The 72,089-nt window shown below is 40.0% G+C and overlaps 1 long non-coding RNA gene across 2 annotated transcripts; it reads right to left on the reverse strand.

Annotated features, from left to right (window-relative positions):
• Nucleotides 1–22,642: 22,642 nt before the first annotated feature.
• LOC130846401 (uncharacterized) lies at nucleotides 22,643–36,290 on the reverse strand. 2 transcript variants are annotated; one of them, XR_009051563.1, is made up of 3 exons: nucleotides 36,139–36,290; nucleotides 27,114–27,351; nucleotides 22,643–22,985 (listed from the first exon to the last, which is right to left on the reverse strand). It is a non-coding gene; the product is annotated as an uncharacterized LOC130846401 (long non-coding RNA). The 2 variants fall into 2 exon arrangements; XR_009051564.1 differs by lacking the exon at nucleotides 36,139–36,290 and adding an exon at nucleotides 28,809–28,893.
• Nucleotides 36,291–72,089: the final 35,799 nt, after the last annotated feature.

The raw sequence follows: 72,089 nt of genomic DNA on the forward strand, positions 1-72,089 counted from the left end.
CAGATTTCCTTACCACCACTCCTCATTAAATGTTTAGCTTTGCATGTTTTAATAAATCAACCAAATAGTCACATAGCATTAAGTTGTTATATGCAGTGTAAATAAGCTTTCCTCTGGAACCCAAGGGACTATTTTATGGTTAAAAGATGGAGACTTGGTTTAGTGGGCACTTTTGGTTACCTAGAGGAAGATGCTTTTGGCTAAGAATATTTGGTGAAGAATGGGCTTTTTGGAATCAGAGTTCTAGTACTAGGTCCATCGTATTCTAATTCAGAGAACTTTAGTCTTCCAAGATTTAGTTTCCCAATAAATGTTGGAGAGGGTGTGGAGAAAAGGGAACCCTCCTGCACTCTTGGTGGCAATGTAAGTTGGTACAGCCACTATGGAAAACAGTCTGGAGATTCCTTAAAAAACTAAAAATGGAACTACCATATGACCCAGCAATCCCACTGCTGGGCATATACCCAGGGAAAACCATAATCCAAAAAGAAACATGTACCATAATGTTCACTGCAGCACTATTTACAATAGCCAGGACATGGAAGCAACCTAAATGCCCAGCAACAGATGAATGGATAAAGAAGATGTGGCATATATATACAATGGACTATTACTCAGCCATAGAAAGGAATGAAATTGAGCTATATGTAATGAGATGGATAGACCTAGAGACTGTCATACAGAGCGAAGTAAGCCAGAAAGAGAGAAACAAATACCATATGCTAACTCATATGGAATCTAAAAAAAAGGTACTGATGAGCCCAGTGACAGGGCAAGAATAAAGATGCAGATGTAGAGAACAGACTTGAGGAGATGGGGCTGGGGGTGGGGTGCGCAAAGGGGAAGCTGGGACAAAGTGAGAGAGTAGCATAGATATATATACACTACCAAATGTAAAATAGATAGCTAGTGGGAAGTTGCTGTATAACATAGGGAGATCAACTTGATGATGGGTGATGCCTTAGAGGGCCAGGACAGGGAGAGCAGGAGGGAGTCACGGGAGGGAGGGGATATGGGGATATATGTATAAATATAGCCGATTCACTTTGGTGTACCTCAAAACTGGTACGAGAGTGTAAAGTAATTGTATTCCAATAAAGAGCTTAAAAAAAAGATTTAGTTTCCTTATCGGAAGTATGGGAAACATGCATGTGATTTTTGCATATATTGCAAGATATAGTGTATGAGGAAAAACACTCAGCAAAGTGTCTGATACCTTGTGCAAGCTCTGTCAATGACAGCCATGCCTTATTATTGGGGATTGCTATTTATATCTTTATGTTAGCTACTCAGAAGCTTTTCATTGTCTACCCCTAGGTCATGGACTGTGTTAGAAATTGTTACGTTTGAATAAGTGAGATATTGTGCTTATCAATGTGTCTGCATGTTCATAGCACCATTTCCATAAAGACATCCCATGCTCTTTCTCATCCAGGGAGAGTTGAAGATGGTCATTGTGCCGTCAGATACGGTATTTGGATGACCTGAGTTCAAGCTTCAAGCTTCAGACGTGCTCAGGATTCAGTCTCTAACCCTTCTTTATGTCGCCCATTTCCTCTCGCTTCTCTGCTCTCTTCTATTCCCCAGCTTCACTGATTTTCCAATACTGAGCAATTTATAAGTCTCTTTTATTTCCTGACTTTTTCTAACCATGTCCTCAGGGTCTTACCTTCCACTACAAGGAGTTAATCAAGGTAGTTTAATAGACAAATATTTCCCACTCCGGGAGGGATTTTCATGCCAGCTGTTAGGTTAATGTATATATTTCTTCCCTCTACAATTAGAACAGAAGGGTATACAAAATCTAAGAGGTTACTAACTGTCTGAGCCACATTTAGAAACAGGTAGCAAAGTTAGAGAGGGCGTCATTAAGCATATATTATTTGAGCTGTTTGAGCTGGACCTTGAAGGATGAGATAACCAGGTAGTCAGCCTTAGGTCACTGCTCCCCTCAGTGCTATTTCAGGTCACAATGAGATAGACCCAATTAGGTGAGCTCCCAGCAGGCTCAGAGGGAACATTCACCACCAGCAAGGACCATTACAGTTAACAGAAGTTGCAAACTCAGTGAAGGGCTCATGGAGGGTGAGGAAGGGAGGTGCTCCTGGACATTTGCTCTGAACTGGGAAATAGTGTTGTGTGTTCGTTAAAACAACATCAAAACAAAAGACCCTCCAGGAAGTCCCAGTAACCAAGGTCATCAGCATCAAGAAAGCAGAGCCCTAATCCCTGGGCAGATGTTCTGTCATGAAAAAGCCTCATTTAGAAATATTGATGAATTGATCTATATCATGTTTTTTGTTTTCTTTTTTAATGCTTAAAATGCTGGTGGTGTGTTTATGTAATTGGAAGAAGGAGGCAGGAAATGGAAGGAAAGCCATGTTATTCATTTGGAAAGTGCTTTTGCATGAGCAAAACAAGGGCAAAACCTTGGCAAAGACGGTTTCAAGAGTTTTGCTCATAGAAGCCCCAGACTGGGAGAAGGAGGTTTTATATTTACAAAGGATATCAAAGTAAAGCTCAAGAGGTATAGCAGCTAAGGGTGGACATACCCTGTAAGTCTGGCATTGTATCCATGGCAGCCAAGCAGCAGACACTATGCCCACTCAGGTCCAGATTCCCTCTTAGCCACCCAGTCACCCACATTTTTGCATCTTCTTTGACTCCCCTTTTCCCTCCTCACTCTCACTCTAATCTCCTTTAAGTTATCTCTTCTAAATATGTCCTTATTCTGATGAGTTCACTTTCCCTAATGCTACTATCCTGGCACAAGCCTCATTTATATTTTTGCTTTATTGCCCTGGCTCATTCCTTAAACTCTGACTTGTATTCAGAGGATTCGAGGATCTCGTTCAGTCGCAGGTTCTGATTCAGTAGCTCATTTCTAACAAATTCCCAAATGATGTCTATGCTGCTGGTTACAGAACTACACTTAGAGTAGTGAGGTCCTAGGGGCAGAACCAAGTCTTGAACCCTCCATAGCTTGTGTTCCTACGCTTACCCCAGGCAGCCTTCTAAAGGGTTTGAGGAGTAGATTTTCTCTAGAGGACCCCAGAAAATGAAACAAGGGATGCTGGATGGAATTAAAGCAAAATCTTGATATTCAGAAGATGATTCTAACATCAAAAGCCAATGGACCACAATATGGACTGTATTATGAGATGAGTACCCTTCATTATAAATATTCAAGCAAAGACCAAGCAGTATTTTTCTAACATTTTTATTCAAACATTTCAAACATAAAAGTAGCATGAATACCACATGACTCTGTCCTGGATTCTATAATTAGCATCTTATAATACTTGCTTTATCCCATATCCATTCATCCATTCATCCTTCTGTTTACCTGAAAATACACTATTGTTTTTTATGCATTTCAAATTAAGTCACAGACACTGGTACACTTCCCTCTATATATGTTAGCCTACGTATCCCTTACAGAAGTTCAGTATTTATTTTTTTGTGGGGTGAAGTTCACATGCAGTGGATGCACAAATCCTAAGTGTATCATTTGATGAGGTTTGACAAATGCATATACCTGTGTGACCCAAACACCTATGAAGATATAAAACAGTGCCATCACACCAAAAAGTTTTTCATCCCACTCCACAGTCAGTCCTCACTCCTATCACCCTAAATGCAACCATTCTTCTGAATTGTTTTCACCATAGTTTAATTTTGCCTCTTCTAGATTTTCACATCAGTGAGATTCTAAAGTATCTACTCTCTTGTGTGAAGCTTCTTTCACTAAATTTTTGAGATTCACCTGTGTCATTACATGTATCTATAATTTGTTCTTTTTTTTTGCTGTTTTTAAAAATTGGAGATATAATTAATATACCAAAAAGTTACCCTTTAAAAGTATACAAATCAGTGGTTTTTAGTGTGTTATGCAACCATCACCACTATCTAATTACAGAACATTTTCATCACCACCAAAAGAAATCCTGTAAACATCAGCAGTTACACCCAATCTCCCTTTTCACCCCAGACTCTAGCAACTGTTATTCTATTTTATGTCTCTATGGATTTGTCTATTCTGGATATTTCATATAGTATTCTCTTGTATGAACTTATCACAGTTTATTTTTCCATTTTCCTGTTGACATAAACCTGGGCTGTTTCCAGTTTTGAGCTGTTTTGAATAAAGCTTCTATGAATATTCATGTGAAAGGTGTTTTGTGGACATATGTTTTCATTTTCTTGGGCCAGTGCCTACAATTAGGATTACTGGTGGTTAGTATAGGTATGTGTTTATTTCTATAAGAAACCGCAACAAATATTTCCAAAGTGGTCCTACCATTTTATATTTCCGTGAACATTGTATGAGCATTCCAGTTGCTCTACATGCTCAGCCATCTGGTTTTGTCAGCTTTTTTTTTTTTTTTTAATTTGGGCTATCCTGGTGGGTTCAGCAGTATTTAACAGGCATATGGTAGTGACGATCCCTGTAGAATGAGGAGCTTGGACAAGAATGTCTCCAAAGAGCTCAGAGCTCCTGAGAATCCAATCTAAATTACATGCATCCCTGTATTAGCTTTATATTGCTACCATAAAAAAAAAAAAACTACCACACACAAGGTGAATTAAAGCAATACATATTTATTATCTCATTGTTCTCCAGATCAGAAATCTGGGTGGACTCAGCTGTTTCTCTGTCTCAGGTCTCATGAGGCCAAAATCAAGTTGCCAGCTGGCTTGGGCTCTCTTATCAGGAGGCTCCAAGGAAAAATTCATTTAGGTTGTTGGCAGCATCCAGCTTCTTGAGGTTGTAGAACTAAAGTCCCTATTTCCTTCCTGGCTGTCAGCTGTAGGCCACATTTAGTTCTTCAGGACCTCTTTCTAGCCCTTGCACCTGGCCCTCTCCATCACAGAAACCAGCTGTTTTTGGATTATTCTCATGCTTGCAATCTCTCTCCCTTACCCTCCTGCCAGAACTCTTCTGCTTCTACCTGGAGAAAGTTCTATGCTTTTAAGAGCTCATGTCATTAAGGCCAGCCTGGATGAATCAGGATATCTTCCTGTGTTAAAAACTGTAGCCTTAATCACATATACAAAGTTTCCTTTGCCATGTAATGTAACATATTCACATGATCCAGGGATTAGGACAAGGACATCTTTGGGGAGCCATTATTCTTCCACCATAGCTTCTTTAGGTGACTAATGCCCAGACCTGTGGTAGATGAAGAGATTGGAATTTGGGGTTTCACCTTCTACACTCTGTTCCAGTTTTTCCTCCTCAGTCAGCATTTTGTCAACTCTGATTATATAAAATGTCATTTTATATAACCTGATCAAGAACAACTTAATATGGACTATTTCAATTTCGCTTGGTATTTATGAGAGTGCTACTTCATAAGATTGTTGCAAGAATTCAATGAGTTAATCAATGCAAGTAAAAGCATGTGGGATAGTGCCTGCCACAAAGCAACTGCTCTATAAGCAGGAGCTGTCATCTCAACTCTGCTAAGGAAACTTCATGTGGGCAAGTCAAGTCACCATTCCTCGCCAAACCTCAGTTTTCTCTCAGTTATGATGCATGTGTTGACTACTCTTCCTTTGCACCACCACCCTTTCCCCTTTTCCCCTCTGCTCTCTCACCTAAGAAGCAGACTTCTACATGCCCGTTGATGTTCACTTGGATTTGGCCGCTGGGAGGAACAGATGAGAGATTGAAGGGAGTGAGATGACTGAGATTGGGGTTTTATTCTTCTGCTCCTTGTCAAGCCACATATGAGCAGTGGCTGGTCCTGCACCTAAGGCCCACAGCCCCTGTCAGAGGTCATCTCCCAAAACCATAATCTTCTCTCTCTAGACTCCAATAATACTGTTCCCTCCATTTGTCCCATCAGGCCTAAGGGTGCTAACAGCTCCCTGCTCTTGCTAGCCTTGTGGTGCTGCACCATCTCTTGTTGATTTCTCTGACCCTGGTCATGCCTTCATAAATCATCTCTTCATTAACCTCTCTGAATTATCCCTCTGATGTGTGCCAACTTGATCCTGCATGGGAAAAAATGGAAGTGTACTGGACCATTTCTCTGGACCCTTATTTATCTAGAATGTTGAAATTCCTTGGTTCTCAGAATGCGTGAATTCTTCACAATTTAAAATTTATTGAGTGGTTAGTTTTGGTAGAAATGTTGAAGAACATGAAGAAGTAAAGACACATCAAGAGTCTTTGAGACTCTCATTCTTTGAATAATTCATTTAAAAATATTTAATTGTGAAACATGCCAGGGAGAGATAAATGTCTTAGCCAGCACTTGTCTTCTTATCACCTCCTTTAAAACAACCAGTTCCCTTTTCCTCTGAAATATTATGTCAAGGAAGAAGAGACATAGAATGAATATTTATTATCTGCCAGGTGCTTTAACACATCTCTTCAACAATCTTTCCAGGAACCCTTAAGAGAAGGGATCACATCCTTTTATCAAATGAGGAAATTGAGGCTCATGGAGATAAAATAACTTATTTTTCCAAATTTGTGATGCTAGTGAGAACTCAGATTCAGATCTCTTTTCCTCAGTTCTGCAGCCTTTCCTTTAACTAGGCTGTCTTTAAGTCTTCAGCTATTAGGATGAGGATTCAGCGATGCTGGGCTTACAATCATTGCTGCTGTGCAAAATTAGCAAGGCACCAGGCACACGGATGCAGTCAAGATGGTCTGGATAAGTGAATGACTGACTGAAGCAAGGGATGAGTGAACAAAACAAAAATATTTTGCAGGTGAGGTTCACTTTCATAAAGAAGTCAGAGGCTGACACAGATTGATACAAAAGATGGTCAAAGCGAGGGGCTAAGATATTGGCTGGAACTCCTGGGTGGGAGTGTCTCCGGGAAGATGAGGTACTTGATGCCAGCAGGGCTCAACAAGCCTCCACTGCTGCCCTTTGAGCTCTTCCCTACGGCCAGGCACAGTATGTTCCCATGGAGGGGAATTACCCATGTTTTAGCATTCTTCAAGATTCTATCTGTTGTCAGGTGGATTGATGAGGATTATGTGTGTTGGTACACAGCTGTGGAGAGAATGCCAGGACAAGGCATAGTTCTCACCTAAAATGAGAGCATGGCAGAACAAAATATGACTTCACCCCAGAAACACAAGGACATTACCAAAGGTAACGGTTCTCCCTTTCTGAGTAATGGCCCTATTAATAACATGTATTATGTTTTCCATTGATTATTATATTTAAGCTTCATGACTGCTGTATGGAGCAGGTATTATTAAACCCACTTATAGACTGAAAAGCTGAGACTCAAAGTTCACATGATTCAGGGTCACAGAATGGATAAGTAGCTAGTTGGTACTGAAAAGCAGACCTGTCTGACTTCAAATGCCTTCCTCTTTACCCTCAAAATACCACAACAGTGCTAGTTATTTGGATTTGCTTAGTGTTTTAGTACAAGCATTATGCTCTGCCAATTATTTTGGCAGTTCTTATAGAACTTAATTCCCTTTCCAGACAAATAACACTTTGATGACTGGCTTATCTAAAATGTAATTCCTCACTGTCTTCTTTCTCATTATTTTAGTTCCAATTTATATTTTCTTCCTCCGAATTTCAAAAGTGCACCTAACTAGCATAGTGCTCTGCATTTTAAGGTAGAAAATAGGGGCCATAGTCCCACCCTGCAATTTACCTGTGTAACCTTGGGTGAAAAATTTCAATGATCTGAGTATCAGTTCAATCACCCAGCAGGAGGGAATAATTATCCCTGTCCAGCTTAGTTCAAGGGACTTTGGGGGATCAAATTAGATAATGGATGTGAAAGTAGTTTGTAAACTATCAAATACAATAAAGACGATGTAGGTTATTTGTGTGTGTGTGTGTGTGTGTGTGTATTCTCTCTCCATCGCCTATCTATCCTATGAATTAGGTAGGACAGATATGCTTATCTTATTTGTAGATTTCTTCCTTCCTCCTTTCCTTCTTCCCTTTCCTTCCCTTGCATTTTCCTCCCTCTCTACCTCCTTCCTTCTCTCTGCTTCTTCAGCAAACCCCTTTTTAGCTCTTAACATGAACAGGGCACCATGACACAGACCACAAGACCAGTTAAGGCATAACCCCATCATAAAGTAGCCTAAAACTATGCACGAGGCGTAGACAGATACATGATGGAACCAAGGGAGGAGAAGTGGAATAACTGGAGAGACCAGCTGAGGCCCTAAATTTCAAATTCCAAGATAGTGTTCTTTCTACCCATTTATAAGATTTTTCTGGGAAAATACCACTTCTAAGCCAATGTTCCCAAGAGCAACATCTGGCTTAAAGGAAAAAGAGGCCACTGAGAGTCCACTGAGCATGTATCCATGCACAGCACCATGCTGCCTTTTCATGTTCCCCCAAGTACCTTTATTCCATACACTGGAACAAAAGGTCTAGAAAAATCCTTTGTCCCAGATTATAGAACTAGAAAATGGCTTAGCTCTGTTCCCACTCCAGGCCAGTTGAACTTCAAGTGTGTCAAGGCAGGGGCATCTTTAAGTAATATAGAAGTTAAGTGAAAGCGACAGGCTAGATTTTATAAGCTAGTAGGTTCTGTCCTTCATAGTGTTAGGGCCTCTAGCCTTTTATATCTGCTCTGTTAACATAGCCTGAGATTACTGTTCATATGGCCATTTAGCCAATGTTTCCCTCTTTGGAGCTATTCCATTTGGTGCCTGTCTGGGAATGTAATTACATAGACCTGTCCATGTCCTTTGAAATTTCCTAAAGCCTCCTCTTCAAGTTGAACAGAAACTCACTCCAGCTCAAAGGAGCAGCCTATGGAAAATTCCTGACACTGTATGTTCTCGTGATTTTTGGAACACTGTAAATATTTGAGTCAGTAGATCTTAATCCATAAACACAGCTGTACTTAAAAAACCCCGATGGGGAGTTATTATAATTTAAACAATTGGGTAACAAAACAAATCAATGTTAATCATTTTCGTTTTCTAAGGACAATGGACGCAGACTTCTCATAAAACTAACATGATGAGCTTCGCGATTGCATCCACAAATAAACTTACAAATGCTAAGATAAACCATTCTCAACTTTTTAAGAACATTATAAAAAGAAAGTGAGATGGGGGAGGGCCAGGAAAAAGAAGAAAAACAAAACAATTTTGAGCAAGACCAAGACTCTCTAGCCATATTTCACGTGAGGCCTCCAAAGATAAACATTAAGGGAAAAAACCTTCTGTGGGTTTGTCATTTCTCAGTCTAAATTACATTATGAATTACCATTGTTCAGGGATTATTCTTGTTTCTATCAAAGCTACCTTTGGCTCTCTGCACAGACTTCCTCTTTGCTGCAATTTATAGAAAGCACCCAAAATAACCAGTTCATTCCCAGGAAGTAAAATGGGCTCTTCTGTGTCAAGCATCAGGGCAGGCACTGTGGGATGATGTGAAGGATCAGATATAGCCCCTGGCCTCAAGGGGATCATAGTATAGATCCAGACAAAAAAATTGTCACCAGTGAATTTTTTAATAAATTAATAAACTAGTGTTTTGCATGAGAAAGGAAAAAAAAAACGGAATACAAAGTCTTTGGAAGACATTTCCAGCTGGAAATGGTTGGTGTTTGGGGATGAGGTTGGATAACCAGTGGGGTCTTTATGAAAGAAGAGACATTTGAGCTGAAGATGTGAATAAGCATCATTTGGGGATGAGGACAGGGAGGAATATAGGCAGAGGGAGCTTTTTGGTCAAAAGAGCAGTACCAGCAAACAAAGGAAATAGTCTAGCTCAAGTTTAGGGAAAGTAAAAGAGACCTGCACTTGGTAATGTTGACAAGGGCAAAGCATGAACGGTTGTGAAGGGCCTGGGGTTTCAGGCTTGGGAGTTAAGCTTATAACCTCTTCTATAGTTGACTGGGAATCATAACCTCATTTTGGTAAAGACTTGACCAGTACTGGGATATAAAAAGATTCATCTGGGAAAGGATAGCAATAGACTGAGATAGAAAAAAAACAGAGGTGAAGAGACCTGGGGAAAGGTTCTGAGACCTTGGATCGTGACAATAGGAAATAGATGAAAAGGAGAGAACCTGATGGGAGAGGTATTTGAAGGGTGAAATTGGAATGATTTGCTGAGAGATTGTATAAGGGGAAAGCCAGGTTTTATAGGCCAAATAGAGACAAAAGGTTTCAATTGGAAGAGACTGTTAGGATTAGAACTTTCAGTACTTGAATTCATTCCAAAGCACTATCGGGGTTCCAAGTTACTCTTTTTCTACATATAAGTAATAAGACCTTAACTTCCTCTGGGGTTTTAATGAATGTCCTTTCTCTTCCTTCTACTCTCCTCATTTCTTAGAGGACTGGGAAGCACAGATGTCATGACCTCTGTAAGGATTCACAATGGATGGACAGTCTAGTGTATTCTCATACTCACTTTGTTTCCTGCGACCACCTTAGCTGATCTGAGAATACATGGATTAGGTATTCCTGTCTTTATTTTACAGAAGGCAGGACAGAGGTGCACAATAAACATCCAAGTGACTGGCCTTGGGCCACATATTTAGAGGCACAGTGAGGATTAAGCATTGGTGTGAATGGTGAGGGTGGAAGGGGATTGGAGATGAGGAGTAGGAGATGAAAGAGACCAGAGAGGAAGAGGTCTAGACCAGTAAGAAGACTTGTGTTCTTGTTCCACTATTATCACCAAGTAGCTAAGTGACAGCTGAAGTGCTCCAACTTTCTGAGCCCCAGCTTTCTAACATCAATATGTTTTGTAAAAGAGACCAAGGTGTGTGTGTGTGTGTGTGTGTATATATATATATATATATATATATATATACACACACAAGGTATATGTATATATGCAAGGTATGTATGTATGTATGTGTGTGTGTGTATATATATACACACACACGTGTATATAAAATTAGCAATATTGTTTAATTTGGACATTCTGCCTGCGGTCTTCTGGTGTGCATACTTTACCTAACACTTTAGGATATTTTTTCCCTTATATGATACCATCAATGATTATCTAAATTTAAAGGCACAGAAGGGAGGCAAAGGTTAAGAATTTTTACTCAATACTGTAGGAACTAGGTGCTTTTCCATGTACTGCTTCATGTGATTATCACAACGCCCCATTCAGCAGATGAGAAAACTGAGGCTCGGGTATGTGAAGTTCCCATTTCCTATAATACCTCTACTACAGTAGAGGAGTTTAAGGAGTGAACAAAGAGCAGCACTTCAGTGGATTCTTCTGGGTCCACTGGTGCCTCATACAGCACATTGACCTCTGCATTTATTAAAAGCCTGCTGTAGGCCAGGCTCTACTCAGCAGTGGACCCATAAAGACAAGCACAGCACTAGACTAGGGTCTAACATCTCTCACTTCGCTTATAAGACCTTGCATAATCTAGACACTGCCTAGCTGTCCTGCTTCAACTCTCACCACTCACCCTACCTCATCCTGATATTCCCTACAACTTTAGCTGAAGTTCAGAAGAACATTCTCCAATGTTCTCTTGCATTTGTGGGGTTTACTCATTGCTTTTTTGCTCTTTCTAGAACAAATTTTGCTCTCTTCAACTGGCTGAAATCTATTCATCGTTTATCTCTCAGTCAAAATGTAACTACACATAAAAAAAACATCATAACTCTCCTACCCAGATTAGGTCCACAAGTAAAATTTTCTTTGTGCTTCTCTTTCAAAATGCTTGGGACAATTGGATTTTTGTAATTGTATATTATTATTTGAATTCCTCTTCTGACTATAGTCTCATTAAAGGCAGCAAACCATCTTTCACCTCCCTCCTTCCTTCCTCTCCTCCTTTCCCCTCCCCCTCCCCTTCCCCTCCTCACCCCCTTCTCCTCTCCCTCCTCTTCTTTCTCCTCCTCCTTCTTCTCCTCCTCCTCCTCCTCACCTCCTCCCCTCCCTCCTCCTTTTTCCTCCTCTTTCTCCTCTTCCTCTTCCTCCTCCTCCTTCATCTTCTCCTTCTGCTTCTCCTTCTTCTTCTTCTTCTCCATCATTTTCTTCTTCTTCTCCATCTTTTTCTCTTTCTCTCTATGTCTCTGAATGACAAATTCTATGTGCAGTACAAAATGTAACCAAGGCCAAAATACCGAGGCAGAGTTTTGCTGGGTTCTGGCAAGATGAGGAGCCAGTAAAGTTTCCTGGAAAATATGTTGAAGTTGGATGCAGAAACATGGGCCAAAAAGCAATAAGCACGGCTGATCAAACTATCAATAAACTGCAACATATAATAAGATTCAGAATCAGTGTGAGGCCTTGTGTATAGAGTCTTGTTTCCTTCACTCCATGTATATTCTAGAACCAAGTCCTAGCCTTGTATCTCTCCATCTGGTGCTCTTTCTACTGTCTCCTACATCCATGAATACTCTAATAAGGATATTGAAATGAGGGATCACTACAGGGTAGACCAGATATCCACAGAGAATCTACAAGAGGCAATTAAGTCTTAATTTGTCCTTCATTGGAACTTCAGTGTCCAGAGGAATGAGCACATTAGAAAGGCTGAGTGCAGAGGGTGCCGTGCATAGCCCAGAATTTGCAAAAGGAGGAGGAGCAGGGTGTTGACAGCATTTCCTAACCTGCCCAGCAGAATATCTCTGAGACGTAGCCAGAGGCTCTGTGGCCAAGCCAACTCCCGGAAGCCGCAGTTCTAAACTCTTTTCAACTTGTGGCAGCTTTGCTCCTTCCTCCCATAGACCTGGCTGTGCCTCACCTGAAGAAGAAAACCATTCAGAAGCTACAAACCATTTCATCCCTCAAATATGCAACTAATCCATGTCACTCAAGGCCAAGCCTTTTCCCACCACTGAGATTAAAGAGGCGTCTCCAGATCCACCCCTGCCTTTTGGCGCTGACGTCCTTTATTCCTCTGCTTCATTGTCTCTCCATTTGTGTAAATCGCATTGGAAGACTTCACCTTTTCTCCCTCGTCATGGACTCAGAATTCTCTTTTGGCTGCCAAGCTGTGGTCTGGGGCACTAAGTGATGCCGCCATGTTCATTCTGAGACAGCACATTAGATTCATGCAGTGTTAATGGGGTGAATTCAAGTGAATAAAAAAATTATTTATTGTCAAGTTTAGTTTGGGTATTGGGGGAAAAGGAAAATTTCTCTTATACCTTTTAAGTCTTCTTCTGGGGTTCTATATTCATTTTCTTTTGGTCTGATATCTGGTCCAATACATGCATGTATGAGATGCTTTTAAAAAATTATACAATGGGAAAAATCCAAAGATAATATCAGATAATAACAGAGGGGAAAGTGGGTCTGTATAGCACAGTGAATGTAGTCCTGGTTTAAGAATCAGAGCAAGACATGGGCCATTCCCCACCTCTCCTGTCTTCAGTTTTCTCCCACCTGTAAAATAAGAAAGTTGAATGTGAGACAATATGAGAGTTGAATTAGCAGACATGTAAATTCATTCAGTACTTATAGTCAATATTTCTATTTTTTCCAGCATTTATCAATTGAATAATCTTAAACAAATTGCTTAGTTTCTTCATGTCTCAGCACAAAGTTATATATAAAGAGGGATACATGAGTTAACATATGTGAGATGCTTGGCACCCTTTTGACATTCAATAAAGGCTAGTTCTTGGTGGGTTAGTGGTGTGGTGGGTCCTGGTGCTGATGGTGATGGTGGTGACAAGGTGATTGTTGTCTAGTCCTGGTGTTGGTTTGATGGTGTTGGTGGTAACAGTCATAATCGTAGTGAAAATTTATTGGTGGTGGTGATGGTGATTGTGGTCATGTTAAACTTTAGGTGGTAGTAGTGGCTAGGCAGTGGTGGTGATGATGAGGTCATAATGAGAGTGGTGATGGTGTTATCCCACAAAAGGAGAGGCAATCAACTCAACAAAGATGGATTTAACCTCCATCACAGTCCACAGTTCTGCTGGCTCTGCCACAAGATTGCAACTCAAGTAGAATAATTAAGGCTATTCCACAAGACCTCCCTCTCTCTATTCCAGAAAAAAAAAATGTAAAGTAGGTGTTCAAAGAGCTGTGAAAATAATTGAGGATGCTTTGAATCAATGGGTATCTATTGAGGGAGGCACTGCTTCATTGGTTCCATAGATTGCAACTAGCTCTGAGTTGAGGTGTTAACATATCTTCAAGATTAAGGGCATTCTAAGCAAAATCAATAGAATATGCAAAAACACAAAAAGATGAAATGCTGTAGCACATTAGGGACAAGGTGAAGAACTCGGGATGGGAGCACAAAACAGATGGAGAATCAGTAAATGGAACTGAAGAAGTTGATTGTGGCCAAGTCATGGATGGTCTTACAGGCAGGTTAAGAAACATCAGTTCTCTGAGAGCAAGCAGGAGCCTTTGTGTGTGTGTGTGTGTGTGTGTGTGTGTGTGTGTGTAGGTGGGTGTGGTAATGTGATCTTCACATTTTCAGAACATTATTTAATCTGCAGTATGGAAAAGGGATTCATAGGGGTGGGGGTGGGGACTGGAAAGAGAAAGACCAAAATGTCATCGTGGTTAAAATGAGAAGTAATGCATTCCAAAACTGGGAAGAGACCATGAGGGGAGATTTGAGAGACATTTTGGAGCTGAAACTAACAGACTTTGGAAACAAGGGATGAAGCTGGAAGAGGGTGTAGGAAATAAGAGAAAAAGAGGAACCAAAGAAATTGTGGCTATTTCTATTTTAGGCATCTGCTGCAATTAGTGAAAAGAAAGTTGAGGAGCACTGTGATGCAAGAAACCTGGCCACGAACCCACAGGAGGGTCGAGTGGCCAAAGCTGAGCAATCTGAGCAACAAAATAGAAGATGATAGTATTGGCTTATACTCCATAAACTAAAATACATACCCAAGGGTTTATGAGGATATACAAATATTTGATTAAGTAGATAGACGGGAGTGAATGCACAGTCCTCCCTTACAACAGAATTCACATTTACATAAGTAGAAGCAAAGGGAGACATTGAAAGTCAGTAGCGAGCAAACAGCATAGCACTTGCGGCACACAAGTTTTACTAATGTATGCGAACCAGTGAGTAGAAGTTTGAGAAGAAAGAGGAGAGATATAGTCTCTTCTCTAAGATATCTTCTCTAAGATATCTACAGGGGCAGGGGTGGGAGGAATAACAACTTTATAGTGGCACACCCCAGCAGAAAGCACCTTCTCCGCGTGATCAAGGTTACATCGCCAGTAAGAAGGCACGTAGATAGCAGAAGCCAGGAAAGCTATGGCATCATGTCTGCGATAGCCTTGCCCCCGATGCAGAATCTCAGTCCAGTTATGTCAAAATTCTAGATAAACACAAACTGAGGGGCATTCCGTGAAATAACTGAGCAATACCCTCCAAAGGTGTCAAAGTCGAGAAAGACAAAGACTAAAGAACTGTTATAGACTGTAGGAGTCTAAGAAGTAACAACTAAATGTAGCATGGAATCCTGATAGGCTTCTGGAACAGGAAAGAACATAATTGGAAAAACTGGTAAAACTTCAGTAAGGCCTTTAGTGAATGATGTTGGGTGTTGTACCAATGTTCATTTTCTGGTTCTGATTGTCGCACTCTAGTTATAGAAGATGTTAACATCGGGGGAGTTTGAGTAAAGGATATGTGGAAATTCTGTGTTCTATTTTTGCCACTTTTTGCTAAGTTTAAGTGTAGTTCAAAATAAAGTGGCTTTTGTTTTGTTTTGTTTTTTTAGATATCTGAGAGCAAACTGTCTGTTTATTCTGAATCATTTTCTTAAGGGTCCTGGTTCCAGTATTTGCTCTTCTGTTCTCTTCCTGTAGGATTTAGGGCACGTCAATAACCTTCTCTGGCCCTCCTTTTCCCCGTCTTTGTAATGGGGTGATGCTGTTGGACTTCTGCATGAGTAGCAGGCTGGCTCAGGTGGTCCACAGAGGTACTTCCCTAAACTTAGGAATCTATACAGTACTGTTCAATTTGAGATAATATTGAATACAAGTCTAGACCCTTTTACTGGCTAGCCATGAGGACTTGGGCAAGTTATTTAATCACTAAATGATTAATTTTTCCCAATCTTCAGAAGGAAGCTAATAATAGTACTTAATTCATAGAGTTGCCCTGAGGATTAAATGAGATAACAAATAGGGAATGGTTAGCCCAGTGTTTTGTACATGGACAAGGCTTGAAATAGCAATTATTAATATTTTCCAAATGGTATGCCCTTAAAAGAAGTTAAAGGAAAGGAATACTGAATCACGCTTATGCACAGAGACTCTGAAATGGTCATTTTGTTAAATTCCATTTGAAGAAAGCAGCTTGCCTGTAGTCAGTCACTGTTGACCAAGTGAGGTTTCGGGGCGGAGGGGAGAGTTAGGAGTTGATGCACTAATCAGATTGGCTGCAGGAGCTGCTCGTATTTTCTTCTCCGAGGCCCTTTGCCGTCATCGTCCGCATCCCTCCCTGGCACGCCCTGACATTATACATTTTGGGTAGAAAACAACCTCAGACAAGGTACTGTGCCCAAACTTGGTTAAGGAGTTAAATTTAGAACAGACGGACAGCCTGACTTCATTTGGCTGCTGAGCTTGGAGTCTCACATCCAAACCACAGTAGTTCTCTATGCATTCCCGAAATGGAGGGGTGGGGAGGGAGAGCATTGAGAAACTCCTACCTGGCATGCCTGTTCTCCTCCTGCAAGTGGTGGTCCCCGGGAGCCCGGGAGCTGAGCCTTCACGGGTGCTGGGCTTCGGGTCCACAAAGCAGCCCTGGGGTGGATCAATGTCTCAGCGGTCAGGTTTCTGAACCAAAGCATGAAGGCCAGACTGGCGGCAAGGCTAGAGACGGCTGCCCTGCCAGCCTCCAAGTGGGTTGGGACTTGTCACTCCGCATGCCCAGGGCCACTGCCCAGGTCCAGCTCACAGCATCCCTCCGCAGAAGCCTCTTTACAGGCCTCCCAGTGTTCAGTTTCTCTGTCTTCCCTCTGAATCCCACCAGTGACAGTGCCAAGAAGTGGTTTTGGGAGAGCCCCCAGGACACCTCATCACTCATTCAAGCCCAGCCTCCCAAATCATTTCCAAATCAACACACCGTCTAAATAAAACTGGCTCATTAGCCGAGCGTGAGCTCCATAGAAATATGTACCTCACCGCTGTTCTTCACTTTACCATGCAAACCTGATCTGACACTCGGGTCCCCACAGCCTGCAGCATACAGCCTAGTCTCTGTAACCTACAGTGTAAGGCTCTGCAGGATTGCACCCTGCCTGTCTTTCCAGTCTCTTTTCTCGCTGCGGCCCACCCGACTCCACAGACACGTGCCCAGCGCTCCAACAGTGTGGAACTGTTTTCTTTCCCAACGTAACTCGCTCTCTTACTTCCATCCCGAGTACGTGCTGAGCCCTGCTCCTAGAATGCCCTTCCCCAGTTTACCACGATACTCGTGTCCCAGGGTTCAAAATCTTTACATGGAATCCGTTCTTAAAAGACACCAGGGGGAGTTCTTAGAAACCAACTGGTCTACAACATGGTACTCACAAGTATTTGCACCAAGAGGTTCCTGATGACAGTTGATTAGTATTTCACCAGGTGCCAGGCCTCATGCTAATCGCTTCACATGCATTAGCTCAAGTCCTGCAGGGAACTGAGTCATATCGTTCCCATTTTATAGCTAGAATAACTGAATTTGCGTGAGGTTGAGTAAATTCCAAAAGGGCACACATCTGGAAAGGTAGGGCTTAGGGTTTAAACTAAGCACCAGAGACCGTGTATGCTGTTATCCAGTGTCCTACAATGACTCAGATCAGTGCCGTGTTTACCCCCTCATTTCCAGTTGGGGCAACTGAATCTGAGAAGAGGAAATGTTTTTCTCAAGGACAAACAGTGAGCTTATGAAGAGAAAGAGTAAACCCTATGTCTCCTACTTCCCAGCCCATGTGTGGACTTCTCGCTAGACAGTTTCTTGGAGAGGATGTCAGCATATGACTCACCAGGCAGTGCCTTTACATTGCCATTATTTGTGTAGCTGGGTGCTGCATGTGGTAGAGCACTTGAAAGGAAGAAGGGCAATCAGCGGATATCTGTGTGGAGGCCATGCTGTGAATACCCTATGAAGGCATCCCTATAAAAGGAGGCATCTCCAGAGTTACAATAAAAGAACATGATCCAGTTTCATTTCCCTGAGCTTCCGGCCCTTACCTACCAGACGGAAGAGCAATGGCCTCTTTCGGGGTTGCCATGAGGATTCAATGAGATACTGTACATAAAGCCCTTAGCATGAAGCCAGACAACACACTCAATAAAAGTAGCTACCAGCCCATGGGGCACCTTCCTTCCAAGGCCTGGGCCTAAGTAGTCATGGAAAAAAGACAAAATAGAAAATTTCAGAACTGAGGAAACAAGATTTTTTTGTTCTGAATTCTTTTACAAGAGCAAAACTGAGGCTATAAGAGAAAAAGATAGAATAGGTCTAGGTCCACAGGTAAGCGGTAGCAGAACTCGAAGGCCTGGGCACCCAGTCTTCTGACTCCAGGCTCATAAACTTTCTAGCAGAGCATCCTGTGTCTAACTGCTCCCAGACTGCACAGTTCTAAGTGGTCAGGGAGAAAAATAACAGCTTCTAGTCCCCGTCTTTTCTCTGAACCATGAATCTGAATGTGAATCTTAAGAAAAGTTTATGGCAGATACTGCCACCTCTAAAGTATGTACATAGGAAGATAAAAAAGTGTGTGTGTGTAGAGAGAGAAAACAACAGCCAGAAGCTGATGTGCATCTGTGTAAATCGGCATGAATTCATAGTAAGGCCTGAAAATAGAAGTCTTGTCACATACTCCACTGAGTGCGTTCCAAACACCTCCACTGTTAATTCAGAAAGTTCTGACCCTTTGTCTTGTTCCTTTCACATGCCAAGGCTCATTTGCATTACAGCCCCTTGTGTGCACTTTCCATAAGACAGGATTTAGGGGCACCAACCTGATTTCTTTCTTCTCTTCCTTCCTCTTTCTTTCTCCACCCCCTCCACATAGCCCCTCCTGTTCCTCCTCTCCCTATCGCCTCTGCCCCTCCCTCCTTTTCTTTCTTTTGGTCCAAAAGGATTCAAAGTCTGGTCTTATCTTTCTCTCTGGGTGATTACCCAAGGGCATGCCTTGCAAGCAGCAAATGAAGTGGTTGTTCCTTGATACCTTCATTGTTTTCTTTTAGACTTTTGAATAGTAGCTAAATTCACTCAGTAAGCCTTTATTGAGTCTCTACTATACCCCAGGCACAGTACATGTTGCTTGGGATATAAAATGAATAAGATTGTCCAACCTTTAACATTTAAAATCTAGTTGGGAAAATTCTCTGTTATATTCATGGATTTATTTTTTTCACTGTTTAAGCGTTCATTATTACCCATTCAAAGGTTAAGACAAGTGATAGGCACTGTAAATAGATGAATAATGTATGTTTTCAAGGAGCTTACAATGCGGGAGAAAGGCATCAAACCATCTCCACCAGTGGGTTCAGTTTGTTAAAATCCCCACAATGAGAAAAATCACAAGAATACTTGCCCCCACCACCATGGGGAAATCATCTGTGGTACCCTTTGAATCGCAGGAGGATTTCTGAGAAAACGTAGCACTGGTAAGGCTGTAAAGAGAGTTCTGGATTATTTGAGCCAGGATTACAAGTTTTATTTCTTCTTGTATAAAGTGGAGATAATGAAGCCAACATGCTCTAACTCCCAAGATGACAGTGAGCATCCAGAGGGGTCCATCTGGGGGTCTGAGAGGGAAGCAAGCTTGGAATCGGAGGGTCTGGAGTGTACTCTCTCTCTCCTCTTGGGTGATCTTTTATTTCTATTTTTTTGGCTGCGTTGGGTGTTCGTTGCTGCACATGGGCTGTCTCTAGTTGCTGGGAGCAGGGGCTACTCTTTGTTTCAGTGCGCAGGCTTCTCAGTGCTGTGGCTTGTTGTGGACCACAAGCTCTAGGCACCTGCGCTTCAGTAGTTGCAGCACATGGGCTCAGTAGTTGCAGTGCACGGGCTTAGTTGCTCTGAAGCATGTGGGATTTTCCTGGACCAGGGATTGAGCCCATGTCCCCTGAATTGGCAGGCAGATTCAACCAGTGCACCACCAGGGAAGTCCCCTCTTGGGTGATCTTAACTCCCCTGGACCACAGTTCTCTCAACTATAATGATAGCACCAACCTTTGCTCCATTGACAAAGCCATTCCCTAGCACCTATGCTCTGCTGGACACAGTATGTGCACTGTCTTTTTAATTCACATGGCAAACCCCTAAGACATTTATGAAATAACTCCATTTAGCAGATAAAGATCTTGGATCTCTTATGAAAATGAATAAATTACCTGCCCCAAACTATCCAGCAAGTAAGAGGTAGAACTTCGATTCAATATGCAAATATATAGGTTGACCTATATGAACTCTTCAATATGAGTTTCTATCATTAGCAAAATCTCATGCTTAATAATCCGTGTGGCACAAGATGCATTGAGTGAAAAAGCCAAGATCAATAGAGACCAGCTTGTATATTCTCTTTATGAAAAATACACTTAAAATATTTTAAAGTTTTTTTTTAACATTGTTAAAAGTAAAACTTATTGCATCATAATAAGATGCATATACTCAAATCCGTAAAAAAGAAAAAATATTCTTTTCCCACCCCCTCACTTCTCCTTTCTTCCTCACCACCCTTGTAGTAACCAGCCTTGACAACCTGGTGTTTGTCTTTATTTTTAACATTTAGCATTTCTTGCTCACATCAGTCGCCACTTAAGAACTCCTAAAAGTCACAACCTGTCAGGGAAGATTCAAGTTACAGTCTGTGAATGAACTGGGCATCAGCCAGGAAAGTAAGAGGTAAATCATTAATGAAAAACTAGAGATGACCTACAAAACTAGGACCTAATTTGTCTGCACTGGAACCTGCTAAGAATCCTTCTTACTCTTTCCAGCAGGAAACGTCATGTGGCCATGACCAGATGGAGTGGCCTGGCTTCAGGGCAGTCTACGAGGATTGTGTCTGGGGAGGTCTTGTGTCTAGGATATTTCAGGAGCATCACACTTGCTTCCTTGAGTCAAACTGCACAAAGCTCCATAGAGCTGATGACCATAATGGTAGTCGTAGGACAGAATCCTTACTGCCTCCTATACCCCAATTTCTACTCCCAGTGTAGCATGGTTTAGTAAAATAACTGGTTTCTACCTCAGCTCCCTCCCTTAGCCACTTTCTGTCTTTTCCTAAGGTGTGTGTTAATATCAAGCTATATGTTGCCGTTTTTATACCATGCCAATTGATTTCCAGGTAGATCCCAGGAGCTACCATACTTTCTGGGAATGAGTTATAAACATGTTAGCATCACCAAGCCTGAAAAAGTGTCTTCAGTTGCAGTCGATTTCCCACCAGGGTGGTAGAGAGCTCTCAAAGAGTTAACGGGCCCCATTCCTAATGGGGCAATCAGAAGCCTGTTTGATCCCACTTCTAATCACTTCCTAAGTTGCCGTCCCATCACATAGACAAATGAATGTGTTGGGGCCTGAAGTTTGCTGCAGAGGGCAAGTGAGTCATAGACAAACTTCCTCTCTGAAAGGTTCATTGAGAGAGCCAATTAGCCAGGGAGGAGGTGCTGTTCTGCAGGCTCTAATTACCCGGGGATGTGAGGGGTCAGATCAGAAGCCTGACCCCCACAAGTAACCACACAAAACGCCTCAATAGACTTCTTGAGGCGGGAAAACTTAAAAGCAGGCCTCGCGTCTGCCTCAGCGGCCCTTTCTCAAGAATCCAACAAAGGTTGGAGCCTCGGACAATGGCCTGGGTCCTCCCATGGACCACCTTGGGGACAAAGGGGGAATGCAATTGCTAAGATCCAAGGAGCCGAAGCTGCCGCCTCTTCTCAGGGAGGGTGGGGAAAGTGTGGCAGTTTCTAAAACCTGATTTTTCCCTTGGTCCAAAAGGGGACCTTTTGATCTCCAAAAAGGGGGTGGGGTAAGGCATACCACAAATGAAAACACAAAGATTTCCAAATGGAAAACAACACAAATTCATTAGCTTGCCCTATCTATCTATTTATTTTCACCGAGACATGTAATCCTGAGTCTTCAAAACTTAAAAAAAGAAAAGAAAATGAAAAGAATTATTACAATTCTGCAAAAATTAGGTTGGAGCTCCCTAAAACGCACCTCTATTACCTGGTCATACCTCCTCTCGGTAGTCGACTTAGTTTGTACATTTGGTAATCCAAGGTGGTCGGTTATAAAAGAGAGCACTCTCAAATACAACAACCAACTCAGAGGTACCCTAGACTTCCAGGGTAAGATGAAAACTTAGAGTAATCTAGCCAAACACTCTCATCCTTAATGGCTTGAAGTCTGAGACAAGAAATGTGGACTCACTTTTTCAATGTTCAAAAGCAAGTCGGTTGCCAGTAAGAAGTCTGTTGTGGAATACACACACACACACACACACACACACACACACACACACACAGGTCCCTAAAAGTATACGCACAGATATTAGTTTTATAAGTCTGGAACATATTTGTTGTTGGTTGACTTCCCTCTGTTGAGTTCTTACTGGAGAATGTTCCAGGGTTTAAATTCAGAATTGGAAAAGAGAGTAACACATTTGGGGGAAAGTTAGATGGTTTTGAAGTGGATAAAGAAATTAAGATTGATGAGCATCTTTTTTTTAATTAATTAATTAATTAATTATTTTATTTGTTGGCTGCATTGCGTCTTCGTTGCTGTGTGCGGGCTTTCTGTAGTTGTGGAGAGCGGGGGCTACTCTTCATTGTGGTGCATGGGCTTCTTATTGTGGTAGCTTCCTGTTGCAGAGCACATGCTCTAGGCATGCGGGCTTCAGTAGTTGCAGCACCTAGGGTCAGTAGTTGTGGCTCGAGGGCTCTGGAGCGCGGGCTCAGAAGTTGTGGTGCACAAGCTTAGTTGCTCCATGTGGAATCTTCCCGGACCAGGGATCGAACCTGAGTCCCCTGCATTGGCAGGCAGATTCTCAGCCACTGTGCCACCAGGGAAGCCCTGATGAACATCTTTTGAAGCTTCAAGTCAGGAACCTGGGGATAAAGTTGACAGAACAAAAGTGGAAAGTCAAAATACCTGAAGTCACTCCAATGCATCTCCAAGCAGAATATGAGATAGGGATGGAGGGCTAGAGTGTATCAAAGAGAGATTGACAGCCTAAACAGCCTTTGACTCCAACTCCTTGCCTTATGCCTCAGTTTCCTCATGTGTAAAATGGACCAAGGACACTAGATGATTTCTAAGGGCCCCCCTATTCAATCTGGTTTAGCTTTTAGGAAGTAATTCACAGCTCTACTCAACACTGGCAGTTTAGGAAGCTAAATTGAGGTAATTCTGGATAACTGTAAAACCTATCCACTCCTCTACATTCTCTCTGAGTGAGGGGCTCTCCTCACCCACATGAATCTGACCTGTTACATCCAGCATCATGCCCACCCCTTCCCTGCCTCTACAGCCCGCCTCTCAAGGATGAGGATGCATCCAGAGATAAGAGAGGTTAAGGAAGCTTTATACAAATAGATAAGGAGCCAGGGTGAGAAGTGAGGAGGCGATGGTGTAACTGGAGGAGGGACAAAAGGAGAAAAGGTGGGATTTTATTTATGGATGTTGCCCCCATTCATCCTGACTATGGTCACAGGAGCACGTGGTGGAGTCCTGAAGTGTCACCTTCATGACCATAGCGTCAAAACACACGTCAGCATACGATTCAGGGAGAAAATGGCATTGCATTTCTTCTTCTCCCTCTCCCCCCCTCCTCTGCTTTAGCATTACTCTAATATTGTATTTATTTATTTGTTTGTTTAAAAGAGGCAGCATGCTGCAGTAGTGACGACGTGGACAACTTTAATATTTACAGTTCTTAGTGTGCTTATTTGCTGCTAAGGACTCTGTTCTCTCTGGATAAAAGCGTCCCAAGCACCCTACATGCCTGCTTTTATAGATGAAGAAGTGGAGGTTCCGCGGGTTAAGTAACTCACCCAAGGGAATTTAGCAAACAAGCAGCAGAGCCAGGAATGTTGAAAAGAGTTTAGACTCTAAATCTCAAAAGGCCAGTTGGAGCCACTGGTTCTCTGCAACTTGCTAGCCGTGTGAACATGGGCATGTTATTTAAACTGTTGCAGTCTCAGTTTCCTCACTTGGACAGCAGAGAATAGCTCCCTCTCAAGACTTAGATAAATATGAGTAAAGGTGCTAGCATGTGTTTGGCACATAGCTGGTGTCGATAAACACGAGCGCCTCCTTTCTCTTTGCCCTTCATTGTCTAAAATCTGATTTTAAAATGATTGGCTCTATTACATTTTTAATTCTGCAATTCTATAGTCGGAACACTTTCCTGGTGCTGAATCCACACCAAAGAAGCCTCATTTTCCCCAAGCCTCTGCCTCTACAGACACTAAACTCAGACAATACACACTCTTTCCAGTCGTTGTAAAGGATATGGCTTTGGAGTAACAAGGGGGAAAATATATCATGAGTAATATTAACAAGAAACCTCCATAAAAATTGGCCCAAAGCTTCTAAAATTCTTGTGGTTCATCATCTAAATGGAAACTTGGTCTCCCGATGGTAGATGGCAACATTTTAGGGCCCATCTTCTACAAGTCACTAAGGATTATTGATGGAAAAAATTATAAGATATCATTTTAACCAAGGATAGAGACACTTAAAGAAATTTCCCCAAAGAACATCAAGTAACAATCTAATATCAGCAGGACGTCAAAGACCTCGTAATTCCTATTTGTGAGTCGAGAATATGGACCTGAGAGAGGTTTCCAAGTGTCTGTTAATTCAGTACGTTCTGAACTGAGTGCAAGGCATCATGAACTGCCACCATCCGCCTGAGAGTCTTTTATCTCAGCTGGCTTTTGAGAGAAATACATCCTGCTCTGACAAAGTGAGTAACAGATTAGAATCCTTTTCAACATCACTTTTTTTTTTTTCTAACACCCTGATTTTTTTTTCTTCCTGCTGCTGTTGTTAGAAAAAGAAGAAAAGTAATTGGCAGTCTGGTTCTTGGTTGTGAGATATTTATTGCCTATCTCCTTTGGAACCCGAAGCTTTGTCTTCACTCTATGAAGCTGATGCCTAGAATTTTCAACCTGGGAGAGGAATGAATAACTGGTCTGATCCCCATCCAGGCTCTCTTTTTGCAGGTTAGATGATGACATAAAGAAATTAGCTATATAGGCAGTTTTAGAACTCAGGTCTTCTGACTCCCAGCTTAATGTCTTTTCTATATACTTCTGTGTTCTCTTGAAGACTAAATGGTTTAGCTTAGTATTCAAGGGCCTACAGCCAGTTTATAGAAAAGTTACTCTCACTACTCATAGCTTATGAATTCAGTCCACCAGAGCTCTGGCTTATTTTCTCATGGGCAACTTGTTAAGCCTTATTCTATATGAATGGGAGCAAGAGTAGACTCAGTTAATCAATAGGGCTCATTTTTACGGGGAGGATCTAATTAATACGACTCATGATATATTTCATTTATCAATATGTCCAAGGCCATATCCCTACTGGTGACTGGGCACAGTGTCAAAAGGGGAAGCTGGTCCTGATTACGACTGGCTCCTTCTTCTACAGTACCACTGCTTTAGTTCTGGGGCAGATTAGTAAACGCCTGGACTTGTTCTAGAATACTGCACCTCTGTCTCCCATGATGTATCCAACACTTGATTAACTAATGTTATGGGTTCAAGAGATGTGTTGGTATCCAAAGTCTCCCCTTCTTCTCTCCATGGCTCCCTGACAAATGGAGCTCTCAGAGGAACAATAATTCCATCATAGAGAAAGTGCTTCTTTAGTAACGGCCACCAAGTGATCCACTGAGGTTGCATGGGTATGGAATTTGTCTCAGCACAAGAAAAGCCTTTTACTTTATAGCTAGTATTCAAAATGGAAAGGGAAGCCACCTCGCGAAGTAGATACGTGGAACATTCCAGATAAGTGGAACAGTCACGTAGAGACTAGACAACCACCACTTCAGTGGGAAGGAGACGGGGCTGTCAGTGTGTTAAGAGCTTACTCTTTGAAGTCAGACAGAAGAGGCTTTATACCTGCCACGTCCCAACCTTGAGACTTGGTGTTATTTACCTACACTGTCCTACACTGTGCTAGCATCACCTGGGAGCTTGTTAGAAATGCAGAAATGTGGGCCCCACTCCAGATGTAGAGTCCGAATCTAGATTTTAACAAGGTCTTCAGGCCATTCATATGCACACTAGAGTTTGAGAAGCACTGACCTAGGTTTTCTAAACCTTGGCTTGGTTATTTATTTATTAAAATGTGAAAACAATACCTACCTCTCAGGTGTGCTTCAACAATAAATCAGATCGTGTTATGGAAGGTTTCAGCACCGTGCCTAACAGTTAATACTCAATAAATTGTAGGTGCTATTATTAGTCTCTCCATAGATGAATCCAACATTGAGTTGGAAGTTGAACTAAATTACTTCTACAGTCTCTTTATTACTCTAAGACCATATAATTCTATAGTTTTATTTCACATATCTTGACATTTTGGGGTCAAATCATTACTCCAACTCCCACACCAAGAATATAAATATATTTGGAAAAATCATGTTATATTATGGTATGTGTGTTAGGCAGATGTTCTTCCTGTCCTCCCCCTCCCCCACACACACCCCCACGTTGTAAAGAGACTGCATCGGACACGCAGGCGTTGCACTTCACTCACCCATAAATATGGGTTTGGTAGGGAGTGGGAGCATATTGGGGTTGCATTACATCAATTTTACTTAGTCTGGGAACCAGAGATCCTTCTTCCTTGCTGCTACTGAGAGATCCTATACTGTCTTCAATCTATCATTCTCCAGTTGAAATTTACATTTGTCATGGTTAATGCAAAAGCATTGTATTCAGTGCCATGTACGAAAGAGAAATTTAAGCATGCAGTTGATCTCAGAGTCCACAGGATCATAAACCTGATGACTTCACTCCTCAGCTTAAAGCCCATTAATGATTTGCTGCTGTTCTAAAAGTTCCAACATCTTAATGGGACCTACAAATCCCTACATGATTTGACTCCTGCCCAATTCCCCAGGCTTAGTGCATACTCCCTTTCCTCTTGTATCAGTTCTCTATTGCTGTGCAGCAAATTTCCCCAAAGTTTCATGCCTTAAAACAGTAAGTATTTATTACCTCGCACAGCTCAGCTGGGGAGTTCTGGCTCGGGATTCTCCTGAGGTTGTAGTCAAGATGTCATGTGGGGTTGCAGTTATCTAAAGGCTGGGCTGCAACTGGAGGATGTTCTGCAGTGGAGCTGACTCACACACCTGGCAAGGGAAGGCTCCTTGTTGGCGGAAGGTCTTGGTTCTTCCCTTATGTGGTCTTCTCCATAGGACTATTTGAGCATCCCCCTGACGTGGCAGTTGGCATTCTGTGAGATTGAGTAATCCGAGAAAGGGCATGGTACAAACTGAAATGTCTTTTTTGACCTGGCCTTGAATTTCACACACTATCATTCTCAAAATATCTTAGTGATTACACAGATTCACCCTATTTAATGCAGGCAGAAACTACAGAGAGTATAAATAAAAACCAGGAGACTAGAATCACCAAAAATTATCTTGGAGCCTGGCTACCACCCCTCTCATGCTCTAAGTATTTCAGTCGCTCAATTCATATTGAGATCTCAGAAGCACTAGGCTCTCTCTTGCCTCCCAGCCAGTACATAGAGTTTCCTCTGCAGAGATCTAGTTTATCGCTTTTTCATCCTTCATTCCATATGTTAAATGCCATTTTTCCTGGGGAGTCTTACCTAAATCTTTTCCCAGGCAGTTCAGGGACCCTTCCTGTAGGTACCTGGTACCCCCCACATCCCAGAACTTTTCACAGGAGACTGTAATGTTCTCTTTTTGACCGTTCTTCTTGCCAGACTTAAATAGCATGAAACAACCATTCTATGCCCAGAAACTTGCCCTGTACCAAGAATCGAGGAGGCGTTCTGTAACTACAGAGCATCTCACAAAGGGAAGCATGGGTGAAAAACAAAGGTGATCTCTTGACAGGCTCATCTCTCGACACCTGACTGTCTGAGGCTTCCCCAGGGGCAAGGACCAGGATGCTGTCTGGCTTCTGTCACCCTCCATTGTGTTGTGGGCTCCAGCAGCTCCAGGATCCAGCTCACTCAGGTACCACCAACTGATAGATGCTTAGACTGCTGCAGTAATCTCTGGAGGTGTCAGAGGACGCTAATGGGAAACGCTGGAGCATTAACTTCTTTGGAGAACATCATGACCGATGAGATACTGCCCAAGTAAAGACTAAACAGGTAAGTTGCTTTCCCTTCCTTTTTGCTCACCCCTGAATTGTTCTGATACATAGTGATGATTCTATATGCCTCTCCAGAGACATCCTCCATGAGCTAGCCCTCAGTTGCATGTTCCTGTGAAGCTGTGGATAGCTCAGTAATTCATCCTCTTGTGCTTGCTTTGCTTTTGTCCCCAGCTCACTTCCCTCCCTTCTTTTGGGGTGGAAGTCCCAATAAAGTATTAGAATATAAGCATTGCCTCATTCTCTTGTGTTCGAAGGAAGAGGCTTTTCAGTGACCCAACTCAGTGTAACTCTAAAGAAAGTCTAAGGAAAATGGTGGAAGTTGGAACCATTGTGAAGAAAGGAGAGAGTGAAGGGGCAGACCCTGGAAGAGTAGCAGAGCAGGCCCTGAAAGGGTTACTATCCATAAAAATGAGAGTTAACCACAAAAGACTTTATAGATTATACTGCTGCGTGGAAAACAATGAAAGAGAAAGGACCAAGCCCTGTTTTGTCCACAGGGCCTCTGCAATCAACCATGGTGACAGTGCCTTAAAGGCTCACACCATTAATAAAATTTACCTAGGAAACAGGGATATCCATCCTTGATTTGTTAGTAACTCATATGACCTTGGAACATGTCACCTCCTGATTCTTCCCTAGGATTTTCTCCTAAAAAAAATAAAAATAAAAAATAAAATAAAACAGATTCGGATCAATCAGCAGTGAGATTCCTCATAGCCTACGTTTTCTTTCCTGATATGTTTTAAAGCCTCCAAATGCTCATGATTAACATCTGCACGGCCAGGCTTTAGCTATGTTTCGACTAATAATGCAGAGGCAGTGAGGAATTTCTTCTTCAGAGCGTAATGGCGTCTCAGCAAGGCAGATGCATAGCACTGCTTTCCATCCTGGCGTGCCATTCAGGAACACCCAAGGAAATAAAAGTATGAAAGGTCCTATGTGGAGACCTAATTTCATCCACTTTTAAAATTCAACAGGAACACGCTTCAGAGGCAGGGCACTGGGAATCTGAGCCAGCAACTGACAAATTCAAACCAGCCCATCCATTCCACCACAGCCAGACACACGCATGGAGTCCTCCCGCTGCTTTCCTCCCTCTTTCTTTCTCTCGTTCTCTTTCTTCCTCCCTCCCTCTCTCTCTCCCTTCCTTCCTTCCTGCCTTCCTTCCTTCCTTCCTTCCTCTTTTTTCTTCTATGAAATAGAGAGATTATCAGTGTAATGGAAAATAGTGGACATTTAGTATTTCCTATGAAAAAAATTGGTCAAATGAATGCATATTATTGGTTTCCATGATTCATGGAACATCCCATCCCTCGACATGCACTCAGATTTCCAAACCCCTCAAACACTTACTGAGATGCTAACTGCCTCTGGATCCAGGGTAAATGGAACTCATGCTTCTGGCTTTTTAACCTTGAGTGTCCTTAGAGTTGTTAGAACAGTTGATAGAGCAAAGGATAGATAATCCACAGAGCTGGGCTGCAGTTCTGCAGCTTTGTTTCTGAGTGAATGGTCTTAGGCGCATCTTTTACTCCCTGGCCCCCTTTTTCTTCTTACAGAAACGGGAAACTTCACAACAGTCTACAAACGTAAAACCAGGCTTGTTGGCAGAGATGTTTCCTTGTGGGACTTGGCAGTCCTCCCCAGGGTGATGAAAGCTCTTTTAGTTATGTTAACATTTCTAGCTAACTAAACACTGGTGGAAGCATATGATGGGGGAGAAAAGTACTGCTCCACGTGTTTGGTTATACAGACAGAGGGACTGCTAATTTATTGGCATTTTGCTTTGTGGGGTAGGGGACTTTGTGAGGGATAGGTGAGGGGGAACCTGGTTAGTCAGAACCACAATTATTTCACCTTTCCAGGAAAAGCAGAACCACAGAACTTCTTGGGAATTTCTCTCTTTTTCCAAGAGATTCAAAGACAATGTGGGGTGCAGGTTCAGAGTGTCCTCAAGAGAACAGTTAGAGAAGATAGAGGAGAGATCATGGGGACACGGTGAGACCAAAAAGCTTCTTCACAGAAGACATATAGACAGTCCAACTACATTTCATTATATTATATCATAATTATGTGCTATACCATATCCATTGACTGCAAAAGAAAAATGTCTGGTCATTCCTGCAATGTGGCCTTTTGGTTATTTTTTTTCCTCCATGCAGCACTTGACTCACAGAAGCAAGATTTAGTTGTTTTCTTGTTTTTGTTTTTGTTTGTTTTTAAGTGTTATTGGAATATAGTTGATTTACAGTGTTGTGTTAGTTTCAGGTGTATAGCAAACTGATTCAGTTATACATATACATGTATCTATTCTTTTTCAAATGCTTTTTCCATTTAGGTTATTACATAATATTGAGCAGAGTTCCCTGTGCTATGCAGTAGGTCCTTGTTGGTTATCTATTTTAAATATAGTGGTATGTATATATGTCAATCTGAATAGCAGCCCCTTCACTTTGAGTGGAGGACCTCAGACAAGTTACTGTACCTCTCAAGCATTCACCAAGGATCTACAATGTGCAGACTGCTTCTAGAACCTACAATGTACATGACTGCTATTAGAGCCTTTGAAGCTAAGGTTGAATAAAACATAGACTCTGCACTCAAAAAGGAAGCAGAGGAAAAAAAAAGCAAAAATAAAACTGTAAAAATAAGTGTGATAGTAGAAAGAGACACAAAATACTATGAAAACATAGTAGAGACAACTTGGCAGTACACTCAAGGAAGACTTCCTGGAGGAGGTAGTGTGAAACCTAAATGCACACATATGTTAGCCAGACAAGAAGTGGGGAACATAGATGAGTCAGACATGGGTAGAAGTGAGACATTTCAATATGGTTGAAACAGAGTCACATGGCTTGGGATGGAGTGTAAAATAGGCTAATATGGAAATCCAATTTAAAAAAAACAGACAAAAATAGAATAATTACTACAAATATTCAGATCACAAATAATCAAGTATATGAATTTGCCCTCTAGGCCCATGAAACCAAACACAGTTTCAACTTGCAGGAGGAGGAAAGGGCTATGATGAGACTTTCATATTACAAAGAATACTCAGTCCGTTGTGTGAAATGGACTGGATGGGACCAAACTCAACGTACAGAGGTTGGTTAGGAGGCTGGCAATGATGGTGGCTTAGACTGGCTTGGAAGCAGTGGAGGTGCTTTTCTGAGATTATAAGAAGGGAGAATCTATACAAGATGGTAACTGATTGGATGATTGGATGTGGGGCTGCGAGAGGAAAAAGAAAAAAAAGATTTTTCTCTCTTGGATGATTGGATGAATAACAGGGGCTTTCCCCTGAACCAATACCATGAAAAACTAAATAGAGGAAAGAGGGAGAGATGAGAGGTGATAAGGCCAGTTATGCGTATGCTGAGTTTGAAGGCCAGTGGGTTATCACTGTAGTGGCGTCAGGCAAGTAGATGGATATGTCTCAAACTAAAATTAAAAGCAACACAAAATAGAAAACAACCAGAAGGACATATTTGGGGAATCATCAGCTTGTACCTGTTCTTGGATCTCAGCTTTAGTAAAATGGGGAAAATACTATTTACCTATTTACTTCATGAAATTGAAGTGCAGAATGAATGAGGTAGAGAATCTGAAGTTAGTTGGTAAACTGTATGGTGCTATACAACTGCAAGGTGTTTCTTATTAGCTGCGGAGCACTAGGGCATAAATAATAACTTTATTAGGTTCATTACGTCATCTCTACCAACAGCACTATTTTCATATATGACCCTTGGCTAAAAGTAGCTCTTTAGAACTTAGCCTGGGTTTGCAAATAGATTCAGAGGGAAGGAACTGGGTCAGAAGAAAAGGAAGGATAAAAAGGAAGACAAAACCAGAAGGCACATATAAGAAGATACAGAGCACTTGGTGCCCCAAGCATTTGCTGGGTACCTTCATAGGCATTTGCTTAACTGTCCAAGAGGTCCTGAAGAATGAAACAAACATTGCTGCTAGATTTGTTGTCCAGATAGATTCCCTTCTCCCATACTCACCAAAAGAAAATCTAAGTCATCTGGATCAGTTACGTGTGGTCTGTTATTTTCCTACTCAGTTAGTTGGTGCAGGACCCTTCTGGATTTTGCTTGGGGACAACAGCCATAACCTCCAGCATCACTACCAGCCTAGAATGGAGCGAGACTGCTCGATAAACACCTTTCCTCTGCATACTCATAACATTCTGATGAGATGGAGGGGGTGACTCAGCCATAGACTAGGAGACGAATAAGTATCGCCAGCTCCACTCAATTATGGGGCCAGAGGGAAAGGCAGTGTTTGCAAAAGTCAAAACAGATTTTCGAAACAGTTTCTCTTCCAGCCTCTGAAAAACCTGCTCATTCAATTTCATTTCTGTTGATGACTTTGGCTTCTGAGACAAGGCCTTTCTCTGGCGGCCCAGAGCTCTGACAATCCCCCAAATGTCAGGGGCTTGGAGAGCTCCTTGGGGTAAGGTGTCCAAAAGGACAACGCTCCCAAGCCTCAGAATCTGTGCTGAGCTCCGGAGCTCCTACGGAGACACTGAGTTGCAAATGTGAATTGTTGGAACTCCTCAACCACAGCCTCCTGGGTGTTCTGACAGCTTGGGCTCCTTATTTGCTGCCTTGTAGTGATTAATTACAACCAGCTGGCCAGGTTTCATGAGACCCCACTTCCACAGCAGCCGCAATTGACTTAACTTGGCCATTTGGAACAAAAGACCCAGCTCAGACCCTGAGTGCCCTTCACTAGCCCACCACAAAAAGGAGGATTTATTATAGGAAAGGAATTCCCATCCTCTCCTCTCTTCAATTCAGGGTAAATAAAGAGAGATGGGTTAAGGCTGGAAGTGTGATGAACAGGGCCATTTGGTCTAGGCCATAGTTGTGGTCCTGGCTTAGACCCCTTACTGCCTGTGTGGTGCTAGTAGGTAACTTCTCTGAGCTCTAGAAACCCTCAAGACATCATGGGGAGGGGTCCATGCTCTATCACATGATAGACGGGAGGCAGCTTGATAAAGTACCCTGACTTTCTCTTCTTCAAAGCTGTACACAACATCACATAAAGTAGGTGTGGTTTGTCACAAGATCTTTTGTCTGGCACTGATATTGGAACAATGGTAGCTCCCAACACATGTATGTATCACCCGTCGTTTCATTTTTTTGCTCAAACTCTTCCCTTTGCCTGGAATGGTCCTCCCTCTAAACACATCTGCAAGATCACCTCTTTCACCTGCAGCCTCAATATCATCAGAAAATGTTCCTCCTCTGTGCTCCCAAAGCATCCTCTGCCTACCCTAGTCTTGACCCTCACTGTTTATCACATTAGCTGACCATCATCTCTTCATCTGTTTCTCTCTCAGGCATTAAATCTCAGTTAATGCTTGTTTATTTGAATAAACTTGGCCCATTTCAGGAATAGACCATTTTTTCCCTATAATCATAAAATAACTAACTTGAGTAACCCTCCAGCATTTACAAAGCACATTTACAAATATTTCCTCATGTAAGCGTAAAGACACCTTTATAGGACAGGTTGTGTTAGCCCCATTTAATAGATACAGAAACCAAGTTTCTTAATAAACTTATATGGCAAGCACATGACAGAATAATAATATACACACAGTGTATCTGGCTCTAACTGCAGAGACCTTCCTTCAAGTACTGCTCAGAAGCACTATTAAAGGGCAACTGATTGCAGCAAAGTTGTTTTGGTTTGTTCGTTTTTTGAGTGTCTGTTATGCACTAGGCAGTATTCTAGGTATGAGGGAGCAAAGATTAGTGAGTTAACTTGAGTAAGACTCACAGTTGAGTGAGTAAAATTAATAAAACAAAACATTCACCTATTCAACTCACCTTTCCTGAGAACCTACAGTATTCCAGGCATCAGACTATGTGCCCATTCTAAGAGCGTTTATACTGTTGTGAGAGAATGTGAAGGCACTCCTGGTACAACCCAAGGTAGATCATATGGATTCTACATTTGCATAAGTTTGAATTTTATATAATGAACATATATTCATTTATAATCAGAGAAAACAAGTTAGAGGGGGAAAAGGAACATGATAGGACATATTGCTCACCTTTGTCTCTTTATACATCTGTCTTTCTCCATTAGCTTATCATCTTTAATCTATTAGCCAAAAGAGCAATCAGGATAAAGCAATGAAGAATTTCAGAAGCAGGAGAGTGCCCATCTATCTGGAGAATCAATGAAACCCTCATTTTATTTGTGCCATAGTTCCATCTATGAGCAGATGTTTCCAGGGGGGTATTTTTCTTTTTTTAAATTTAAACAGAGGAAAAGGCAGGATGGTAAAATAAATGTTTTTATTTGTGCTTTGTTTTCTTTCTCTTTTTATTTGTTTTATTTGTTTTCTCTGTTGGACATCTCAGAATATTCAATGAGCATGTGTTTCTTGAAATAATGAGTACAGTAAAGGAGGAGGATAATATTTTGGATTTCTCAAAAAATTATTATTCTGAAAACAAGCCTTGAGAGTAGTGTTCCCAGGAAAACACATTGATACATATTGCCCCTCTGGACTCTTAATATCGCTTTAGCTTCATCTGTGCAATGGTGATAACTGCTCAGGTGAGCCTGGGCAAGGATAAGAAAAAAAGGTGTATACTAGAGGGTACTTTGGCAACACAACAGTTAGGCAAAGGTAGCTCAGCTCCACCTGAACATTGTTTCCTGTATGGAAACAGCAACAACCTCACTTGATATTTAAAAAAAAAGAAGAAGAAGAAGAAGAAAGAAAGAAAAAAGAAAGAGAAAGAAAGAGAAAGGAAAGAAAGAAAGAAAGAAAGAAAGAAAGAAAGAAAGAAAGAAAGAAAGAAAGAAAGAAAGAAAGAAAGAAAAGAAAGAGAGAAAGAGAGAAAGAAAGAAAAAAGTTTCATCTTATTTGCAGCCACCAAGCCTTCCTTGGAAGGTTAATGCATGAACTGGGATTTGCGAACCATCTTCTCAATTCCCATCAGGCTTCAACAATGGAAACACTGTGACAATGTCTTCATGAACACAAGATCGCTTTGCAGAACGATAGACTTCCCTCTACTTTGGAACCACCAGGAGCCAGCCATTGTCTGGAAATAGCATGGTGTTTGGAGTCAGTTTCTCCATCCAACAAATGGGGATAGTAATGTGCTTTTTAGAGTAAATGTGAGGATTATGTGGGCTGATTCTTGAAAAGACTCTCACAATGCTAGACACATTGTAGGCACTCAGTAACAGAAGCTGTTAGCTGCTACTTCCACAAGAAGTTGAAACTCCTTTACTAGTTTGTAAGATGAAGCACCATCTTCTGACCCGACAGAGCAACACAATTTAAAAGCCCCTGCTGAGAATGAAGGCCCAGCATTCATCTTCAGTAATTAATACATGCCCTGGGGGATGCTTGGATTGGAGATGTGAGGGCGGGGGACTGTTTTTCCTTTTTGATTGAGTGTCTTTTTTATCCCAAGCTATTCTAGATGTCATGGAGAGTTAATGAAGACATGTTGTACATCCACTGCAAATGCAGTAAAAGAGAAAGTACAACCGATTCTGCCACTGTCTGAGTAGATTAAACCCTCAGTTACACTGGAAGTGCAGGGGAAGAAATGAGAGCCTCGTTAGGAGATGGATGGGGATGAAGCTGGTTACAAAGGCAGAAAGGACAGAGGGCAATCCTATTCCATCTTTCCACATCTCTCCTGTTACTTTTTCTTCCTGCTTCAACTCCCCTTCCCCCACTGGCTAGGGACAAGGAGCGGGCACATGGTGTCTGTGCCTTCTCTAGCATCAGATCATAAAACCAGCATAATTCAGTCTTACTAGTGTGTACAGAGTGATGATATCTGGGCTCTTCTTATCTAGCAAGCTTGCCATGGATAATCTAAAAAAAGGAAAGCAATACCTGTTCCATCAGTAGCTCTTGCTGCTCGAGGGTTGCCCTCAAATAACAGATGTGTAGTCCTTCAGATTCGCAGCCATTCACAACACTTGAGATATCCAACGGAGAACAATCTCCCAGTGTTGGGATAAACCACATGATCGGATGCCTGAGGATCCCCCCACTCCTGCCATCTCTTATGTATATGATACATCTGAGAAATGGTTGAATATGTTCTCTCCAAAAGGCTGGGGAGGGCACTCCTTCTTTCATGAGACAGCAATTTGGAGGGACCCCAAGGGGGCAGCTAAGGAGGTTAAGAAACTCTGCAAAATTGTTTGGAATCCTCTAGAGAAAAATTTCCTGCATAAATCTTAGCAATTATGACTCTCTCTTAAAGAAAGAAACAAAGACTGAAAAAGAAGAAAAAAAAAATGTGAAACAAACCCTAGAGTGATTTCTACAGTGTGGCCATAAAGCAAGCTTTTCTCAGAGGAACAAAGTGATCTCCATTTTTAGGGAATTTTCAGTTCCCCTCTGCTCTTCTAGAAAGGATCTGGTATACTTCAGCGAGTCAACTGAGTCGTTAAAAGTGATTGCTCTGCTTCATTCCAAAGCAATCCCCACATAGAACCCTAGAGTTACATCAGACAAGGAAATTCTCTCCAGAAGAGGAAACGGTGCATGGTTATAATCTAGTGCTTTTCTGCACAGGTTTAAGAATCAGACAGAACTGAGCTCAAATTCTGGCTCTTCTCTCATGCAGTGTACTTAACCTCTCAGAGCCTCAGTTTCTTCCTTGTCAAGTGATGATCACTCGTGATATTATCTTTGAGGGCACTGTGATCATTAATTTGCTGTATCCATATTGGCATACACCATTCAGTGTTTTAATGCTCTAGTTCTACATGGTAACAAAACTATGGGATGTCACCTCTGTGTCAATTGCACTGAACTTTTTCTCTCATCTTGAGATATATTTGACCACCCTATAAAAAGCAGGTTTCATAAAATCAACTCTCATACTTGAGATCCCAGAGTCAGTAAGCTGCAGAGGAAGGAATCAAACCCAGTTCCATATAAATCTAAACTTTTCAGCATTTTCACCTGACAGTGCTGTTTTGAGCTGGGAATGTATTCAGTTATTCATTCATTCATGTATTCAGTCATTCAAAAAAACTTTATTGAGTGAATCTGGGGGTACAGATTAAATAGATAAAAACATCTGAAAAACTAAAGTCCTTGTGAATGTAAGGTGTTATAATGAGGGTTTGAAAGCATGTCTGTTCTCCCTGGTACTGTGGAATCAGAAACATAACCAAAATCCACATCCCCTGCTACCTCATCTTATGGCATAAAAAGAAAAAACCCGCATTACAACCCACTGCTGATATAATTCATCTCAAAACCTTTGGCTCTTCAACAGATTCAAAGTGTATCCTCTTGGGTTAATTTTATCACAGCAGTGGGGACAACTGTCAGGAAAACCAAACAAACCTCCTCTTCACATGACCCGCTTGGGAGTCAGGTAGACCAGTGTTTATGCTCTGCTCCTCAGTGAAATTAAGTAACTTTTCGTAGCTCTATTTCCTCAATGGTAATGTGTGTTTAATAAACAGTCAGGATGCCGTATGCGATGTTGTGAGCGTCTTTGCAGATAAGTACTAAACTAATGTACCATACCTTTATACCTTGGGCATAATGGCTTTCTAGTGGCTGAACATCTCAAAGATACTCCAGGAGTGACCTGAAGGATCCAAATTGAAGTAAATGTTGATTTAACCAAAAATGTTCCCATAGTATTTGGAGTCCCATCAAAATGTCTTCATTATGGGACAAAGTTTTCTACACATGAAAGCTTTTTCATCAGTTTTACAAGAAAATTATCGAATGAACAACCTAACCTTACACCTAAAACAATTAGAAGAACAAAGAAACCCCAAAGTGAGCAGAAAGAAAGAAATCATAAAGATCAGAACAGAAATAAATGAAAAAGAAAGGAAGGAAACAATAGCAAAAATTAATAAAACTAAAAGCTGGTTCTTTGAGAAGATTAACAAAATTGATAAACCATTAGCCAGACTCATCAAGAAAAAAAGGGAGAAGATGCAAATCAACAGAATTAGAAATGAAAAAGGAGAAGTAACAATGGACACCACAGAAATACAAAAGATCATGAGAGACTACTACGAGCAACTATATGCCAATAAATTGGATAACCTAGAAGAAATGGATAAATTCTTAGAAAAATACAATCATCCAAGACTGAACCAGGAAGAAATAGAAAATATGAACAGACCAATCACAAGTACAGAAATTGAGGCAGTGATTAAAAATCTCCCAACATACAAAAGCCCAGGACCAGATGGATTCACGGGCGAATTCTATCAAACATTTAGAGAAGAGCTAACACCTATCCTACTCAAACTCTTCCAAAATATTGCAGAAGGTGAAACACTCCCAAACTCATTCTACGAGGCCACCATCGCCCTGATACCAAAACCAGGCAAAGATATCACAAAGAAAGAAAACTACAGACCAATATCACTGATGAATATAGATGCAAAAATCCTCAACAAAAGACTAGCTAACAGAATCCAACAGCACATTAAAAAAATCATACACCATGATCAAGTGAGGTTTATCCCTGGGATGCAAGGGTTCTTCAATATACGGAAATCAATCAACGTGATACATCACATCAACAAATTGAAAGATAAAAACCATATGATCATCTCAATAGATGCAGAAAAAGCTTTTGACAAAGTTCAACATCCATTTATGATCAAAGCTCTCCAGAAAATGGGCATAGAAGGAAATTATCTCAACATAAGAAAAGCCATATATGAGAAACCAAAAGCCAACATCATTCTCAATGGGGGAAAACTGGAAGAATTCCCTCTAAGAACAGGAACAAGACAAGGGTGTCCACTCTCACCACTATTATTCAACATAGTTTTGGAAGTTTTAGCCACAGCAATCAGAGAAGAAAAAGAAATCAAAGGAATCCAAATTGGAAAAGAAGAAGTAAAATTGTCACTCTTTGCAGATGACATGATACTATATATAGAAAACCCTAAAGACTCTACCAGAAAACTGCTAGCACTAATTGATGAGTTTAGTAAAGTAGCAGGATACAAAATTAATGCACAGAAATCTCTTGCATTCCTATACACTAACAACGGAAGAGAGAAAGAGAAATTAAGGAAACTCTCCCATTCACCATTGCAACAAAAAAAATAAAATACCTAGGAATAAACCTGCCTAAGGAGGCAAAAGATCTGTATGCAGAAAACTTTAAGACATTGCTGAAAGAAATCAAAGATGACACAAACAGATGGAGGGACATACCATGTTCCTGGATTGGAAGAATCAACATCGTGAAAATGTCTGTACTACCCAAAGCAATTTACAGATTCAATGCAATCCCGATCAAATTACTAATGGCATTTTTCACAGAACTAGAGCAAGAAATCTTACGATTTGTATGGAAACGCAAAAGACCCCGAATAGCCAAAGCAATCTTGAGAAGGAAAAATGGAGTTGGTGGAATCAGGCTTCCTGACTTCAAACTATACTACAAGGCCACAGTGATCAAGACAGTATGGTACTGGCACAAAAATAGAAAGGAAGATCAATGGAATAGAATAGAGAACTCAGAAGTAAGTCCAAACACATATGGGCACCTTATCTTTGACAAAGGAGGCACGAGTATACAATGGAAAAAAGACAGCCTCTTCCATAAGTGGTGCTGGGAAAATTGGACAGCAACATGTCAAAGAATGAAATTAAAACACTTCCTAACACCATACACAAAAATAAACTCCAGATGGATTAAAGACCTACATGTAAGGCCAGACACTATAAAACTCCTCGAGGAAAACATAGGCAGAACACTCTATGACATCCATCAAAGCAAGATCCTTTTTGACCCACCTCCTAGAATCATGGAAATAAAATCAAGAATAAACAAATGGGACCTCATGAAACTTAAAAGTTTTGCACAGCGAAAGAAACCATAAACAAGACTAGAAGGCAACCCTCAGAGTGGGAAAAAATAGTTGCCTATGAAACAACAGACAAAGGATTAACCTCCAAAATATACAAGCAGCTCATGCAGCTTAATACCAAAAGAGCAAATAACCCAATCCACAAATGGGCAGAAGACCTAAATAGACATTTCTCCAAAGAAGACATACAGATGGCCAACAAACACTTGAAAAGATGCTCAACATCACTCATCATCAGATAAATGCAAGTCAAAGCCACAATGAGGTATCACCTCACACCAGTCAGAATGGCCATCATCACAAAGTCTGGAAACCACAAATGTTGGAGAGGGTGTGGAGAAAAGGGAACTCTCCTGCACTGTTGGTGGGACTGTAAGTTGGTACAGCCACTATGGAAAACAATTTGGAGGTTCCTTAAAAAACTACAAATAGAACTACCATATGATCCAGTAATCCCACTCCTGGGCATATACCCAAAGAAAACCATAATCCCAAAAGAAACTTGTACCATAATGTTTATTGCAGCACTCTTTACAATAGCCAGGACATGGAAGCAACCTAAATGCCCATCAACAAATGAATGGATACAGAAGATGTGGCATATATATACAATGGAATATTACTCAGCTATAAAAAGGGATGAGATGGAGCTATATGTAATGAGGTGGATAGAACTACAATCTGTCATACATAGTGAAGTAAGTCAGAAAGAGAAGGACAAATATTGTATGCTAACTCACATATACGGAATCTAAAAATGGTACTGATGAACTCAGTGACAAGAACAAGGACGCAGAAGCAGAGAATGGACTGGAGAACTCGAGGTTTGGGAGGGGGCGGGGGGTGAAGGGGAAGCTGAGATGAAGCGAGAGAGTAGCACAGACATATATATACTACCAACTGTAAAATAGATAGCCAGTGGGAAGTTGTTGTATAACAAAGGGAGTTCAACTCAAGGATGGAAGCTGCCTTAGAGGACTGGGGCAGGGAGGGTGGGGGGGACTCGAGGGGGGGGGAGTCAAGGGAGGGAGGGAATACGGGGATATGTGTATAAAAACAGATGATTGAACTTGGTGTACCCCCCAAAAAATAATAAATAAATAAATAAAATTTAAAAAAAAAAAGCTTTTTCATCAATTTTAATGTAAATTCCTTCATTTTATAGATGAGGCCAATAGGTAATTTGCCCAAGATTGCATAGGGAATTGTGGGACGAATAGGAACTTGAATACAAGTGTCCCAAATGCTAGTTTGAATTTTTTCCCACATAGAGAGTTGCATATTTTTTTTTCCTTCCAAGTATACTTCCTGTATAATCTTCAAAATAAAGGAGGGATAAGAGATGTACAACTTAATATTTCAACGTTAAGGATTATAGGTTTCTTCGAGGGCGTAGTGTCGATTGGCTAAGAAATATACACCAGTGTTGGTGGATCTTATTAATCAAAAAAGATGCCTTTATGACATATTCTTGCAATAAATTTGAAGTAATAAACATCCCCTAGGTTTGTTTGTTTCTGTTTTATCCTAGCAACAATTAACACATTAGTTAAGAGAATAAGACTTCGGAGCCAGACAGATAAGGATTAAATCCTGGCTCCTCTACTTACTAGCTCTGTAACCTGGATCACATTTTTACATTTCTGAACTTCCATCTTTAAAATAGAAATGATTAAGATACAAAATTTATAAGGTTTATAGGAATATAAAATTAAATACCATTTATACTTCATAACAAAAAGCTTGGCTTTAATAAACCCTCATTGAACTGTAGTTACTGTTGTTGTTGCTGTTATATTGTATTCTTCTCTTGGGAAATCAGTAATTCAAAGTTCCCAGGGAGGTGCTGAACACAGAAGCAAGGCAATGTTGAGTCCTTTTGACCAGGCATGAGGAAACCTGCTTCCTTCTCTGTCATACGTATAACTTCTTAACTGTGTGACTGGGTCAACATATTCCTTCTCTGGCCACAAGTTGTCCCATATTTCAGAGAGAGCATTTTCTATTGCATGGGTTAAAAACTTGCTCTCAAGTTGTCTTAAACAAAAAGCTGCTCTCAAGCTGTCTTAAACTTGAACTTAAAATGTGGAAGTTCAAGTTCAGGTAATTGAAACCTCCATGGGTAATCTCTCCTTGAGGCTTTGCTTGATCCAGGACTCAAAATATGTCAAGAAATCTGTGTTTTTCTCCGTTGCTGAAATCTGTTCTCCTCAATGTTCATTTCATTCCCAAATTCCACATGGTAGCAATATGGTTGACATCAGCTCCAGAGCTAAATGCCTTCAACTTCAATTTCAGTGAAAAGAGAGCACTTTGCTTTCCCGAACGGATCCAATAGAAGAACTCAGCCTGGTTCTCATAAGCACAGATTGGTTCAGATGCTCACCTTGGGCCAATCCCTGTGGACAGGAGGAGGGAACACTATGTTTCACTTAAGCTTGAATCACATGCCATTGCTGAAGATGGAGGTGAGATGGTCCTGTTCATATAACCAACAGTTGAGAAATGGACCCTGTATTAGTTTCCAGTGCTGTATGAGGAATTACCATAAGCATAACAGCTCAAACCACACAATTTTATTATCTCACGGTTTCAGGATGTCAGAAGTCTGGGCACTGCACAAATACATTCTCTGCTCAGAGTCTTACTGGCTAAAATCAAGGTGTCTGTCAGCTAGGGCTGTAGTCTCACCTGAGGCTCAGAGTCCTCTTCCAAGTTCATGCGGTTGTTGGTAGAAATCACTTCCTTTTGGCTGTGTGACCAAGGTCCCTATCCACTTGCTGGCTTTTTGCCAGGGACCTCTCTCAGCTCTTAGAGGCCACCCTCAGGTCCTGGCCACATGGTCCCATCCTCACAATATGGCAGTTTCTTTGTCCTTAGGTCAGCAAGAGTGTCTCTCTGACCCTTGACTTTCTTTTAAATGCCTGATTAGACCAGGCAATCTAGGATAATCTCCTTTTGGATCAACTCAAAGTTGACTGATTGCTCATCTAATATAATTAGCATTATATCCCATTGGTTCTGTTACACACAGAATGTATACAGGAGCAGGAATCTTGGAGGCCATCTTCGAATTCTGTCTACTACAAACCAACCAAAGGAAAATGAGAATCTGGTTAAAAAGAGGACATTAAATGTTGGGCAACCAGGAGAACAAAACCCCTGCTTCCCTTCAGAAAAAGGAAAGTTCTGGGATTGGCCCAGGTTATCTCTAACATTGCTTCCAATTCAAATCCTGCTTCCTTTTTTGAAATCAAATATAGAATCTAAATATTTCCAATGCAGTTGGGGAAGTCAGCAGTAACTTTGTATGAAAGTCACCAGAAATAGAGGGCAAATTCTTTAGAAATGTCATCTTACGGAGTGTTTTCCCAACAGTTTCTGTAATTCTCCCCTTTGGGGGGCATCTCTTGCCCACCTCATTACTATTTCCTGACTTACTGTTGACAGCCCATTTTTTATAAGACTGGAAGGATACAGTCTAATCTAAGACCCAAGGGGGTTGAAGGAGCCTTCCTAGAATATGGCCCTGACCCAGCAAACGAGTCACCTTCTCCAAATTCTTAGAGCTTGAGCTATGGTTTATCTCTATCCCCTTGTTTTTGGCAGTGGACGAGGAGGATGTGGTCAGGATCGCAAAGGCATTACTCAGAGCCAATTTGGTCCAGAGGAAAGAAAGAAGACCGAGATCTATTCCTGCATGGCTCCATTTCTGTCTGCAAAAGATTCCCAGAGGACTGCCTGAAGGACCTTGGCCTTAGTTAGGAGCTGACTGACCAGCAGGATTTGAACACGGATCTCCCAGCCCTGGCTTTTCCCCATGCATAAGCGGAAAAGAAGACATGAGAGAGCAAACAACCTCTTCCTTGGGAACAAAGCTCGGTACAATGTCTCAGGTTCACTGGGCTGAAATTTTATAAGTGATGGAGCACCTGCTATGAGTCGATGCAGCATCTATATCCTCTATATCCTGACTGTACATAGTGGAGGACCAGAGAAGACCTCTGCCACAGAGGAGTTAACAGACTACCAGCTGAAATTCATAAGTGTGTTTGGATAATTCCAGCAAAATGTGAAATGTTATGATAGAGGAAAACGCAAGGCATAGCACCTAATGGAAACCAAGGCAAAGGAATCAGGGAAGGCTTCCTGAAAAAGGTAGTGCCTAAGTTGAGCTTAAGGAATAGAACGATGTTAGCTGGGTGAAGGACAAAGGTCAGAAGGGTAACCTGAGATGAGCAAACAGCGTAAGAAAAGGGTCTGACGTATAAAACATCCACGTGCATACAGAGGAAAATACACATAGATTGATAGCGTTGGGATATGAACTTGCTTATGGTGGGAGAGGGGTGAAGAGAGCTCTATAAACAGATGAGTGAGGAAAGATCAGCAGAAACAAGTCCTAGAGAGTCTTAGATGCTACATTGACGAGCTTGGTCTTTGTCTTCTGGATGATAGAGAATCCCTGACGGGTTTTGAGCTGAGGCTATATTTGTTTGTTATGAATTCCTCTGTCTGTGGGGTATGGAATACATTTAACACTACAAGACTGGGAATATAAAGCTCTTAGCTCTTGGCGGCTGCGATGGTTCAGATGAGGGATGAGAGATGGTAAAAGTCTGAACTATAGCATTGAGACTAGAGAAAAAAAACAGGCTTAAGAAATATTTGGGGCATAACATCTGCAAAGTTGATGGACTGGCTGTGGTGTCTGATGGAGAGAAGAGCATCAAGAACAATGCCCATACCGACTTGCTAAAATGTTACCTTTTCTGTGTGTGTGACAGATGAATGTTCTACCAACACTTGTTGAGCACCTATTATGTTCCCAACCTGTTTTAAACCCTTAAGTATACATTATCCTATTTTACTTCCCAACAAACAACTCTATGGGACAACAGGTAAGGTAATGGAGTCTTAAGGAAAGAACCAGCTTGTTTAAGATTAGCTAGTAGCAGAGGTAGAAGTAGTCTGTATTTGTTTCATAGAATAGATGGAGTTTGCTTCAGTCCTAGACCATTGAAATGAGGATTGTATAAACTTAAAATGCATATTTGGATTTATTCCAAAGAGAAGCATAGAGAAATAAAGATGGTAGCTTTTATAGGCCACTATCTTTGTGTCACCAACTCGGGCGGTTAAGTTTAGAGACCTCCAGACCATTGTTTTTCCTCCTTATCGGCACATTGGAATTACCTAGGTAGCTTTAAAAAACTACTGCCTGTGCTCAATTCCAAAAGACTCTGATTGAATTGTTTTGGAGTACAGCCTGGGCATCGGGACATTTAAAATCTACAAGTGATTATCATTTACAGCCAAGACTGAGAATCATGAAGCCTTACTGCAGAACAAGCAACAAGTGATCTTCTCTGCTGAACTCTGTCCGTGACCCTGTCTCCCTTCTTCTGCCTTAGACTGTCTGACTCTCACGTGAGCATCTTTCCCAGCATAGCTCTCTCCCTCTGCTGCAGCCTCCCCACTGCTGGTGGTCCCATGTTCTTGGCACAGATGGATCTGCTACCTAATTGCCTGCTTATTTGTCAAGTGGTTGTCCCCAGCAGATGTTCCCATGTGGGAATGTGAAGGCCAGCATCTGTACACAAACAGCTGATTGCATCACTGTCCTGCTTTTGATCTAGTCCTGATGGGGCACCACCCAGGCCATGGACAATCATCCAAAACTGACATGAGCATGAATTTTCTGATTCCCATTTTTCATCCCAAATCCTTTCTTTTAATCCTCAGTGGTTTTAGAAGCTCTGCATGTGTATTCTTGGATCTCTTTCTCTCTCTTCTTTCCCTTTCTTCCTCTTCTTCCCCTCCTCTTCCTCCCCCCTCCCCTTTCTCCTTCTCCTTCTCCTTCTCTTTCTTCTTCTTTTTCTTCTTCCTGTTGCTACTGGTATTTCTCTTTCAATAACAGTACTCGACAGGAACCTTAGTGTCTTGATGTTACAAACATGCTAACTGGGACCCAGAGAGGAAGAAGAAATTGGTCAGGATCAGGATACAGCCATTCAGGGACAGAGCTGAGTTTTAGTTCTTTTATCTTTTACCTTTCTTTGTTATAATATACTCTCTACTATACTCAGGCTCACAGAAATATCCATGGCTTTGATGACTGGTTCTAAAACCTCCTAGCTGTGTGACTCATCAAGTTACTTCACCTCAACTTGCGAGAGAGTGATCATCTGTGACTCTCAGCATCACTTAAAATTCACCATTAGTGAATTTCTAAAATATTGTGCATGGAGTACATAGCACCATGTTGAGAGAGTTGTTTAAAGAGGTGTGCAAACACGATAGAAATTGGATAATTATGGTTAAGTTCACAAGCTTATGCATTAGATATTTCCAAGTTTTAATCCCTGTTACTGCTACTCGTTAGCAGTTTCCTTGGTCCAGTTACCTTTCTCTTTAAGTCTCCATTTCTTCATTTTGAAAATAAGAATATAAGTGACGTTAACCTCATATGGTTATGATAATATTGATTGCTTATTACATAGCCTCGGTACCTAGTGAGCATTAGGGATAATGTTGACTATTAGGGCTGATGATGAGAAAGAAGGAAAAGGGAAAAGAAAAAGAAAAGAACAAGACAGTAACATTTTCTATCGTTTAGAAAGAGCATGAGGAGTCAGGACACCTAAGTTTTAATCTTAGCTCTGAAACTAACTTGCTATGTCACTGCTGATAAACTCCTTTTTGTATCTATGCTTCAAGGGTCTTATGAGGATGACTAGATAGTTTTTGAGCATTCTTCCATACTGTGATCTTCTGCATCTCAGCAAAGTTCTCTGCTGATTCCTCAATTCTCTCATCAGCCAAGAAATGTGAGATGCCAGGGTCCTTCTGGCTTCACAAAATCATCTGCCTTTTATATCACCTTCCTTGTCTTCCTAGCCTTTGTGGCATGGCCTCTTTCCCACTGCCTTTGAGTCTGTACAGAAGGAGGCAGCCTCAGCCTCTCCTAAGACCTCTTCCCTAGATGTGGGGAGAAGGACCCAGGAATCCAGGCTTGGAGATGAACCAGTGACTGCTTTCAGAGATAAGCCATGACCTCCTTCAGAGAAGGCAGGGCTGTCAAGTGGAAACACTGACAGGAGCCTTGGTTCCAGCCATGTAAATAGTATTACTGCAAAAACATATATTTAGCATCTATGACATCAGCTTGATTTACCTTGATTAACGGAGCAATTTGCTGTACATTTTTCCAAATGCTGTAATCAATTAGAACTCAAAATAGATTAGAAAACCCTCTATGGTGTGGCCACGGTCCAAAAAGGCTAATCTGTCATAAAATATACGTATATATCCTTTTCCAACCGTGCAGTGGATAAAGATTTGTGTCCTGGAGGAACTCAGAGTGGTTCAGGTTTGCACAGTTGAGTATCAGGCACTTTTTCCTTCAGCCATTACTAAAGGCAAATCAGGGGGAAAGGATCTTTGGGAATGTTACTCCAGTTTTGTGTAGCTTCTCAACATCTCCCTACTTATCAACTCTTCCCTGCCTAACCCCAAAACATGTTTGTAAAAGACCCACCCAACTGGTTACAGACCCCTTGTAGCAACAGGATAGATTCTAACCCTTAGAAAGGCATTGACAGCCCTTTAAGATCTGGACCCACATTACTCTTTCAGATTCATCTCTTTCTATGTCCCTATGCATATACTTTATCCTGCTCAGAGTTCCCCCCAAATACATGCTGTACTTCCTTACAACTCTGTCTTTGCTCTTATAGTTCTCTCAGCTTGTATTAGAATGAAGAATTAGTGTTTACTGAGTATTTGTTGTAGATAAGGCAGCGCGCTAGATGCTCACCATACATTACTGCCCTTAATCCTTTTAACCATCCCTTAAGACCCAAGAGTTCCATTTCATCTTTCACTCTTTGATTTCTTCTCACTTCTTCCCCATATATCAAACTCTTAAAGTACTCTCATGTCTAGGAGGAAACTTATTTCTTAGACTTAGTGACAGTTAGATGTTAGGGGCTGAATGTAAAGCCCATTCATCGATTAAATTAATCCATGTCCAATCTACCCATTCTGCAATGACTGTCTGAGTTGTTACTTTAGGTAGAATACTCTCCCAGGTCCTATACATGGCCAGTGGGATGGAGTATTGTTTAAGGAACGTGTATGATAAAGTACTGGTTGACAAATAACTTAGGGTTAGATTCTAGATCTTCTGCTAATCATGTATATAATTTTGGGTCTCTCAGAATATACACTTCATTGTTAATGAACAGGAATCATGTTTTATATGTACACACACACACACACACACTGCCATCAATATCAGTTGAACTGATGTGAAGGTATGAAAGTGCTTCATCAAGAGTTGTTTACCTGGCACCCAACGATAAGGAGCTTATGGTCTAGGAGCTCTTACTTTAAGCTGCATGTAAAACTACACAATAAGCTACAAAGAAGTGTAAGTTCCTGTTAATTTTGAGCAAGAGTTAGAGGAGAACTGACTGTAACATCGTTGAGATGACTGCCTGGTTCTTCATGACTTCCCCGGGACTTTGCCAAATGCCTGAGCCACAACTGGCCCTCAGAACACACATCCCAAATGAATAAAAGCTGTTGTTGTTGCAGAAGCACCAGACTGGGAAGTAGGAGCCCTGGGCTCTGTCCCCAGCTCTACGCCTCACAGACATTAGTAAGTAAATTCAACCACTTGTGGCCTCAGTTACTTTATCTTTAAAAAGAGAATATTACACCCCTGACTTCATAAGATTGTTATGTGGAACAAATAAAACTGTCCACATGGAAGTGACGTGTAAACTATAAAGAAATGTATGTGTACAAGGGGATGAACAGGGCCGACTTGCATTCTTAAAGGAACACATAGGCATGTGAGTGTTGTGCTTTGAGGCTCTCAGGGGATCCCCATCCAAAAGTCTGCAATTCAAAGTCCAGTGGTTTATCCCATTTTAACAAATGACCGTTCATCTTCTTGACCTGACACTTAGCAAATGAACCACATAATCCTCCAATCTACTGCTTAGCATATTCTTGGCAGAAAGGACATTAGAGATCAATGAATCCACCATCCTCCCCCACCCCCACACTCACCGTTGTCTTGACGAGGAGTCTGACCTGCAGAAGGCAGGGACTTATCTTCTCCTCTTCCCTGGCACCTAGCACAATGCCTCACCTATTGCACAGTCACTAACTCTCTGTTGAATAAGTGAATGAAAAAAATAAATTAAATGATTTGTTCAAGATATCTTCAGTACCTAGCATAGTACCTGATCCATAATAAGTGCTGATTTGTTTGTTTATCAAATGAGTGGATGAATAAACATTACCCAGCAAATTGGTAGTAGCTCTGGGACTCTGACCTCTTACCTTGCAATCCATTTCCCAAGACATTACAAGTTAATGTTCATCCTGGCTGGCATTTGTTACTAATTGATTTAAGTTTGTGCACTTTGCCTCTATAGCTGCAATTCCAAATCATGAGAAGAAGCAAGGGACCATGTTTTCTGCTACTGTTTGTCTTGGAACATGGGGCTTGGAATTGGTCATCCAGTAGGTAATCAATAAATACATCTTGATCATTTGAACCTGGACAAATTAAAGTAGCTATCTGGAGTGTGACTTCTGAGGAAGAGACTGGGTAGGAAGTGCTTTGTGTGGTCTGATAATGTATTTATTTATGAGACTAAATGTTTATCTAAGCCTCCAGAAGATCTCTGGCTTCATTTTGGTGTCTGTGTGCATTTGTGTTATTTTCCATGGTCACAACAGCCCCATCCTTCTGGGGTCCAGCTGGGCTATGGAGTAATAAACAATTTTTATAAATTGGCTCACTCCATGACAAGAAGTGGGAGCAACCCAAAACCTTTAAAAAATCTCCTCTGAGTCGTGAATACACCAGCATCCAGCTAGTTCAAGTAGGGTTCAAGTAAGCACTCTAACTTCGTGAAAGCTATTTATGACCAACACAATAAAACCTCTCTACCCATTCAGGCACTGGGCATTTGAGATGTAGTTGTTTTTCTTTCAGTCCATTCTCTGACAGCATTCAACAACATCGGGTTACTTTGATAACTTCAATAACCAATTCAGGGTATGAGCAAGCCTCCCCTTTCATTTCATTCATCTATCCCTTTGCCATTTGTTCATACAAATCAGTGATCATGCTTCACTCTAAATAGCTGAACTAAGTTCAAAAGCACCATCGAAAATATCTTACTGGATGTTTCTTAGAAGACAAATCACTTTCCAGGTTTCGTCACATCTCATTGCTTATGACACTTTGTTTGAGAAGAATACCATATAGTTCAGAAAACCACTATCCTGACATAGTTGAATTGCAACTCATAGGCCATTCATTCACCAACCTGTTTATTGTATGAGCACCAACTACATCAACCCCAGCCAATAGATAGGGTGAGAGGTAAAAGCTATGGTCTGTTTCCCCCAGGAGCTCATGTCCTGGCATGAAAACTGAATCCTGAGTATCCATTTCAATGGCACTAGTTAGACAATACTCACTGACACCAAAGAGGACAGAGGGGCAGAGGAAGCTCAGAGGAGAGAGGGGTACTTCTAGAGGTGAAAAGCAGAGAAGAGATGGAATAGAAAGCTTCACGGAGCAGGTAACCCTTGCCTGGGACTAGAGGTGTGTATGCACTACTAATCAGTTATAAATGAGGGTGGGAGGTGGGAACATTGTCCAGTCAGAGGAAAGCATGGTCTCCACCAGCTCCCTGTGCCTTCTCGTTCCATTAAAGTCCGATGGCACTAAGCCGCTGCCCTTGCCAGATCACTCTTGGAAAAATAATAGTAACCGAAATTGTTGTGTGCCAGGTATCATTTGAAGTACTTCACCCTCACTAGCTACTCATCACGAAGGCATACGAGGAAGGTATTATCTCCATTTTTGTGGATGTGGAAACTTGAGCTGAGATAAAATATGAGTCATTTGTCCAACATCACAGAGTTAGTCAGTGGAGCAGCTGGGCTCCATCCCAGGTGTCTTGTACTCCTTAACCCACCTTCTTAAGCACCGTGCTCACCACCTCCCTGGGCAGATGGCTTAAATGTGCCATGACAGAAAGGAGGTAAAGAGAGAAGGGAGTTGGTGGAAGCACTTGGGGAGAAGTTCCCTTGGATCTCCCCCAGGGACATGCATTTGCTCTACAGCTGTACTTTGATGAAACAGAACTTCCAGTTGCCACCATCTGAGCCCAGAATCAAAGGAGATTGCAGACACTCACATTTGTCAAGTGTTCATTCTACCCCAGGTGGCCCTATGGTGTTCTACCTCACTCTCTCAGGTTATCCTGACAAGAAGCCTGTAGACCACTGATTATTTCCTTCAATCTGTGGATGAGAAATCTCAAGTCTTGTGTAGTCTCAGGATTTGCTCAATTTCCCACAACCAGTCCCTACCCAGGCCAGGGATCACAAGTAAGGTATTTCCCTCTTTCGTGCCGAAGTCCATTTTCTTTTTACTCCTCTGTAGGCTATAAAGTGTCCTAGAGCAGATGGCATAATGATCATGGTGAAAAAGGAAAATATAAAAGGGCAGAGAGGAAGAAGAAGGAAAGGAAGATACAGATGGAGGAGGAAGATGAGGAGATAGAAGAGAAAAGGTGATCAGAACGTGCCTACACACAAGTTATTTACTTTCAAGGAGCTCCAGATATTGAAGAAGACTCACTAAGATAGGACACAGATGTGGACATTCAGGGGGCCTATTTTGACCTGGATTTTGAACCAGGACATCGCATGAGGGTGAGTAAAGTTTTCAGTGTTGTGAGATGCCAAATTGGACACAGGAGGGAAGGCTGCATGACTAACCTGGAGTAGCAGTGGAGGTGGTTATTACATAGCAATTTGCTGAAATACCCTCAGCATGACTACATAGTCCTCTTACCCTGAATGTCCACCCCCTTTGTTTATTGAATTAAATGATGAATAAAAGGTTCAGCCTTTTTTCTATGAGCCTAGGGGATTTATTAGTCAAATAATAATTGCCCTCACCTCAAGTTATGTTTTCATTGTACTTGTTATGTGCCTCTGGGCTCCGGCTTCCTTGGAATGAGGTTTGCATCTCTGCAAGATCCGTTAAATCCCTCTACTTTGCAGACAGCAAGCAACTCAGAAACAAAAAAAACCTCTTGAATCTATAACACATTTCGCTGCTTCCTTCCTTCCTTTTCCTCTCCTCTCTAACCCCTCCCCTAGAGAACACCAGAGAATAAAAATAAAGTCGTAATTAAGAAAAGGACTAAGAATAAATTCCATGCATTTAAGCAAAGTTCCATCTCTGGACCCAGGAGGATTGGTGCATAGCTGTGGTTGTGCGAGAGGAAGCGCTCAGGGAACTCACGCTGTGCTTTCAACACAAATACAGCTCATAAGGAATAGTTTATCACTTAAACCATCTCTTTAATTCTGCAGAGTAAAGGCAAGACCTCAAAAAAGGCTCAGATACCACCACCACTGCCACTGGGGTCTCCCATTTCTGGAGTCCCTCTGGCCCAAATAGCTCAGAGCAATTCACAAACATGTATTAACGGAACGCCATGACCCATCCCCCCAAGTGAATACTTTAATATCCCATTCTGCAGAGGGCAAAATGGTAACATGAAGAAGTTCAAGGCTCCTGGCTGCCTGCCATGCAGAGAAAACGAAATAGTGGCTGGACTCTGAAAGAAAAGCATCGCCAGGTGCACGGTGGATTATTCAAGAAATGTGGTGAAAAGAGCAATGGGCTGGGAGTCAGGAGACTGGGCTCTGATCCCGGCTCTGTCACTCACTCACTGGGGGACCATGCCTAAGTCACCTCCCTGCTCTGGGCCTCAGTCTCCCCAGCTATGAAAGGAAAGGTTGAGCTAGAAGTCTCTGAAAATGATGGAGCTCTATATCCACAAAGCCAGGGCACGAGGCAGACTTTCTTATCACGGTGATTCCTAAACCACACAATACTGATTCCTGCTGGAAGGATTCCTCGGTGCCTTTCCAAATTCAACCCTCCACTCAAGGCCTGGTTCCACCTATCCTCCCATTGGTGGTGGTCCTTGATTTTTTGCTGCCCGTAGGAATTCTGCTGTCTTTAGAACTCTTGATTGCTTACTTTTCCACATAGAAGGAGCTCAATAAATATTTACTAAATTACCAGATTCTGTGTAGCCTAATCTTTAATTCATCTGCCTTCATCTGCCAGTGACACAATAAGTATCTTGAGCTCGGGATAAGGAGAGTGCTTGTTATACCTTAAATGTCTCAAAAGATCTTAAAGCTTAAATATCTATTAATAGGTGCCTTTTCCATATCCATCTGGATTTTAAAACCCTGATGATATATGCGCAGGGAGGTGGTTTGTAATGGGTAGGTCCAATTCAATGCAATGTAATTCAATTTGGCAATTAATTATTGATCATCTACTCTTTGCCAAAAACTAAACTAGCATCTGGAGTTGCAAAGGTTTCTAAGATTTAGTTCTTGTCCTTGGGGATATTCTGCTCCATGGGGGAATGTGGAAGGGAGAAAGACAACCATGATACATTGAGAGGAGTAAATAGCAGAAGCGTGTACATACAAGACAAATGACAAACAAGAAGGCTGATTACTGCTCGGATTTCTTAGACCCTACAGTAAAAACATTATGACAAGAAGATTTCAGCTCTGATGAGATTTCACAGCACAAGGTTTATTTGGTCATTGTACATGTGTGGGGGAAGCAGCTGCATCCATGGAAAGCTTCGATGAGACCCTGTTTTTAAGGATAATGCAGTTGGCATGAAGAGTTTCCAGACTAATGGACAGCAAGGTGTAGACTGGCTTTCATGAAAAGTAGGTCATTTGAGATAATCCCACGATATCACATTTAGGAATATTTCTCCTTCCTGGCTTGGTTTCCTTACATATAAAGAGGGTGGTTAGATGAGATAATCCCAGTCATCCCTTCCAGCTCTGGTGCTCTGTACATGGGATACAGACGTGTCTCCTCTGTTGCCTCCCACAACATTTACTGTTGGGCTGGGTACTAGGATGGAGGATGAGAGGGAGGCAGAAAGAAAGGGAGGGAAGGGGAATGGGAGTCTCCCTCCAGGGACTCTGAATTTTGGGGAGAGGTGAAATTCAGAGACAATCAGAAGAGTAAAGGAATAGCAGTAGAGGCACTGTCATTATAAATGCATTGCTCAGAATGTAATACAGGTTTTGAATCTCATGTACTGACATGAACATGATACTTATAAGCAGGAGTCTCTGGTTCGAGTTCCAGCATTTTAGTTGAATAGCCTGGAGATTCTTAGGAATTCACTTACTCCCTTGAGCTCAATTTCTCCTCTGTAAAGTGGAATAAATGCCCGTGGCCCTGTTAATTCAGGTGTGCTGAGTAACAGAGAGCTGCACTTTGTAAACCATGCAAGACGATATAGAGGTTGATTATTGTTGCTATGTTATTATTATGGTCATTATAATAAAGGAGTAAAATGCTTTAAACTAATGGTGGTATTATAAACATTTGTAACATTTGCTACGAGGAGAAGAATTTGGGGTAAGGGAGTCCTGGGATAGTCTGCTCTGTCCTCGTACCAGCTGTGAGCCTACCCATAGCCTGTGTCTCCTTTCAGTGAGTAAAAGCCATGAAATGCTGGTGGGCTCTTGTGGGCCCATTGATCTATACACTCCGAGAAAGAGCTGCTAATAATTCCCAGTCCACCCTGGAGCAGAGACACACAGCACTGTGATGGCTCACGGCCATCGAGGGGCCTCAGCTAGTGAATTTATAGAGGGCTTGTCTGCATTTTTAAGCAAGATAACTAAGCCTCCAGAGTTCACCCTGAATATTTTTTAAAAAAATCTTTACAAGTACATGAGTCTCACAAGCTGGGATTTATGTAGAGATTTAAATCTGTTGATGCAGAAGGTGAATTTTTAATTCATGCAGAAGATGGAACCCAAAGTAAACTAAAGCTAGAATATCGGCCCCATCTAGTGGGTATATGTAGCCAGTGCACGCACTAGAGGAAAAAAGGTGAGTAAAGGAAAAGTGTACTCTCTCAGCTTTTACAAGGTTCTGCAGTGGTAACAGCCTCTGTAAGCAGGAACGTTAGGCAGTAGCTCTGGTAATCAGCATAGGTCAACACGTCTATACCACAGCTAACAGCATCGTGGGACGTTAGACTAAGGACACGCTGCTGTCAGAAACCAGACACTGCCTACTTCGAGTCTCTGTGCCTCTGGGCAGGGCACTTAAACTCTCTCAGTTTCTCGGCCTGTAAAATGGGGCTGATAATGTCTGATTTAGAAGGTTGATGATGAAATTGTATTACAGCATTAATCTGTAGGCATTTAGAAAAGAGACTGATACGGAAAATAATCATTTTTGTATCTACCGACTTCATGCTACTTCACATCCCTTGTCTTCTTTAGATCTCAACACAAGTAGCCATCAATACCTTAGTTTTCCAAATAAGAACCTGAAGTTCAGTATGAGTTAGTGACAAGTCCAAGGTCACATAGCCTATAGGTGGCAGAATTGGGGTTTGAGTGCGAGTCTGATATGTTCCAAACTCTTGTTAATTCCACTGCAACAGTTAGTGGACACACAAAGTTTGCTTTTCCTCCCACTCTCTGTTTTGCCTTAAGATGAATATTTAGGCACCGTCACGTACTTGGCTTCGTGCACGCATTATTTTATTCAACTGAAATGTAGACATCCTCACTTTCTCTGTACAGATGGAGAAGCTGAAGCTCAGAGAGACTAAATACTGGAACAAACATCAGCAATGGGTGAGAGAGCTGGGATCCGGACTCTCTGATTGCAAATCTAATGCTTCAATCCACCCTCGGCTGACTCACTCACTCATCATTCATCTCTACTTGTGAAGTATGGTTCTGTTTATATTTATATCCCCAAAGTTACTTGTTTATTTAAAGACATCTGCATTTATTAAGGTCTGTGCCTCATCTAATTGTGATCTGTTTTCCTGCCCATAGGGAAGTGAGGGTTAGCTTTCATGACAAAGTCCCCTAAAACTCAGAAAAGCGTGAACTGCCTCGTGAGGACAGAGAACAAGCCGGCTGGCTGGAGAGAAGGTCAGTTTTGCGTCCATTGAGGAGCTGTTGCTCTCTGATTATCTTTAAAAATGGAGACTGAAGGGCCTTACAAAGACAGCTACTAGGAATGGTTAGGACAAGAAATACAGAGCCCACTCATGTTTCTTTTAGTCACTGTGCTATGTGCCTACAGGGACCCAGAGATATACAAAGCCCAAAACCAGTTTGCTCAAAGTCAGAAAAAGTGCTTGACAAAAATCAGCTCTCATTTCTCCAAAATCTTGATACAACTACACATTTACTCAAACCCTTAGAGCCTGATCCAGAGAGATGAAATGCATCCTTGTTGTTAAGAAACTGCTCTGTGTGGCAGTTGCTTCCCTCTAGTGGTCATATTGCCTTCAAGCAAGGAGATGCTTATGGTGACATCTCAGAATTAGGAATCGCAAGGTAAACATAGGATGCTGTTTCACCAGGGTCTGTCTGCTGTGGTTACCCAGACAGTCCAAGAGGAGGAGGATGAGAACAGCAACAACAATATGAAATACTGGGGGTTGCTTGTATTCAGGTCTTTGCAAAAGTGTGTTGTCTGAAAAATGCTTTAGAGGAAAACCGTTTTTAAATTAAATTTTTCTAATCTGGGGTAAGTGCACACATGTGCGTGTGTGCACAGACAACATATGCTCCTTGGAACACAATTTGAGAAGTTCTGATCGAGTGCTCTTTTTCCTGCACCAAAACATTAATTTCCATTTTAAGATGAGTCCATTAAAACCCACAGAAGGATAGTCACCATACAACGGTCCAATGTAGCGCTTGTACAATGATAATGTCTTCCAGAAGCATGTATCAGACAGAACCTTCACCAGCCTGTACACCTGCACGAGCTGTGCTCATTAGAGACCCGTGCCAGCCCATGATGAACTGCAGTGAGAATAAGAAATCCACTCTGTTAAGTCATTGAGAGCTTTGGGTTATTCGCTGCTACAGTAGAAGCTTGCCTATCCTGAGTAATATGCTGTGTCTTCCACTCGCCAGCTGTTGTGCTCCCCTCTGGGTTAAGGGGAGCTGGGGGCAGGAAGACCGGCCATGTCTCATGCCTGGGGGACTCCTCACTCTCCAGGTCTAGTAGAAAATTACAGCTTTTTTCCCCCCTCTCTTGAGGGTAATTTCCTTCACTCGTCAGAGTTTCCATGTTGAACACCTCTCCCTGTAGTTTCCTTGACCCCAGGCTTCTCCAGCTCTATTCTGGGAGTTCTCTAGGGATCTGTCCTCATTCCATGGGCCTTCAAAGGTCCACCACCAGTCCCTTTTGGCTGAGTTTTCCCTGTTCCTGCACACAGATCTATTGGAGAAGACCCACCAAGAAGACCCCACTTTATTTCTCACTTGGCCCACACGTTCCTGGGGAAACAGGCATAGGCTCCCTGCCCTGACAAACCTAACTGCAGGTCCGTCCCAAGGCAACAGCTTCTCCCGACTTTGATCCACAGCAGTCACTCAGCCCTCCTTTTCCCTTCCACATTTACTGGGTTGAATCCAAGCCTCATTTTCAAAAAATCCCTTCTTGATTGTGTTCATTTTTTAAAATGTGTTTAAATTTCATTTCTTTTTATTCATATCATTATTATTTAATTCACTCATGAATTCTATTTTCTTTAATCTTGCTTGTTATTTTCTAACATGTTAGATGCTTGCATTGTTGATCTATAACCATTTCCCTTTTCCAATATGATTGAGGCTCACATACCTCTTGAAATACTGTTTTCACCATATCCCACGGTTTTGACAGGTGAGAGTTTTAGTACACTCATGCATGTAGGAGTGTCCCCATGCAGATCCTATGTGCCTGGTGGCTTTAGTGGAAGAGCTGGGGCTGAAGCGATTGTGGGCTGGGGCTTTTCCCTGGATACATTGGAAGGCGCCGCCTTGGCAGGGGTGGCCTGGAGCCAGAAGGGTTAGAGCTGGAGCTTTGTCCTCCCCAGGTATGTCAGAAGCCACCACCTTGGCGAGGGGTGAGGGTGGAGCCAGAGTCAGGTGCAGGCTGGGGACCTTGGCAGACAGACTAGAGTGCCAGGCACTTTTCAATCTGCAGCCTGTGTGTGGGACTTGGAGCACACGCCCTTTAAGAACAGACTCTCAGTTTCCTACAGCCCTCTGGTTTTCCTGGTTGTAAATTCTGCTGGTTTTCAAAACCAGTAAAGAGGGCTTGTCTTCCTGGTGCCAGTCCCCAGGGCTGTGGTGTCCCATGTGGGGCTCAAACCCCTCACTCCTTAGGGAGGACCTCTGAGTTTATGAAATCCCCTTCCTCTTTTGGGTCATCCACTGAGGGGGGTGTTTTATATCCTTAATTGTAGAAGATCTGTTCTGCAAGGCTTGAGGTCCTTCTCAGAGACCTCAAGACCTTGTTCTCTATGTAGCTGTAATGGGTGTGTCGTTGGGAGGAGGTTAGCCACGGGGGTCTTCCTACTCTGCCATCTTCTTTCTCCTTCTTGAAAGAGAATTCATTAGGTACACAACTATACCTGTATGTGTACACATTTGGGACATATTTGTTTTTTCTTACTACTTTGAAGTTGTTTTGGTGATGTCCTTTGATTTTTGTTGTTGAGAAGTCTGCTCTTAGTCCATTTGCTATTTCTTTGTAGCTAGCTTCTCTGTATGGCTGCTTTAAACATGTCCTTTGTATTGTTGTGGTGGGATTGTTCTTCACTTGCAAAACAGTGTGTATTATTAGACCATTTTATTCCATTCTGTTCTCTGTGTGCCTTTCACCAACTCTGATATGGTACATCTCTGTTTTTTTGTGTTGTACTCTAGCATTATTTTCAGAACTATCTTATCATAATTTTTTCTTTTATTAATTTTTATTGGAGTATAGTTGCTTTACAGTGTTGTTAGTTTCTGCTGTACAGCAAAGTAAATCAGCTATATGTATACATATATCCTGTCTTTTCTGGATTTCCTTCCCTTTTCCGTCACCACAGAGCACTGAGTAGATAGAGTTCCCTGTGCTATACAGTCAGTTCTCATTAGTTAACTATTGTATACATAGTATCAGTAGCGTATATGTCAATCCCAGTCTCCCAATTCATCCCACCCCCCTTTCCTCCTTGGTATCCATACATTTGAAATATATACTTTTTTATTTTTTTTCTGGCCCCACCGCATGGCGTGTGGGATCTTGGTTTCCTGACCAAGGATTGAACCCACACCACCTGCATTGGAAGCACAGACTCTTAACCACTGGGCCACCAGGGAAGTCCAGAACTATCTTATAATAATTTTCTCTTGAGTTATGCCTAGTGTGCTGTTTCATCCACTCTATTAATGTTTTAATTTAATAACTTTAATCTTCATTTCTTAGAGTTTTAATTTGTAGATAAAACTTTTTAAAATGTTCTTAGTCATTTTGTTTCTATATGTTTTGGGGAGGGGGAAGGCAACAACTGGTCATTTTTAATAGTTTTGAGTTACACTTTGAGTTAATTTTTTATATGATGTAAGGTAGACATCTAAATTCATTCTTTCCATGTAAATATCCAGGTGTCCCAGCATCATTTGTTAAAGAGAATACTCTTTCCCCTTTGAATGGTCTTGGCACCCTTGCCCAAAATCAATTGCCCTTAGATGTCGAGGCTTATTACTGGGTTTTCAATTCTGTTCCTTTCGTATGTATGTGTAGCTTAATATCATTGCCACACTGTTTTCATCACTGTAGCTTTATGGTAAGATTTAAAATTGGAAAGTGCAATTCCTCAAGCTTGGTTCTTCTTTTACAATATAGTTTTGGCGATTCTGGAATTTTTGTAATTCCATATGAATCTAAGGGTCAGTTTTTCCATTTCTTCCAAAAATGCCATTAATTTTAATGAAATTTTTCAGTTCAATTTTAACTGAATATGAATATCACTTTGGGCAGTAGTGCCATCTTAATATTGTCTTGTAATCCATGAACACAAGCTCTTTCCATTTGTTTGGTCTTCTAAAATTTCTTTCAGCAAACTTCTGTTGATTTCAGTGTAGAAGTCTTCTTCCACTTCCTTGGTTGAATTTATTCTTAGGCATTTTGTTCTTTTGGATGCTATTGTAAATGGAACTGTTTTTACAATTTCCTGTTGGGGTTGTTCATTGTTAGTATGTAGAAATACAACTGATTTTTGTTTATTTAGCTTGTACTCTCTCCCCAAATCTCAAAGTTCATCTTTTGTCATTAGGGATACTTTTGTGGAAAAGAAGGTTAGAAAAATCTTAGGGTTTGGGGCCTTGGAAAAAAATAATTTCCAATTAAAGCTAATGTTTCTTTTTTTATTGAAGAATAATTGATTTACAATATTGTGTTAGTTTCAGGTGTATAGCATGAATGATCTTGGCACCCTTGTCCAAAATCAATTGCTCTTCGATATTTAGGTTTATTACTGGGTTATCAGTTCTATTCCTTAGGTATGTAATGATTCAGTATTTTTTCTGATTATATTCCATTATAGGTTATTATAAAATGTTGAATATAATTCCCTGTGTTATACAGTAAATCCTTGTTGCTTATCTATTTTATGTATAGTAGCTTGTATCTGTTAATCCCATACTCTTAATTTGTGCCTCCCCACCTCCCTTTCCCCTTTGGTAACCATAAATTTGTTTTCTATGTTTATGAGACTGTTTCTATTTTGTATATAGATTCATTTGTATTATTTTTTAGATTTAGACATAGAAGTGATATCATATAGCATTTGTCTTTCTCTGTCTGACTTATTTCACTAAGAATGATATTGTCTAGGTACCTCCAAGTTGCTGCAAATGGCATTATTTCATTCTATTTTATGGCTGAGTATTATTCCACTGTATATGTGTATACCAAATCTTCTTAAGCTAATTGTCTGCTGATAGGCACTTGTATTGTTTCCACGTCTTGGTTATTACAAATAAGCTGCTATGAACATTGGGGCACATGTATTTTTTTCAATAGTGTTTTCATTTGTTTCTGGCTATATACCCAGGTGTGGGATTGCTGGATCATATGGTAGCCCTATTTTTAGTTTTTTAAGGAACCTCCATACTATGGCGGAAACATAGGAAAAGCTCCTATGTTTTCCCTAGGGGCTGCACCAATTTACGCTCCCACCGACAGTGTAAGGGGGTTCCCTTTTCTCCATACCCTCTCCAGAATTTATTATTTGTAGACTTTTGATGATAGTCATTCTGACAGGTGTGAGGTTTGTGGTTTTGATTTACATTTCTCTAATAATTGGTGATGTTGAACATCTTTCCACGTGCCTGCTGGCCATCTGTATGTTTTCTTTGGAAAAATATCTATTTAGGTCTTCTGCCAATATTTTGATTGGGTTTGTTTGTTTTATCGATATTGAGTTGTATGTGCTGTGTGTATGTTTTGGTTATTAATACCTTGTTGGTCACATCATTTTGCAAATATTTTCTCCCATTCTGTAGATTTTCTTTTCATTTTGCCATTGGTTTCCTTTGCTGAGTAAAAGCTTCTACATTTGATTAGGTCCTGTGTGTTTATTTTTGCTTTTATTTCTTTTGTCTTGGGAGACTGATCCAAGAAAATATTGCTACAATTTATGTCAGAGAATGTTTTATCTGTGTTCTCTTTTAAGAGTTTTATGGTGTCATGTCTTATACTTAGATCTTTAAACTATTTTGAGTTTATTTTGTATAGGGCTTGGGGGAGTATTCTAATTTCATGTTCTAATTACATGTGGCTGTATAGCTTTCCCAGCACCACTTGCTGACGGAACTGTCTTTTCTCCATTGCATATTCTTGCCTCCTTTGTTGTATATTAACTGACTGTAGGTACATGGGTTTATTTCTGGGCTCAAGGGTAATGATTCTTGAATTTACTAGTATACCTGGGCGAAGTTTGGTTACCAAGCATAAGAGAAACGTAGGAAGAGGAGGGAAATTGTTATAAAGTCACTGCAGGTCTAAACTATGTGCATTTCTCTGCTGTCAGTGGAGGTAGCTGAGGAAAGCCTAGAAGATGGAACATTTTGTCAGATCCTGCCTACATGGCTAGAGGTAAATCTTGCTCAAGGTTTGGAATGCTTATTAAAAGCAAAAATGTTTCTGTCTCCTCTCTTTCTTAGAAAGGGCCAGACGTTTTCCTTGAAATTAGTTCTCATTGCCAAGTAGCAGTTTTAAAAACTATTTTTAAGGTCATTTTTTTTTCCCTTTGAAAGTCCACCAAAGGAAAAAAAAGACCCAGTTTTCCAGATTTCAGATAAGTAGACATAGAAAAATACACAATTTCTTACAGAAGAATTCCAATTAATAAATGTAGAAGGAAGACAAGAAATAGAAAATAACCATTAGAATATCACAGCAATAATTGCTTTAGGCAAGACCCATCAAAGGTGCCAAAATGGGTCACAGAACGTTAAACAGAAATGGGATATTTGCACATTGTCAAAGAACTTACCAAAATATTACATGATTATAAAGTGAAACTACTAAGTTTATGGGGGATAATTCTGCCATCCCCCACCTTACCAAACGATCAAGGTTAACATAACCAGTGATACATACTGACATTGTACCCCCTGATATATGACGCAGTCAGAGCCTTGTAGAGTCTGAACCATGTGCACTCCTTTGCTTGCAGTAGTGCTGTCTAAGGAAAGCCTCACAAGATGGAAAATTTCATCAGATCCTGCTTGCATGGTTAGAAGTAAATCTCGCTCAGAGCTTGGAAGACTTATTAAAAACAAAAATGTTCTTGTCCCCTCTTTTTCCTGGAAAGGGCCAGAAATTTTTCTTGAAATTTCACTTATAATAGCAACCAAAAGAGTAATATACGGAAGAATAAATCTAAACAAAAAATGAAAGATGTGTACACTGAAAAGGGGCAAATCATCTTTCAGGTTTCTTTATTGGAAAATAAGACAAAATCTGAATATGATCACAAGAAAATATAGGAAAATCCACATTGAGGGATGTTCTACAAAATAACTGATCATTACTCTTCAAAAGTACTAAGGTCATAAAAGATAAGCAAAAACTGCGAAATTGTCAATATTAGAGGTGTCTATAGAGATAGAACAACGAAATGCGATGTGGAATTCTGGACTGCATCTTAGAACAGAAAAAGAACATTAGCGTAAAAACTAGTGAAATCAATAAGCTCTGTACTTTAGTGAGGTGTTACACCAAGGTTAATTTCTTAGTTTGGGCAATATCTTCTGACAATGTAAGATACTAATATAAGGGGAAGCTGAGTGAAGGATTTATGAGATCTATATTGTTTTTTGCAACTCCTCTGTAAATCTAAAATGATCTCGATATAAAATAGAAATTAATCATTAAAAATACACAAATATTGTACTGCATACAATTCACCATGTTCCCTTATCCTTTGTAAACCCATTCCTGGTGGCCATTATGAGAAATCTGGAATGCATGACAAGGTTTAGGATTGGAGCTTGACCGAAAGGGATTAACTATAGCTCTATAGAAGCAGAAGATGGCAGGCTGTTGATAACTTTCTCACTATCCCACCTGCAAAATTAAAAGAACAACATTTTTAAAGGTGGTATATAGGATGGGATGGCCGTCATGGGATGGTCATTAATGTCGTTGCTGTTGCTTATATTTTGAATGGGCAGATATTGTAGAGAGGTTGCAGTGGTTCATTTAACAGAGGTGCAAAGTCAAGAGATAGTGGTGTATCTCCTTTTGTTTTTCCTGTAGGGCATTTTTAAAACTAACACTGATCTGGATTGAATCCAGAATCTGACATTTAAAGATGTGCAACTTTGGGAAAAGCAAGTTTCTTCAGCTTCCTCAATTGGAAAACATGGAAAGCAATACAAAGTCCATCAGGGCTATTGGAGGAATTGCATGAATACACAGGCACTCCATTACTGATTATTATTATTATTAACTATAAGAACATGGAGAAAGCATATAGAGCTTTTGTGAAAATAGGAGATCTCTCAGGAGAAATACAGCCAAGGGTGCTTGTCCTGATGAGTGGAGAGCAAGCTGGATTCTAGCACATTCTACTATCAGACAAGCAAGTACATACAAGAAGGAGATATTCTGACTGTCCCATCTTTGTATCTCAAAATATATATTAAATAGTGCTATTTTAAAATGAGATTGTTTGCACAAATGAACATATCTACGAAACAGAAACAAACTCACAGACATAGAGAACAGACTTGTGATTGCCAAGGCGGGGGTGGTGAGAGGAGGGAAGGATTGGGAGTTTGGGATTAGCAGATGCAAACTATTATATATAGGATGGATAAACAACAAGGTCCTACTGTATAGCACAGGGAGCTATATTCAATATCCTGTGATAAACCATAATGGAAAAGAATATGAAAAAGAATGTGTATATATATGTATAACTGAGTCACTTTGCTGTATAGCAGAAATTAACACAACATTGTAAATCAACTATACTTCAATAAAATTAAAAATAAAATAAAATAAAATGAGGTTGTTTGGAAGGGAGTGCTCGTTGTAGTTAAGTGGGCTGGCTCTGGAGTCGTAACATCTGGGCTTGAATTCCAATTCTGCCACCTGTTAGCTAAGTGTCCTTAGGAAAATTCCTCAACTTCTGTTCACGTCATCTTCCTCATCAATAAAGTAGTTATGTAATAATTTAAGCCATGGGTTGATGTGGTTATTTAATTAATTTGTGTATCTTAAGCACTTAGAACAATACCAGGAATAGAGTAAGAGCACAGAAAGTTATTACCATCATATTTCAGGAGAATGTGTTCAGGAAAGTTCTGCTTCTAATCTCTCCATAGACTGACAATACACGAGTCTTGATCATATTATCAAATCTTGATTTTATCATTCCATCTACTAGGGTGGTTTTGTATCAACCTTTTGGCCCTCTGTGCCATTTTCGAGTGGAAGGAGTCACATCTGAATAACCTATCTCAGCAAGCAAGGCTTAAGGAATTAGTTTTGATAAGGTCAAACACATGATGATGTTGTTATTGGCTTATGCCATTACACCTAATCATTAACCCCAAGAATTTTCTTAACTTTCTTTACTGGGTTTCTGAAACACAAACCTATCTGAAAAAATAAAATAATCAGCCGTCTGTGACCCAGCCCTGAATATTAATGGCTTCTTACAAATGGGCTCATTTTCTGCTATATTCATTTTCTGTTATATTTGTGCACACTGGGTGACTTTTTTGGTACAGTTCAACAATTTTTTTAAACACTTCATAGGTACCAATTCCCACCACTGGACAGAGAGTGTTGACAAATGTTACTCGCAGAATCATATGTAGCTGTGTTTTGTTTTAATTTTCTTGCTTAAAATAAGTTTTTCATCCAAAGTGCAATTATGTATATATGTGTGTGTGTGTGTGTATGTATATATGTGTGTGTGTGTACGTATTCAATTCTAATAATGTACATACAAAGTGGAAAATAATCTTTACATTTGCTTTCAATTATAGCCGCTCAATATTTTGCCATGTGTTTCCAGTATTTTTTCCTAGGCATACGTGTTTATCTTTTTAAATGAGCATTATTTCATGTATATGACAGACACTGCCCCAGTGACCCCATTATTTGCCATGTGCAAATTTCTTCCTGCTGTCTTCTGGCTAGCAAATTCCAGTGTAGCTCAGGTCAGCAAAATGTCCACTACATAGTCTCATTCCTATTCCCTTTTCTAGCTTAGCAGCTTTGGTTGTCGTACCTGGAAGTGTGGAGGGAGTGAAGGGGTGGTACTACTGGCATCTAGTGGGTAGAGGCCAGGGATGCTGCTAAACATCCTACAATGCACAGGACAGCCCCCTACAATAAATGATTATATGACCCAAAGTTTCCAGAATACTGAGGTTAAGTCTGTCCAATGCCAACTTTTTTAGTGTCTGTTCTCTTACTTTGGCAATATGTTGCTTGTGTAGTGGAATCTCGTGGTTTGGAGTTTACTTTCTCTGAGAATGGGTGAAATTGTGCACCTTTTCATATGTATATTTTATTCTCTTTTCATCAAGTGCTGTTCAAATATTTTGTCTATTTCCCTCTTGCTTCCTCTGCCTTTCCCTTATTGATTTGTAGAAGTCCCTTATAAAGTCCATAAGTCTACAAGTCTTTTCAATCAGTCTATAAATCAACTGGGGGAAAATTTGCACTTGAACACTATTAAGCCTTCTAATTCATGAATACAGTTTGTCTTTCCATTTACTTAGGCTTAATTTACTTTCAGGTGTGTTCTGTTATTTACATTTTAATGTCTTGGACATCTGTTATATTTATTTCTTGCAGTTTGTTGCTTTTATTTAATCAAATTTATTGATGTATATTTTAACAAGTTCGTTGAGGTGTGATTGAAATACAATAAGCTTCACTTAGTGAAATTGTATTGTTTCACAAGTTCTAATATATATATATACACAACTGTAAAACCATCCCCACAGTCAAGATAATGAATATATACATCATCTCCCACAAGTTTTCTAGCATCCTCTGGTAATCCCTCCCTCTTGCTTATCCCCTTCCTGTCCCTACTCCCCATACCACAGATCTGTTTTCTGTCATGATACATTAGTTTGTATTGTTTTCAGAGTAATACAAATTGACTCTTACAGTACATTCTGGGTTTTTGCCTTATTTCACTCAATATAATTAAGATTTATTCTTATTTCAGTGTGCACCAATAGTTTATTCCTTTATATTCCTAAATAATATTGTGTAACATGGTGACACCACAATTTATCTATTTACCCTTTGATTAATATTTGGGTTGTTTCTGGTTTTGACTATTACAAATATAGCCACTAAGAATATTTGGATACAAGCATCTGTATGTGCATATGCTTTTCCTTCTCTTGGATAATACCTAGGAGTGGAATATACATATGATAGGTAGAATATACATATGATATACATATGATATATATGTATGTATACATATGACAGGTGTATCATGTATACATACATATGGAATATACATGTGAATATACATATGATAGGTGATGTATATTTAAATTTTTAAGAAATTGACAAACTGTTTTCTAAAGCAGAAATGCTATTCTACATTCTCACTACAAGGGTATGAAAGTTATCCTGTGTTATTGTCAACACTTGGTTTGGTATGGTCAGTTGTTTTAATTTTAGTCATTGTAATATGTATCCTCTGCTTTCTGAAAGTTAGAGTTATGCCACTTTGCTTTTACAAAAGACCTACATTGGTGCTTGTTTTCTCTAACTGAAAGAAATTTAAATAGGATTTTCTTTTTTACAGAATTACAATACTAATATAGGTCTTTCGAAAAAGCAAAGTGGCTTAACTCAAACTTTCAGAAAGCAAGGGATACTCTTTGATTTATGCAGTTTGGGCTTAGGAAAGGTTTCATAGGAAGGCACTGCTTTTAGATAGTGAAGAAACCTGTATCTCAATGTGGTTTTATTTTCCCTTTCTTTCAGGACAAACAATAGTGAGCATATTTTTGTGTACTTATTTACCAGATGTATACATCCTTTGATAAAAGTATCTTTCAACGTTGTTTTTTGTTTGTTTGCTTGTTTTAAGTTGGGTGCTTTGTTTTCCTATTATGTGAGTCCTTGAAATGTCATACAACATGGGAAAAAATCCCTTATCATTTCTATGATTTGCAGTTATTTTCTGGAAGTCCACATTTTGTCTTTTCATTCCCTTAACAATGCCTTTCAAAGAACAGAACTTATTAACTTGATAAAATCCAATTTATCCATTTTTTTCCTTTTATTCTCTTGTATCTAAGAATTCGTAGCATAACCCAAGACCACGGAGATTTTCTTTTATGTTTCCTAGTAGAAATTTTATACTTTAAGGTCTTATATGTAGATGTGTGATACATTGTTAGTTAATTTTTGTACATGCTATGAGCTGTGCATCAAAGTTAATTTTTTTGCAGACCCATACCTAATTTTTCTAGGGCCTTTGTTGAAAAAAAAAATTACTCTTTCTTCTTTCAATTACTTTTGCAATTTTGTTAAAAATTTTTTATCATATGTTTGAGCCTATTTTTTTGGACTATTCTTTTCCATTGATCTATTTGTTTATTTTGATGTCAATATCACATTGTCTGAAACAATGTAGCTTTATAATAAATCATGAGGTCAGGTAGCATAAGTCTTCCAAATTCCTTCATCTCTTTCAAAGTTGTTTCAGATATTGTAGGTCTTCTAGGTCCTCTGCATTTCCTTATAATTTTAGAATTAGTTTGTCAATTTCTATAAGAAAGAAGCATGATGAGATTTTGATTAGAATTGCTTTGAATGTATAAGTCAATTTAGGAATTATTGATATCTTAACTTGTGGATATCATTTAAGCAATACATATGAACTATATCCACATTTATTTAGGTCTTCTTGAATTTATCTCAACAGTTTTTTAGAGTTTTCAGTATGCTTTGTCTTGCACACCTTTTGTCAGATTTACCCCTAAAAGTGTCTATTTCTTATGTATTATAAATGACAATTTAATTTTGTTGTTAGTATATAAAAATGCATTTATTTTTATAAATTAATTTTGTATCCTGCAATCTTGATGAACTCAATTGTTATTCAGTATAGATTTTTTATGGATTCCATTTGGTTTTCTAGAAAGATGATTATGTTATTTATGATTAAAGACAATTTTAGTACCTCTATTCCAATTTTGGTGACTTTTATTTATTTTCTTTCCTCATCACACTGGCTACAAACACCACTGGCACAAGGTTAAAAAAAGGGCTGAGAGCAGATAGCCTTCCCTTATTCCTGATCTTAGAAGGAAAGCATTCACTCTTTTGTGATTAAGTATGATGTTAAGTGTAGATTTTTGTTAGATGTCCCTTATCAGGTTGAGAAATTTTTCTTCTATTTTTAGTTTGCTGAAAGATTGTTGTCAGGATTAACTTTGAAGATTCTCAGTTGCTCATTCTTATGTATTGAATATAGAACCAGCCTTGAGTTCTTGATATAAACCCCAATTGACAATCAAGTATAAAAATTTTGCATCTATTTCATGAGAGATATTGTTCTATGGTTTTCCTTTCTTGTAATGTCTTTGTCTGATTTTGGTATTTCTATAATTTATGCTCTCTTTTTCAATTTTCTAGAATATTTTGGTGAGATTTCCCTAATTAAAGAAATCTAGGGGTGGAATTTTCTTTGTGGGAAAGTTTTAAAGAATTTGTTCAGTTACTTGAATAGATATAGTGTTATTTAGATAATCAGTTTCTTCTGGAGTTAGTTTGAAATTTTCTGTCTTGCAAGAAATTTATTCATTTCATCCAAATTGTTGAATTTATTGACATAAAATTATTCAAAATTTCCTTCATTAATCTTTAAATATCTGTAAAATCTGTAGAGAAGTCACCTTTTTCATTTCTAATACCATCTTTACTTTTTCCTCATCTTTCTGAATAGAGGTTTGTATATTTTATTGATCTCAAAAAAAACAGTTTTAGTATTACTGATTTTTTTTGCTTCCTATTTAATTATGTTTCTCTACAATATATATTGCTTTCAGAAGATGTTTATTGCTATAAAAATTTCCTAAGTATTGTTTTAGCGGCATCCCACACATTTTGATATATGTTTTTATTAATTCCAAAATACTTTCTAACCTCTCTTTTGATTTCTTCTTTGATTTATTTATTTCTAAAAATGTTATTTAGTTTTCTAATATTTGGGGATTTTCCAAATATCTTCCTATTATTGATATCAAATATAATTCCATCATAATCAGAGAGCATACCTTTATAGAACTTGAATCCACTGAAATTTAATTTGAAAATTTACTTTAAATTGAGCTTAATTTATGGTACAGAATATGGCCTGTGTTAGTAAATGTTCTTTGTGCACTTAGAAAGAATATGTATTTTGTTGATGTTGGGTGGAATGTTTTATGATTATCAATTAGGTCAAGCTGGGTGATAGAGTTGTTCAAGTTTTATCAATTTGTCTTTATTGATCTTAATATATTTATCCTGACTGATTTTGTATTTACTTGTTTTCTCAATTGTTAGTGGAGGAGTAATGAAAATCTACGATTATAATTGTGTATCAAGTTTTACATCACCTATCCATTATTTGGTGCTAGTTTTTAGAAATTTTTTGTCTTCTTAATGAATTAAAATGTTCATCTTTATGAAGTGAACTTCTTAATCCCTAGTAATATTCCTTGATCTGAAATATGTTTAGGTTAATATTCATTTTAGAACTCCATATTTATTTTTATTAGTGTTAGCTTAGTATATACATTTTTACGCTCTGTACTTCATCTGTCTCTTTGTATTTAAAGTGGTTTTCTTATAAGTAACATATAGTTGGGTCCTGCTTTTTAAACCAATCTGACCAGCCCTAACTTTTAATTATGGTATTCAGACCATTTACATTTACTGTGATTATTGTGAATATTGGGTTTAAATCTATTCATTCTTATCATTTGTCTTCTCTTTTTTTCAATCTGATTGTTGTTTCTTTGCCCTCAAATTCTGCTCTTTTGGGTGTATGTATTTTTTGTCTATACTTATTAGTTATCAGTCTTTATTATTTTAGTGGTTGACTTAGGGTTTAGAGTATATAACTTTAATTTATCACAGTCTACCTTGAAGTGATATTATACTACCTCATGCAGAGCAGGAGAATCTCAAAACCACGTATTTCAACTTTTCCCCTGCTGGCCTGTGTGCTATTGTTCTCTAGATTTTAATAGTCAAATGTTACATATGTTATAAATGCCACAATATTGTTTTTGCTTATAGAATTTAATATATTATAAAATGATTTAAATAACAATAAAAATTAGTTCTATTTACTCATGCAGTTACTGTTTGTGAAGCTCTTCATTCCTTTGTGTAGATTCAGATTTTCCATTAGCCTGAAGGACTTTTTGTAACACTTTTTGAAGTGTGGATATGTTGGTGACACATTCTTTTAGCTTTATTTTTTTAATGTCTGTAAAAGTCTTTATTTATGTTAAAATTTGAAAGATTTTTCTTGGGTAAAGAAATCTAGGTAGAAAGGTTTTTGTTTAGTTGTTTAAAGGTATTGGTTCCTTTTTCTTTCTTGAATTGCTTCAATGAGAAATCAATAGTCATCCTTATCTTTGTTTTTTTCTGTATTTTGTATCTTTATACTCTCTGGTTTTAAGTTTTTATCACATGTTTTAGGTAATTTGATTAGAATATGCTTTATTTACTTCATTTTTTTTGTACTTGGGCTTATGAATTTCTTGGATCTCTTCATTAATAATTTTCACCACATTTAAAAAAAACTTGATCTTTACTTTTTTCAATATTTCTTCCCCATTCTCCTACCTTCAGAGTCTCTAATTACATCCATATTAAATCACAAGAAGATTTCCTAAAGCTCACTGATGCTCTGCTTATCTTCTTATTCATTTTTTTCCTGTGTTTTATTTCAAATATTTTCCATTCTATATCTTCACATTTAGTTATCTTTTCTTCTGCATTCTTTAATTTGCTGTTATCTTATCCAATGCTTTTTAAATCTTGGACGTTTCATCTTTTGAAGTTGACTTGATGTTCTTTTAAAAAATATCCTCCAAGAGAATGAAAAATCAAGCCACAGACTAGGAGAAAATATTTGCAAAACACATATCTGACAAAGTAATGGTATCCAAAATATACAAAGAACTCTAATTATTAAACAATAATTTTTTTAAACAATAATTTTAAAAAACCCAGTTGAAAAATGAGCAAAAGCTGAACATTTCTCAAATTTGACAAAAGAGATAAACATAGGATTCAAGAGGCTAAGCAAGTCACAAATATGACAAATACAAAGAAACCCACCTCAAGATACATGATAAAGAAATATTTGAAAACTAACAACAAAGAAAAAAGAAACCCTGAAATCAGCCAGATAAAAATGGCATACTACCTATAGAGTAAAACCAATGCTAATTACAGTACATTTCTCATCTGAAACCATGGAA

This window comes from Hippopotamus amphibius, chromosome 2 (assembly GCF_030028045.1).
Source record: "Hippopotamus amphibius kiboko isolate mHipAmp2 chromosome 2, mHipAmp2.hap2, whole genome shotgun sequence".
In the NCBI taxonomy this organism is placed as follows: Eukaryota; Metazoa; Chordata; class Mammalia; order Artiodactyla; family Hippopotamidae; genus Hippopotamus; species Hippopotamus amphibius.